Here is a 72,089-nt window from a genome sequence, read left to right on the forward strand (position 1 = left end):
ACTCCCCCCCTCTCGTTGCTAGTCACTCCATAGATTGATCTTGGTGATGCATAGAAATTTTTGAATTTCTGCTACGTTCCCCAACAGTGGCATCATGAGCTAGGTCTGTGTAGTTTCTATGCATGAGTAGAACACAAGTTGTTGTGGGCGTCGATTTTGTCAATTTACTTGCCAGTACTAGTCTTATATTGATTCGTCAGCATCGTGGGATGAAGCGGCCTGGACTGACCTTACACGTACGCTTACGTGAGACAGGTTCCACCGACTGACATGCACTTGTTGCATAAGGTGGCTAGCGGGTGCTAGTCTCTCCCACTTTAGTCGGACCGGATTCGATGAAAAGGGTCCTTATGAAGGGTAAATAGCAATTGGCATATCACGTTGTGGTTTTGGCATAGGTAAGAAACGTTCTTGCTAGAAACCTATAGCAGCCACGTAAAAACTTGCAACAACAATTAGAGGACGCCTAACTTGTTTTTGCAGCATATGCCGTGTGATGTGATATGGCCAAAAGGATGTGATGAATGATATATATGTGATGTATGAGATTGATCATGTTCTTGTAATAGGAATCACGACTTGCATGTCGATGAGTATGACAACCGGCAGCAGCCATAGGAGTTGTCTTAATCTATTGTATGACCTGCGTGTCATTGATTAACGCCATGTAATTACTTTAATTTATTGCTAAACCATTAGCCATAGTAGTAGAAGTAATAGTTGGTGAGACAACTTCATGAAGAAACGATGATGGAGATCATGATGATGGAGATCATGGTGTCATGCCGGTGACGATGATGATCATGGCACCCCGAAGATGGAGATCAAAAGGAGCAAAATGATATTGGCCATATCATGTCACTATTTGATTGCATGAGATGTTTATCATGTTATTGCATCTTATTTGCTTAGAACGATGGTAGCATAAATAAGATGATCCGTCATAAAATTTCAAGAAAGTGTCCCCCCTAACTGTGCACCGTTGCGAAGGTTCGTTGTTCCGAAGCACCACGTGATGATCGAGTGTGATAGATTCTAATGTTCGCATACAACAGGTGTAAGCTAGATTTACACATGCAAAACACTTAGGTTGACTTGACGAGCCTAGCATGTACAGACATGGCCTCGGAACACAAGAGACCGAAAGGTCAAACATGAGTCGTATAGCAGATGCAATCAACATGAAGATGTTCACCGATGATGACTAGTCCGTCTCACGTGATGATTGGACACGGCCTAGTTAACTCGGATCATGTATTACTTAGATGACTAGAGGGATGTCTATCTAAGTGGGAGTTCATTAAATTAAATAATAAGATGAACTTAATTATCATGAACATAGTCAAAAGGTCTTTGCAAATTATGTCGTAGCCTACGCTTTAGTTCTACTATTTTAAGATATGTTCCTAGAGATAATTTAGTTGAAAGTTGACAGTAGAAATTATGCGGACTGGATCCGTATACTGAGGATTGTCCTCATTGCTGCACAGAAGGCTTATGTCCTTAATGCACCGCTCGGTGTGCTGAACCTTCAGGGTCGTTTGTGGATGTTGCAAACATCTGGCATACACGTTTTGATGTCTACGTGATAGTTCAATGCGTAATGTTAAACTGTTTATAATTGAGGCACCGAAGAGATTTTGAAACGTTGTAGAACATATGGGATGTTCCAAGAGCTGAAATTAGGATTTCATGCTCGTGCCCACGTCAAGAGGTATGAGACCTCCGACAAGTTTCTTAACCTGCAAACTAAGGAAGAAAAGCTCAATCATTGAGCATGTGCTCAGATTGTTTGAGTACTACAATCACTTGAATCGAGTGGGAGTTAATCTTCCAGATGAGATAGTGATGGTTCTCCATAGTTACTGCCACCAAGCTATTAGAGCTTCGTGATGAACTATAACATATCAGGGATAGACATGATGATCCTTGAGCAATTCGCGATGTTTGACACCGCGAAAGTAGAAATCGAGTAGGAGCATCAATTGTTGATGGTTAATAAAACCACTAGTTTCAAGAAGGGATACTTCATGAAACGGCAAATCAGTTGCTGCTCTACTGAAAAAACCCAGGGTTGATTCCAAACCCGAGACTAAGTGCTTCTGTAATGAGGGAACGATCACTGAAGCAGAACTACCCTAGATACTTGGTAGATGAGAAGGCTGGCAAGGTTGACAGAAGTATATTGGATATACATTATATTAAATGTGTACTTTACTAGTACTCCTAGTAGCACCAGGGTATTAAGATACTGGTTCGGTTGCTAAGTGTTAGTAACTCGAAATAAAAGAGCTACGAAATAAACGGAGACTAGCTAAAGGTGAGATGACGATGTGTGTTGGAAGTGTTTCCAAGGTTGATGTGATCAAGCATTGCCTGCTCCCTCTACCATCGAGATTGGTGTTAAACCTAAATAATTGTTATTTGGTGTTTCGTTGAGCATAGACATGATTGGATTATGTTTATCGCAATACATTTATTCATTAAAGGAGAATAATGGTTACTCTGTTTATTTTAATAATACCTTCAACGGTCTTGCACCTAAAATGAATGGTTTATTGAATCTCGATCGTAGTGATACACATGTTCATACCAAAAGATATAAGATAGTAATGATAGTACCACATACTTGTGGCACTGCCATTTGAGTCACACTGGTATAAAACGCATGAAGAAGCTCCATGTTGATTGATCTTTGGACTCTCTCGTTTTGAAAAGATTGAGACATGCGAACCATGTCTATTGGTATATATGCATGAAGAAACTCCATACATATGAATTGTTTGGACTCACTTGATTTTGAATCACTTGAGACATGCAATGCATAGCACATGGGCAGGATGACTGAAAGGCCTCATTTTTCAGTGAGATGAAACAAGAGAGCAACTTGTTGGAAGTAATACATTTGATGTGTGCAATCCAATGAGTGCTGAGGCACGCAGTGAATATCATTATGCTCTTACTTCACAGATGATTTGAGTAGATTCTAATTATATTTACTTGATGAAACACGAGTCTGAATTATTGAAAGGTTCAAGCAATTTCAGAGTGAAGTTGAAGATCATCATGGCAAGAGGATAAAATGTCTATGATATGATCATAGAGATGAATATCTGAGTTACGAGTTTGGTACACAATCAAGACCTTGTGGAAATTGTTTCACAACTAATACCGCCTGGAACACCATAGTGTGATGATGTGTTCGAACATCATAGCTGCACCCTATTGGATATGGTGCATACCATGATGTCTCTTATCGAATTACCACTATCGTTTATAGGTTAGGCATTAGAGACAACCACATTCACTTTAAATAGGGCACCATGTAATTCCGTTGAGATGACACCGTATGAACTATTGTTTAGACAAACCTAAGGTGTCATTTCTTAAAAGTTTGGGGTTGCGGCACTTTTGTGAAAGTTTTTGCCTGATAAGCTCGAACCCAAAGCGGATAAATGCATCTTCATAGGACATACAAAACAGTTGGATATACCTCCTATTTCAGATCTGGAAGCAAAAGTGATTGTTTTTAGAAATGGGTCCTTTCTCAAGAAAAGTTTCTCTTGAAAGAATTGAGCGGGAGGATGGTGGAGACTTGATGAGGTTATTGAACCATCACTTCAACTAGTGTGTAGCAAGGCACAGGAAGTTGTTCCTATGGCGCCTACACCAATTGAAGTGGAAGCTGATGATAGTGATCATGAAACTTCAGATCAAGTCACTACCAAACCTCATAGGTCGACAAGGATGCATACTACTTCAGAGTGGTACGTAATCCTGTCTTAGAGGTCATGTTGCTAGACAACAATGAACCTACGAGCTATGCAGAAGAGATGGTGGGCCCGGATTCTGACGAATGGCTTGAGGCCATAAAATCCGAGAGAGGATCCATGTATGAAAACAAAGTATAGACTTTGGAAGAACTACTCGATGGTCGTAAGGCTGTTGAGTACAGATGGATTTTAAAAGGAAGACGAACAATGATGGTAAGTGTCACCATTAAGAAAGCTCGACTTGTCACTAAGATTTTTTCTGACAAGTTCAAGGAGTTGACTACGATGAGACTTTCTCACTCGTAGCGATGCTAAGAGTCTGTTGGAATTATATTAGCAGTTACTGCATATTTATGAAATCTTGCAGATAGGATGTCAAAAACATTGTTTCCTCGATGATTTTCTTGAGGAAAGGGTGTATGTGATACAACCAGAAGGTTTTGTCAATCCTGAAAGATGCTAACAAGTGTGCAAAGCTCCAGTAATCCTTCTAAGGACTGGAGTAAGCATCTCGGAGATGGAATATAAGTTTTGATGAGATGATCAAAGATTTTGGGTAAATACAAAGTTTATGAGAAACTTGTATTTCCAAAGAAGTGAGTGGGAGCACTATAGAATTTCTGATGAGTATATGTTGCTAACATATTGTTGATCAAAAATGCTGTAGAATTTTTGGAAAGCATATAGGGTCATTTGAAAAGTGTTTTTCAATGGAAAACCTGGATTAAGCTACTTGAACATTGAGCATCAAGATCTATAAGGATAGATCAAAAAATGCTTAATAGTACTTTCAAATGAATACATACTGTGACAAGATTTTGAAGGAGTTCAAAATAGATCAGCAAAGAAGGAGTTCTTGGCTGTGTTATAAGGTGTGAGTATTGAGTAAGACTCAAGACCTGACCACGGCAGAAGAGAGAGAAAGGACGAAGGTCGTCCTCTATGCTTTAGACGTAGGCTCTACAGTATGCCATGCTGAGTATCGCACCTGAAGTGTGCCTTGCCATGAGTCAGTAAAGGGGTACAAGAGTGATCCAGGAATGGATCACATGACAGCGGTCAAACTTAACCTTAGTAACTAGTCGACTAAGAAATTTTCTCGATTATGGAGGTGGTAAAAGAGTTCGTCGTAAAGGGTTACGTCGATGCAAACTTTGACACTAATCCAGATGACTCTGAGTAGTAAACCGGATTCATATAGTAGAGTAGTTATTTGGAATAGCTCCAAGTAGCACCTGGTAGCTGCATCTACAAGATGACATAGATATTTGTAAAGCACACACGGATCTGAAAGGTTCAGACCCGTTGACTAATAAACCTCTCTCACAAGCGAGATATGATCAAACACCATGGGTGTTGGATTCAATACAATCACATAATGATGTGAACTAGATTATTGCTCTAGTGCAAGTGGGAGACTGTTGGAAATATGCCCTAGAGGCAATAATAAAATGGTTATTATTATATTTCCTTGTTCATGATAATTGTCTATTGTTCATGCTATAATTGTATTAACTGGAAACCGTAATACATGTGTGAATACATAGACCACAACATGTCCCTAGTGAGCCTCTAGTTGACTAGCTCGTTGATCAATAGATGGTTATGATTTCCTGACCATGGACATAGGATGTCATTGATAACGGGATCACATCATTAGGAGAATGATGTGATGGACAAGACCCAATCCTAAGCATAGCACAAGATCGTATAGTTCGTTTGCTAAGAGCTTTTCTAATGTAAAGTATCATTTCCTTAGACCATGAGATTGTGCAACTCCCGGATACCGTAGGAATGCTTTGGGTGTACCAAACATCACAACGTAACTGGGTGGCTATAAAGGTGCACTATAGGTATCTCCGAAAGTGTCTGTTGGGTTGGCACTAATCGAGACTGGGATTTGTCACTCTGTATGACGGAGAGGTATCTCTGGGCCCACTTGGTAATGCATCATCATAATGAGCTCAATGTGACTAACTATGACTAACTAGTTAGTCATGGGATCATGCATTACGGAACGAGTAAAGTGACTTGTCGGTAACGAGATTGAACGAGGTATTGGGATACCGACGATCGAATCTCGGGCAAGTAACATACCGATTGACAAAGGGAATTATATATGGGATTGCTTGAATCCTCGACATTGTGGTTCATCCGATGAGATCATCGTGGAACATGTGGGAGCCAACATGGGTATCCAGATCCCGCTGTTGGTTATTGGCCGGAGAACGTCTTGGTCATCTCTACATGGTTCCCGAACCCGTAGGGTCTACACACTAAAGGTTCGATGGCGCTAGAGTTGTTATGGGAAATAGTATGTGGTTACCGAAGTTTGTTCAGAGTCTCGGATGAGACCCCGGACGTGACGAGGAGCTCTGGAATGGTCCGGAGGTGAAGATCGGAATATTGGATGAAGGGTATTGGAGTCCGGAATTGTTCCAGGGGTACTAGGTGATGACCAGCGTGTCCGAAAGGGGTTTCGGAGGCCCCAGCAAGTGTTGGGGGGCCTTATGGGCCAAGGGGAGGGGGCACATCAGGGCACTAAGGGGCTAAGCGCCCCTCTCACCCCATCTCACATAACCTGGAGAGGTAGGGGCACCACCCCTAGGGTAGCCTCCCCTCCCGGCTTGGGGGGCAAGTTTCCTAGGGGGTGGGGGCGCCCAAACCCATCTAGGGTTTCCCCTGGCCGCCGCCCCCTCCTCTAGATCCATCTAGAGGGGCAGAGCCCCTCTCCCCATCCCCTATATATAGTGAGGGGGTGGGAGGGCAGCCACACCCTTCCCCTGGCGTAGCCCCTCCCTCCTCCAACACTTCCTCCTCCTCCGTAGTGCTTAGCGAAGCTTGGCCGGAGAACCACGAGCTCCACCACCACCACCACGCCGTCGTGCTGTCGGAGTTCTCCCTTAACTTCTCCTCTCCCCTTTGCTGGATCAAGAAGGAGGAGACGTCCCCGGGTTGTATGTGTGTTGAACACGGAGGCGCCGTCCGTTCGGTGCTAGATCAGATCTTCCGTGATTTGAATCACCACGAGTACGACTCCATCACCCGCGTTCTTGCAACGCTTCCGCTTAGATATCTTCAAAGGTATGAAGATGCACTCCCCTCTCTCTCGTTGCTAGTCACTCCATAGATTGATCTTGGTGATGTGTAGAAAATTTTGAATTTCTGCTACGTTCCCCAACACGCACACCACGTCCAACACTTGCCAAAACTTTGTCCCTTGTTTTCTCTGTGTTTCGCACACTCGACATTGTGTGGGCATTTTGACTGTGCATCATATGAAGATGTGCTATGCATGAAAGTTGATCAACATGATGTTAACTGGCTGGTAGTTCCATTTTTGACCATGAATAAAACTTCCAACATGATGTTAACCCTGTTTGAAAAGGTCGTGTTAACATAAATGCTCTGCCTCTGAAAGTTGCAATTTCTTATCTGAAACTGAACTTGCAGTTTCTTATCTGAAACAAAAACTTGCAGTTTCTTATCTAAGAATCACATTGTCTGCACTTTTATACTCCTATGAAACTACATTTTTTAAGTGATAAAAATAGATCTCTAGAATTCATAAAATACTTCATATGCTCAATACTGCAAATCTAAAATTCAAAAGACATTCATATCTGAAAGTACTCTCAAAATACACAACAAAAACACAACTCACAACCTGCAAATACTGACAACCCTAAGCTCCTCCTGGCAATTCACAACCTGCCCGACTATTGGGCTAGGGGGCAGTCCCCTCCTATTCCTCGGCGACAGACAGCCGCCCCGTGAGACGATGTGAACGGCGAGGGAGAAGATGGCGGGGAAGCGTCTTCGGGCCAACTATTTTTCTCCTCTTGCAGTTGGGTTCGGTCGAGAAGACTCCACCGGCTCGCTCTGGCAGGACACCCTCACAAACGGCACCCTGTAGATGCTCGATCCTTCAATCTCTGGTGGATGCTCCATCTGGGATCGATACTCCCACCACCGCTCCCTCACCATCGGATTCGGTGAATCTATTTGGTCCATGGCCCAGAGGAGTAGCTCTATGTACTCCCACGCGACTCCCTCCGGGTGTATCGCCGCCTTTTCGCTCTGTTGCAGATATTTGGCCATGGATGTCGCCGTCACCGCTAGTTGGTCCATGTTGTCAAACCAAGACTGTATCTCCAACATCCTAGCTAGCTTCACAGGGTCGCCATCTGTGATCCTCATGTATCCGTTGTACTCCTCCATCGATCTACTTCTCCACAGCACCTTCACTCGCCCACGGTGGTTTTTGCATGGAAGAGGAGAGGAGCAGCGCTGGTTTTGGATTAGAACGGGAGAGGAGCGACGCTGGTTTTGGACTGGAACAGGAGAGGAGGGGCGGTGGTTTTGAAATGGAAGAGGAGAGGAGCGGCGCTGGATTTAGATTGGAACAGGAGAGGAGCGGTGGTGGTTTAAGAGGAGAAGAGTGGAAGAGCGGCACTGGTCTTGGAAGTATTTTTTTTGTTGTTTTGCGTATTTTGGGTCAAAGTTTGACCACATACTGTATTTGACAAGCAAAATGTGAATGCATGTCACCAAAAAATGTATCGTTTGGTTCATATCTGAATGCACTTTCAAATTATATTGTTTTTGCAACGTATAACATACATTTCATGTGTGAAAATCATGGTCAATTATGACTCAGAATAAAAGGGAGACTAGTTAATGTGGGGTCGCTTTCTTAATTGAACGGTAAATTGATTTTGATTTTGATCCAGTCACAGCGCGCCGGCCCTCTCGTCCAATCCTAAATCACTGCCGCATGCTCCTCTCCCTCTTCTCCATTGCAAAACCACCTCCTCTCCTCTCCACCATCTCCACTCCAAAACCACCGTCTCTCCTCTCCCTCTTCTGATCTTCTCCATTGCAAAACCACCTCCTCTCCTCTCCATCATCTCCATTCCAAAACCACCGTCTCACCTATCCCTCTTCTCTATTGCAAGACCACCATCTCTCCTCCCATCTTCCAAAGCTAGCACCAGACCACTCAGAAGGACATCTATGGAGAGGATGCAGGAGCGAATCAGGCAGATCGCCAGCGGCGACCGGGCAAAGCTAGCCAGGTTGAAGGATATCCTTACTTGGTTTGACAATGAGTGGGAGATTTCAAGGACGGTGTGGGCCACATGGCAATGTATGTTAAAGAGCGAGACGATGGTGATGAGTGCGGTGATGTACATGTACTCCTCGGCGGCAGTCATGCCACAGTCCTCCGAGTTCATCGAGTATCTCCTCTGGGCGATGGAGCAGACAGATTCACCCCGGGCGATAGTCAGGCGGAGGTGGTGGGCGTACAGGTAGAAGGTCGAGCACCCAGAGGATAATGAATTGATTGAGTATGGTGTGCCATTCGTGAGGGTGCAGAGCCATCCGGAGCCACATGAGTATTCGTTCTCCCATCGCAAGAGGAGGCCGGATGGCGCGACGTTGCTTCCCCACCGTTCTCCATGGTTCCCTCGACACTAGCCTCGTTTCAATGGCGGCGGTAGGGTTTAAGGTAAGCTTCGCACTAACCTAATCTTCCACCTGCTAATGCTTACAATCAGTGTGACAGCTAATGAAAATCATGCTTACAATCAGTCTATGAGTACTACACCAATCACCCTAAAATAGCTCTGGATCTTTGGGTCAAAGTTGTGACACAGTGTACTAATAAAGAAAAATAGATTGGTGCTTCTTTCAGAAAAGAGTACTCCCTAGAAAACTGCCAATATAAGCTACTAGTATTTGGTTAGAGGATTTGCTGCCGAGAAAGATCCGTCCACAGAGAGCGCCACGCATCCCACTGGTGGTGGTGGATGCCAATGCGTGCATGCAGCATGGTTGGTGTCGGTAATTTTTACTTGGCACACCTCGCACTCTGCATATATGCCGGTTCCATACGTAGATTTGTGCAGTTCCACCAAAATGCAGTTGAATAACCCTGTTTGCACAGATAATGAAAAGGCGTCATTACATTATAGTGGCACTAGTTGATGAAACACAAATAAATAGAAGAAAATTATTGCGATAGTATCATAGTATGCTATGCTGCGAGGGCGAGATGGGCCCTATGACGCCTCATACGGTACGCCTCATACTGGACATCGTCCCATCTGCCAATGATGAACATCAGTGTACATCGGTAGTACAAGGAGGCTCCTTGAGACATTCAAATCTCTATTTTTGTACAGATTAACTAAAATTAAGCACCCCAGTTTGCAAAAACGCTTAAACATTAACAATGGGACTAGTTGATGAAACATACATTAACAAAGAGAAGCACTTTCTTTAGCTACATTGGAAATGAAATGATAGAGAGGACACTCGCTCTATTTTAACTTTATTATTACTTCATTTTATCAGTGACACTAGGGTCGAGCAGGTGGCAAACAAGGTGTACTGTGCATCGCAACGATGGAGGCCGGGGGTGCTTAGACTGGGATGCTGAAGCTGGCTCTTTCAGTCACCAACATGGATGATTCAATTCATGGGACCTTTTGGCGCAGTTCACCTAAAATGAAGCAATGTCCCGTGAGCTAGCAGCTTCTTCAATTTTTTTTTAAGAAAAGAGTTCCAGCCCCGGTTCCATTTCCATCAGAAAACAAAACCCACAGAGCTTCTTCTTCATTAGTTGCAATAAAATTGAGCAACATCAAGGTTGGTTGTGAAGCTCCTGGAATGCTCAACTATAATTTGGATATCATTTGTGCAGTTCAACTAAGATCGAGCGTGAAATGTATATCTCTGTTTGCACAAAAAAAGTGGAAAGGAGGGTGACTAACAAGTGATGAAACATGCATCAAATGAAAAGAAGCATGTTCCTTATCTGAATGGCAATCCTACAAGGATAGTGGCAATTTCTAAAGCAGTGGCATTGCTAGATATTAGTGTGGGCATTAGGATTAACTATGACAACCGTTAAATACGACATTACTTTGGGCACGGGAGATTGGCGGACCAGGACAGTTGCATTTCTAACGAAAAGAACCAACTTATCTTAATGGGAAATTTAGCAGGACATGTAAAAAAGTGCCATTGATTCATATTACTGCATGCATTACATTGAAAACAACATTGGTTTAACGTGTCCTTACTTTTAATAGTGCGACTGCTACATTTTACCAGTGGCATTACATAAGAGTGGCTTGGGGCAACAAACATCAGAACAGGATATCTGGGTTGGTCCCATTTTTGTTCGGTATAGCCACCTTATACTGTGTGAGGCTAGCAAATCTAGTGCTGGACTTACTCTATTGACTTGTCCCCCAGTCCCCACTTTCTTTCCTTTTTCAACCAATAGATCGGGTTTATATTGAGTTTGTACTGTGTTTCCCTTTATTTTCCTATTAGACCTACAGACCTATTGGATAGCCAGTCTCTACTACTTTTCGCCCCCATTATTTCCTCTTTCGACCAAGTCCTAGATTCAGGTAACAAATCCTCCCCCACCCCACCCCCTTTCTTCCTTGTTTGAACCAAGTAGTACTAGATTCGAGTGCATGAACTAGTTTTACCTCTTAAACATAAAAAATTAGGTGGTTTTCGAACAGCCGATCGATCCTATCTACGAGGGGGCCTGAGAAATAGTAAAAGATACAAATGCAGCAACGTCAGGAGCTCGAGAAGTAGAGCAAGGCCGGTTTCAAAGGAAGTTATACCTGATGGTCGCCGGGATGTCGCTAGGTGGGCGGCGGGAGGCCGGATCTGCCCACACTACGGCAGCGAGGAAGAAGGGGTCGGAGGCCCTCCCTCACCAGCGGTGCTTGGGAGAGAACGGCAAGGCAGGCTGATCGGGACGCACCAGAAGGGTAAGAGCTGTCGCCGAGGACGACCGGGTGAACGTTGCACCTTCTCACCTTCCCCGGTGAAGAGGATCCGGCTGGATCTGTGACCAGCGGTGAGCAGAGAGAGAGAGTGTGTGGCCACCGCTGTCGTGTTTAGATCTAGAGAGGACGAGACAGTGTGAAGAGAGAAACACTAGCAAGCAAGCGCGGAGGCTCCTGCCTATATAGTGGAGTAGTACTAGTATTCTTTTGTCTACCCGAGCCGGCTTGACCTCGTCAATGACTGTCGAGAAGTCTTCATGCACGTGGCCAAGAGGCGCAGTTGTCATCATTTTGATCTGAAGCGCCGGATTATAACACATAACACGAAAAAATGCCACCTGATAAGAAATCATAACCTCACAGCCCAAAGGAGACAACATGAATCCCGACGGACAAACTAGACGAGGAACAAAGCTCAAATTAAAGATAAACTCGTAGAAAAGGGGTCCATCGATAGATGTCCTAATTAACTGTAACGCCCCGAGCCCGGCGCTCCAGAAGACTTCCAGATATTCCGAGTTTCGCCGTGCGATGTATTTGTTTGTTGCATTCTTCTTAGCTTCATTTGCATTGCATCATGTCATCATGCCATCATATCATTAATTTTAAAAACTCATCTAAATAAACTGTATGGATTTTCGATCCATTTAAATCGAGGGAAACACACATGGTGATTTCTCTTTATAATAATTACCCTCCCAATATTATTAGGGAGCTATAATAAATATTCCATTAGTTTGGAATTAACCGTAACACACATACAGTTTAAGTTCCATGCATTTTCTATGTCAATTCCTTGCCTCAAACTTTGCCAACAATTCTTATCTCTTTTTATCGAGCCTCCTCCTAAATTCTCAACATTTTTGGACACTTCTAAATTCTTGTCCTTGGTCAAACAATTTGAATTAAATTCAAATGACTTTGAATTTAATTCTTGCAATCTTACCCACACCATTTTTCTTGGAACAAGCTCATTTTTATGAGTCTGAGAAAAATACCCTCTTGCTCAAGCTCCACCCCTAACCTCTCTTTCTTTTCTTTCTTATCTATGTTTTGTTTTTATTTATTTATTTTTAGAGTGAGAGAGAGCCCATCAGCCAGGCCGGCCTGCTTCCCCGTAGTCCTTTCGGCCCAAGGCCCAGCCGCACCTCTAACCTAGCGCTCGCCTCCTCTCCTCTCGATCCCTCGCTCTCTCCCTCGTTCCCCTCGCTTGCGCCGCCAGGAAGAGCCTCGGCTCGATCCCCTTTCCCCCTTCACTCGTCTCCCTCCTCGCACACACAGGAGAGGGATCCCAATCCCCATGGCCACGCGCGCCTTGCGCCCTCCTCCATCAGCCAGCCACCACGCTCCTCTGGGTCCCTTGCCTCGCCGCCCGCCTGCATGCTCTAAGACGCCCGAGGCTCGTGCCCTCCTCCTTCAGCAGGTTCTCATGGCCCTCCTGCCATGGCCGTGTAGCCCAGCGAGGCCCCTCACCAGCGCTCGGCCTCCTCCCCGAGTTCCTGCTCCCTTCGTTCACGGTGCCGCTGCCTTGCCCGAGCTCTCTGCTCGACCAGGAGCTCGTCAACTCCGGCGCGTGCCCCAACCTCCTCTGCTTCGCCTTCTCGCCGGAGATCACGTCCCTGTTGTCGTCTTCACCTCCTACCCGAGACCCACCTTCGGCCTCGCCATGGTTCGCCTGCACCAGCTCTGTCCAACAAGGATGTCGCCCCGCTGCCTTCTCTTGTCACCTTGGTCGTTGCTGTGTTTTGTTTCATGTTGATCAGTAATGGAGCCCAGTTGGGATGATCGGGGATCTAGCAGTTGGGTTATCTTCTTTTCTTTTGGCTTCGTCCGTAGTCGGACTATGTGTGCACTCTGAGTGATGTATGAATTATATGTTCGTTGTGTGAAGTGGCGATTGTAAGCCAACTCTTTATCCCTTTCTTGTTCATTACATGGGATTGTGTGAAGATGACCCTTCTTGCGACAAAACCACAATGCGGTTATGCCTCTAAGTCGTGCTTCAACACGTGGGAGATATAGCCGCATCACGGGTGTTACAAGTTGGTAATCAGAGCCATCCCCGACTTAGGAGCCCCCTGCATGATTGAATCGTTGACGTTGTTGAGTCTAGAACAAAAATGTTTTGAGTCTTAGGATTATATATATCGGAGAGTAGGATTCTTTTTACTCCTCAGTCTCTTCGTCGCTCTGGTGAGGCCTCCTGACGTAGATGTTTTGTCTTTCCTATCCTCAAATTTCACTAATTTTTTTTAGGATCACGCGCGTATCTTGGGATTGTTCCGATATTCTTATGACGAGAACATTGTTCTTGGTGCCTCCTGACATTTAGGGGTTGTGGCAGTGTCCCGGGGAGTTGAGCTCCGAGGTGTTGTCGTCATACTTTTATCGTTGCAGTTCTGGAATACCTCAGTTTTGCCGACATCGGAAATCTCTTTTATGCAGTTGTTGGCGAGATAACCTCGACGCCACCCAGTACTAGGGTGGGAGTTCGGGAGTATTGCCATAGCTTGTATAACGGATGCTTTTCAAAGGTTGAGGTACACGATTTCCGAAGGTTTCTTGGTTATGTGTTGACGGATGGATACAGCTTGGATGTAGGAATTGTTAGTTTTGGGTGAGATATATATTGCTTCCCCTGTATCCCCAACACCAGATTGCATAACCAGAAAGTTTCGAGAGTTTTATAGGTGGGAATTCAAGTAGCTCTAGTTTTTTCTTTCCGACAGATGCATGATATGAGATTGGGGTTCGACGTCTAGTGGTCCGCCTTTCCACGGTCGTTTTTACAGTGGTCTCGTTGTGTCTTAAAGAACCCTTGGCTATGCTGGTTCGGGGACACTTCGTATGTCATGTGCACTGCCTTGTACATGATGGTGTTGTACGATCTAGCCCGTGTGGGCCCCACCATGAAAACTTCAGACGAAATCTCTATCATATGTTTGTTCCGGCTTATTCTGCAAGCCAAATCCTTGGTTTTGTTTTATATGTGGTATTCGAGTTGCTTCAAAGTCAAATGTTGAATCCATACCTTCCCTAAGTTTTGTTCTCATATTTCTATGTGAATACTAATCCTTCTTGATCATTGAGGTTGTCATGTTAATTCTTTTCCTACCGGCGTGCTTCTCTTCAAGAGGATCCGATCATTCTCCCCATCCGCAAGATCATTTCTAAGTTTTCTCAACGGTGTTTGTTTCATCCGTCCCAAGTTGCCTTTGTTTTCCCGCCCTCCCACCCTTTTTCTTCAAGGACTCGGATTTCTTAATCATGTATCCCTTTTATTTGTGAGAAGTCTCTTCATTCGTTTCTTTCAGTGTTCTTATCCGGTGATTCTTAGGAAGATACTAACGGAGCTTCAAGTTTATTATTCTTCGTTCTCTTTTCTTCTTCGGTGGATCCAATTCAAGCTTTGTCAAGCATATCCTTTCCCCGTTTCAAATGTTTTCCCATGCCGGTGCACCTCTTAATTGCTCACCTCTCTCTATGCGTATCCGGAGTGCTAAAGATATCTCAGAAGAATCATGTTTCCATTCTCAATCCGTTCGAGTACTTCGAGGTTTTTCTCTCATTCAAGCTATTTAATTCTACCGGTGCAATCTCTATTTCAAGCAATCATTCAACGATGGTTCTTTCGAGTGGGTCCTAACCCACAGGGTTTTTTCCAAGATCTTACCTAACTCTTCTAACTTATCCGGAGCGATTCTCAAATTCTTTCAAAGTTTGACGTAACAATGAATCTCATCAGTCAGATGTTTCCAAGATCGGTTTCAAATTATTTTTCCTTGTTGGCTCAACCTCTTTGTTTTTCATTCTCCCGGAGTATCTCAACAATTCATGGTGGTTCTCATCATCATTCTCAACATTTGAAGACCGAAGAAGGATTTCTCTTAAATCTTGCTCCATTCTCTTCAAGATTCATGGTTCTAGCTTAATGCCATCCTTTCATAATTGTTTTGATTGTGAAAATTCTCTTCACCCATCCGGAGAATTTCATGAGTTGTTTCCATTTCTTTCCTCCGAAGGCCATCATGTCATAATTCTTCATTCTCAGCATGTAGCTATCGTTCTCCAAATCTTACCGGTGCATCGTTCAAATATCCTCTAATCAGTTCATGGCCTCTTCGTTCTCATGTATCTAAATTCCCTCAAATATCTTCGTTCGTTTTCCAATTCTTCTCGGTGATTTGTGCCTTTGCTACTTTCATTTTCAATTCTTACGGTGGTTTGTTCAAGAGTTCTCTTCCTTGGTTATCATTCATTCTTTCATTGTTTCAATCCCACCAGTGGTTTCATCAATACCTTCTCAAGCTTGCGCGATATCTCTCTTAATTATTTCTATGAGAATAAGTAGTATGCCAAATCCGTTGCTTGTCATCAATTTAAATTGGTGAAGGATACGCATAACGTAATTCTTATTATTTTTTATCCAAGTGATCTAGTTTCTTCTTTCCAAAGTTGTTCATCATGTCACATTTCTAGGTTCGAGATGCTTCATCTTTTCTTTTCCGGAGTTCCAAGTTTTCTCGGTTATATCGTCGCGAAGCTCCATCTAAATCATTGCAAGGATTCACCTTGTGTTTTCAACTTCTCTTTCTTTCTATCATCCTTTTATTACCGGAGTTCTTCATGGAGGCTCAACATGGTGGTTCGTCAAGGATTCTTTTCATTCTTCAATTGTTCTTCAAGATTTCTCTCGAAGTTATGACCCTCCAAGCTATACTCAAAAATAAACATGGTGCCCAACACATGTTTTTTTATGAGGAGTTCAAGTATTCTTCATCTTGCATTCTGAAGTGCAATTCTCTCCATCTTATCTTTTGAGGAGGTGTTATATCATTCTTGACAATTTTGACTCATGTTTCATGATTCACATGTTGTCAAGAACGAGGTATTTTAAATCCATCAATCTCTTCGTTGGAGTTATCTTGGTATAGATTTCACGTAAAGCCTTCCCTAAGGAATGTTGTATTGTGGTGCTTATCAATGATCCAAGTTTTCTCCTATCCTCTCGGCAAAAGCAGTTTTCATCTCTTCGTTGATCTCAAGCAAGAAATTGTTTCCGTTAGTGGCCGGTTCTCACCTCATAATTTTGAGATGTTTTCCATAAGCCCACAACAAGCTTATCCTTTCGTTGTTGATAATCCAACAACTCTGTTCTAGCATTTCCTGTAAGCGTGCTCTTTCAAGATCAAGTTTTCCTCCGTTCATTCCATTCCATTTTTTCATTTCTTCTGGAGGCATTGTGATGTTGTGCTCTTCACCCATCACGTCGTTTTGTCAAGTTCATGTTATTTTCTTGCTTATCCATTTAACCGGAGTGTTGTGTTCTCATTCAAGTTCTTTCATCTTATCAAGTTTTGCCTCTCTTTTCTACCGGATTGCTGTCTAAAATCCTTCTTACCCATTGTGCCATTCTTTCAATAGTTTCGGAGGCAGTGTGTTGTTGATTTCATCAAGTATCATCCCATCTTCTCAATTTCATGTTCTATTCCTTCCATGTTCAACCGGAGTGCTGCCCGAATTTTTCCTCTCTCATCTTGTTTTAACCGGAGTGGTTACAAATTCTATCTTGTCCATTAAACTCTTGATTCATGTCTTTGCAACCTTCAAGTTCTCGTAATGTTCCTTGTTCCTCTTTTCTAATTGATTGTTTGCAATCTCATTCATCTCTGTTGTACTCTTTCTTTTAAATTGCTCAACCTCTCAAGGTTCATAGTTTCACTCGTTCGTCAAAGAAGCAACTTAGTTTTACCGCTTCTCTTCCTCTTCCGTTTCTCTCTGGTGCCATCCTAGATATTGGGACAAGATCCTCTTGTAGTGGTGGAGTGTTGTAACGCCCTGAGCCCGGCGCTCCAGAAGACTTCCAGATATTCCGAGTTTCGCCGTGCGATGTATTTGTTTGTTGCATTCTTCTTAGCTTCATTTGCATTGCATCATGTCATCATGCCATCATATCATTAATTTTAAAAACTCATCTAAATAAATTGTATGGATCTTCGATCCATTTAAATCGAGGGAAACACACATGGTGATTTCTCTTTATAACAATTACCCTCCCAATATTATTAGGGAGCTATAATAAATATTCCATTAGTTTGGAATTAACCGTAACACACATACAGTTTAAGTTCCATGCATTTTCTATGTCAATTCCTTGCCTCAAACTTTGGCAACAATTCTTATCTCTTTTTATCGAGCCTCCTCCTAAATTCTCAACATTTTTGGACACTTCTAAATTCTTGTCCTTTTTCAATCCATTTGAATTAAATTCAAATGACTTTGAATTTAATTCTTGCAATCTTGCCCACACCATTTTTCTTGGAACAAGCTCATTTTTATGAGTCCGAGAAAAACACCCTCCTGCTCAAGCTCCACCCCTAACCTCTCTTTCTTTCCTTTCTTATCTATGTTTTGTTTTTATTTATTTATTTTTAGAGTGAGAGAGAGCCCATCAGCCAGGCCGACCTGCTTCCCCGCAGTCCTTTTGGCCCAAGGCCCAGCCGCACCTCTAACCTAGCGCTCGCCTCCTCTCCTCTCGATCCCTCGCTCTCTACCTCGTTCCCCTCGCTTGCGCCGCCAGGAAGAGCCTCGACTTGATCCCCTTTCCTCCTTCACTCGTCTCCCTCCTCGCACACACAGGAGAGGGATCCCAATCCCCATGGCCACGCGCGCCTTGCGCCCTCCTCCATCAGCCAGCCACCACGCTCCTCTGGGTCCCTTGCCTCGCCGCCCGCCTGCATGCTCTAAGACGCCCGAGGCTCGTGCCCTCCTCCTTTAGCAGGTTCTCATGGCCCCCCTACCATGGCCGTGTAGCCCAGCGAGGCCCCTCACCAGCACTCGGCCTCCTTCCCGAGTTCCTGCTCCCTTCGTCCATGGTCCGCTACCTCGCCTGAGCTCTCTGCTCGACCAGGAGCTCGTCAACTCCGGCGCGTGCCCCAGCCTCCTCTGCTTCGCCTTCTCGCCGGAGATCGCGTCCCTGCTATCTTCTTCACCTCCTACCCGAGACCCACCTTCGGCCTCGCCATGGTTCACCTGCACCAGCTCTGTCCGACAAGGACGTCGCCCCGCTGCCTTCTCTTGTCACGACCAGGATCCCCCTCCTCGCGCCTCTGGTCACCTCGCCACCCCATCACCCGTTCTATGACCACGTCCGCGCAACACCGTATCTGCCGCCTCCACGCACCTCCGGTGACCTCCCTAGGCAGGGCCTTGGCAAGTTCCTCGATGCCCCTTCAGATTCATCAAGACCAGCAAGTTCGACTTCGGCGCCAAGTTCGTCTTCAAATCTGTACGACTACATCCGATGTGGATTTCGGCAAGTACCTGGAGGCCACAATAACGCCAAGTACCACAACACCCATGTTCGTCTATGGAATGTGTACCACTACGCCGAAGAGCTTTGATGCACCAAGTTCCACTACTTCCACAACCGGCGCCTTGGGTTTCGTCAAGTTCCCCTACGACCCATGAACGTCTACTTCCTCTACATTGCACCGAACTCGATCCGCCCCAAAAATGCACGCTTCGAAGGTATAACCCCGAGACGACCGCCCGTGAACGAATGCATGTTGTATGAGATGCTCGTGTTTGCACTGTGTCCGAATTGTCACTTGTTTCCATGCCACCGACACGTGGGAACCCGGTAACCGGGATCACTCCCCATCTCTTGCGTGTTCCACACATCCGCACACTTCTCGTTTGCATTGGTATCTCACTCAAGTTACCGGGATCGAAATGTTGCCATGGCACCATTTTCGTTTCGTCGCCGTGGCACCCTTTTCGTTCCGCCATGGTGACCAAATGCTTAATATCATGCTCTTGTCAACATTTTCATGAAAATTGCATAAACTTGCATATGTCATCCGCATCATGATAACAACATTTAAATGCTTAAAATTGTGTTTGCATTAAACTACTAAAAGACATGTGGGGATTTACCGGAATTGTTGTTTGTTGTTCCGGCCTCATTTAAACTTGCCTAAATAGTTAGTTTATTTATGCTTCACCTCTTGCCATGTTTAACAACACTTAATATTGTTTGGTAGCATAACCGAGAGAGAACTAAATAATTGATGTGGTGTTCCGTCAATATGCAACTCATTGCATATTGAGCTCCACTTAAATTGTAGTGTTGTTTGCTTCACCTTGCCATGTCATGCCTCATTAAACCGGACATGCATCATACTTGTTTGTGCATCAGGACATGTTTATGTGATGGTTGTTTACCATGTTGTTTGCTTCTTTCCGGTTTGCTTCTCTCATTAGCTTCGGTTTCGTTCCGGAGTTGTGAGGATTCGTTCGACTATGTCTGTTTGTCTTCTTCATGGACTCGTTCTTCTTCCTATCGGGATCTCAAGCAAGATGACCATTACCCTCGACATCACTTATATCTTTGCTTGCTAGTTGCTTCGTTCTTTCGCTATGCTGCGCTACCTATCACTTGTTTACCATGCCTCCCAAGTTGCCATGTCAGCCTCTAACCTTTTCACCCTTCCTAGCAAACCATTGTTTGGCTATGTTACCGCTTTGCTCAGCCCCTCTTATAGCATTGTTATTTGCAGGTGAAGTTGAAGATGCTCCATGGTGGACAGGATTATGTTGGGATATCACAATATCTCTTATTTAATTAATGCATCTATATACTTGGTAAAGGGTGGAAGACTTGGCCTTATGCCTGGTGTTTTATTCCACTCTTGCCGCCCTAGTTTCCGTCATACCGGTGTTATGTTCCTTGATTTTGCGTTCCTTACGCGGTTGGGTGATTTATGGGCCCCCCTTGACAGTTTGCTTTGAATAAAACTCCTCCAGCAAGGCCCAACCTTGGTTTTACCATTTGCCCACCTAAGCCTTTTTCCCTTGGGTTCTGCAGACTCAAGGGTCATCTTTATTTTTACCCCCCGGGCCAGTGCTCGTCATGAGTGTTGGTCCAACCTGTCAGCCACCGGTGGCCACCAGGGGAAACTCTGGGCTGGCCTGCCGGAAGTTTGGACAATCCGGTGTGCCCTAAGAACGAGATATGTGCAGCTCCTATCAGGATTTGTCGGCACATTCGGGCGGCTTTGCTGGTCTTGTTTTACCATTGTCGAAATGTCTTGTAAACCTGGATTCTGAGTCTGATCGGGTCTTCCTGGGAGAAGGAATATCCTTCGTTGACCGTGAGAGCTTGTGATGGGCTAAGTTGGGACACCCTTGCAGGGTTTAAACTTTTGAAAGCCGTGCCCGCGATTATGTGGCAGATGGGAATTTGTTAATGTCCGGTTGTAGAGAACTTGACACTTGACTTAATTAAAACGCATCAACCGCGTGTGTAGCCGTGATGGTCTCTTTTCGGCGGAGTCCGGTAAGTGAACATGGTTTTGGGTTATGTTTGACGTAAGTAGGAGTTCAGGATCACTTCTTGATCATTGCTAGCTTCACGACCATTCCGTTTGCTTCTCTTCTCGCTCTTATTTGCGTGTGTTAGCCACCATATATGCTTAGTGCTTGCTGCAACTCCACCTCATTACCACTTCCTACCCATAAGCTTAAATAATCTTGATCTCGCGGGTTTTGAGATTGCTGAGTCCTCGTGACTCACCAGATACTATCACAACAGTTGTAGGTACCGATGATACCAGTGCAGATGATGCAACCGAGCTCAGATGGGAGCTCAACACAGATCTTGGTCGTTGCTATGTTTCGTTTCATGTTGATCAGTAGTGGAGCCCAGTTGGGACGATCGGGGATCTAGCAGTTGGGTTATCTTCTTTTCTTTTGGCTTCGTCCGTAGTCGGACTATGTGTGCACTCTAAATGATGTATGAATTATATGTTCATTGTGTGAAGTGGCGATTGTAAGCCAACCATTTATCCCTTTCTTGTTCATTACATGGGATTGTGTGAAGATGACCCTTCTTGCGACAAAACCACAATGCGGTTATGCCTCTAAGTCATGCTTCGACACATGGGAGATATAGCCGCATCGTGGGTGTTACATTAACATAGCCGGCTTGACCTAGATGGCAGCCGAGTAGTCTTTGTGCATGTGCCCCCAATGACAAGCCCAACTCAGTTGTCGCTGTTTAACCCTCGCAGTGATCCGTAGCACGTGACACCTAATTTTGCGAGATGACAAGAAACCTTTTTTTAGATTTCTCACCACAACTACAACCATGTACAACACAGCCTGCATGATATGTAGACGATATGCCAGACCGATCGACCGTCTGGGGTGCGATGCGAACGCGGCAGGCGTGCTGTATACTCTGTACATGTGTACCGCTGTTTTCTAAAGGCTTTGTGCCATGGCGCAATCCATGGATACAAAATTAGTACACTGCACTATTTAAAAGTCGAGGGCGGGTCTTTTCCTGTGCGGTAGGCGGGGCAGTTCCGCCTAGTCGGTTCGACAGAGACACGAGAAGATGAGGGAGTAGGCTGCTGCAAATGTAGGGCTGTGTGATTTGACAATGAGTAAGTGCTGGACAGGTGGGGCCACGTGATTTGACTTGCCATTAACATTTTAACTGCGGCGCTACGACCGGCGTGAGTCTCCTGATTTCTGACCACCTTCATACTGGTGCCTCTCCCAATGCTCCACCATGTAGTAGAGGCTGGCTCTTGCACGAGAGCCCACTTCTCCACTTTTTCCTTGCCTCTCTTTCCTCCACATATGCAAAAATGCCATGTAAAGCGCACTATTGTACTTGGTTGGTTGTAATGGAGAGTATCATATACTAGTATCATGCATATGATACTTTTGTATGATACTACTCCCATTACAAGCAGCCTCACTTGCTCCTACAGGTGCTAAGCTTGCCACATAGGCATAAAGTCTGATGTGGAAAGTTAATCAAGAAGAGAGAGACTAGTTTGGTGACCCAAGGAAGAAACGGTGCGCGTGTACCTAGGTGAAAAGACAATTTTGAGTCTATAGCTAATTAAATGAAGCAAACTTAGCAACAAAAAACTAATAAGCACACCATTTCACTGGAAGAGGTCACTCCTTGGCAAATGCAATAAATACGAGTACTCCCTATGTCCCATAATATAAGAACGTTTTTGGCACTACAATAGTGTAAAAAACGTTCTTATATTATGGGACGGAGGGAGTATAAAGAAAGATATAGAGAGGAGTAAAATAAATAAATACACTTATAGACAACCTTATAGCTAACCTTGTTGTAGTATGAGTGACTAAGTGATGACTATGTATGACATGCCAACATCAGATAGCCTAATGCACCGTGTTAAATCTCCAAGGGCGCGACCGCGCGAGCGACACGACAGTCGTGGTAGGCATGACCATGATACGGGCTGCTGGCAGCCCTTGGATCTGAGATCAAACGGTCGCATGCTAAGTTGCTGAAAATTTGCAGAATAACCCTCCAGGATAGGACATTCACCCATAGGTCTAGAATCATGCCATGCAACCGTTCGATCTCAGATCCAAGGGCTCTCGGAAGCTCGTACCATGGGAGAATGGAAAGACACTACACTGCTGTTCGCACGCTGGCAGTTCGCTCCTACTCGTCCTCGCACATCCTTTAATACTATGACGGTTCGCTCCTAGTTGTCTCGTCCTTTCACATTACGGCAGTTCCACTAATCCTAACCCTTCTCCCAAATCCATGGCGTCCCAAATCTCCACGATCGGTGGTGAGTACAAGGTTAGAACCATCACCGGCGATGAGTTCGATGTCATCTACACCCGTTCTTCCGTGACGGTGAAAGGATGCCTTTCTCGCTTCAGACGCATGTTCGAAAACTCAGATGATGAGTGGGTCGCTGGGCTAGATGTTGAGTACACCACAGTCCTGGGACGAGAGAAGTATCTAAAGGACAAAGAGAGGAAGAAGCCCGCCATGATTCAGGTTTGCGTGAATGACTTGTGCTTGGTCTACCACATATGCCATGCCGACGTTGAATGCCTGGATTTTAAGGACTTCCTCGAGAGCAACCTAGTCAAATTCGTTACTGTAGACTTTGGGAACGACAAAGAAGTACTGGGTCGGATAGGCCTCGTTGTAGGCAACCCCTTCGACCTCCAGAAGAATCGGCTGGTGTCCTCTCGTCAGCTATCAATGTTGACCCTCACAGGAGCCATGGTTCATCCTTCATACGGTAAACTGGAGAAACCTCCATACACGTTTCATCGTTATGCATGGCAGCGGAATGTACTAGATATAGACCACATCCACTATGCTGCAATGGATGGCTACCTTTGTTTCAATATCTACAAGGGTTGGATGAAGAGAAAGAGCCAAGTGTGCGGTTCAAGCAAAGAAGTATTGGCCAAGAGGAAGATGGACAAGGACGAAGTCGAGGACGTGGACGAGGACTCCGAGTAAGGTGGCAGTGTCGTTGCTCATGGTGGTTCTAATGCAGTGTCTACCAGAATAGTTGCAAATTTTAATTTCAGGTGTGCTTAATTTAATTTGAGGGGTGTGTTGTGCTAAGCCCCCAGCAGAACTATGTTATGTTTCTTCTCATTACTTTAACTCTTCAGTACGTACATACTAGTATTTCTTACATTTCATCTTTTAGTTGGTATAGTACTACCACTACAAAAAATACACTTCCGTGATGTTACGTGTTTGTCACAGTAGGTCGCGTTTTTTGTCGTGCATGTACATCCATGACGATTTTATGACAGAATCAAGATAGTCATACATGTGCTCTCGTACAAGTGTTCCATGACATTACCAAAATTATCATCACGGAAGTGTCCACTTCCATGACGATAAATCGCGCGTCACAGAACTGCTTTCGTCAAGGTTGAACGGCATGTGGCATCCACCGTAACGGAACGCCGTTAAGCTATCAGGTCGGGTTTTGGATTCGATAACCCGTTAACAGCCCCGACCAATGGGGATTTTCCACGTGTAAAATCATCATTGGCTGGAGGAAACACGTGTCGGCTCATCGCTGGGACAGATGTCATCCACTCATTGGACAGAAGGCGCCAATGATACGTCAACACGTGGCACGGCCCAACAGAGGCCCATTCCTGTGAAAAGGCCGGCCCATTTGACTTGGTCAAAAGGTGGCGGGCCAGCCCATGGAAAGCCTATTAACGGCCTGTTCACATATAGCCCATTTATAGCCCGCCAACCCAAGGCCCGTTACGCCCTATCCGAATTAGGCCCAGTAACGTCATCTGGGCCATCCAATATGATTCCAGCCCGTTTTCACTTCTGGCCCATGTATGACCCATGATGTCTTTCGGCCCATATGAGGCCATTTGTAACTCTTGGCCTATTAACGACCCGTGGTGAAACTGGCCCATAATGAACAGTGTATCACTTTACACCCATTAACGGCCCGTGGTGAAACTGGCCCATAATGAACAGGTATCACCTTATACCCATTAACGGCCCGTTATTCTGTTGGGCCGTTTCCAGCCGATGTTATCTTTCGGCCTTCTCAGAGCGCATTTATTCTTCGGCTCATTTCTAGCATTCGTTTACTTATGGCCCGTTACTGTCATTTTCTGCTTGTGGGCCAAATTCAACCCGTGGTTACAATCGGCCCGTTTGTGGTCCGTTAATACGTTGGGCCGTTTTCATAGCGTCATCAAATACGGCCTATTAACGATGGCCCGTTATGGTCGTCCCATGAACGGACGATTCCAACTCTAGCCCGTTTACGACCATAATGCGGTCTGTTTGGCCCATGTTTGGCCAATCGATCATACGACCCATATAAGGCCCATTAATGATACGGCCCACAGAAGGCCCATTGTTTCTATGGCCCGTAGAAGGCCCAATGTTTCTACGACCCGTAGGAGGCCCAGTGTCACTACAGTAAATATTAGCCCATGGTTATTATGGCCTAGTTTTAAAAAATAGGTTATTGCAGCCACTAGCAAACCGCGGAAAAAGAACTGCAATGACTACAAGCAAAAAAATAAACAAGACAACAAGGAAATAAATAAGCAAGCAACTAACGCTAGGCTATCACGGCTATTACACATATTACATCCATTGGGCGTCAAAGTTCGCCACCAGTGCAAATATAGGGAACACATCAGCATATCATATACACTAGTTGTCAAAGTTGGCGACCAGCGCAAATAAACGCCGCAGCAAAACAAATCCAGAACTGAAACCACTTCAGAAGATCTCAAGAAACAATATCCTGGGTACCCATAATGCTGGCAAGATGCTTAGCAAGCTTATTAACTTTCTCTTGTTTGGCGCTTAAATCCTCCAGCGCTTGCTGTTGCACCAGGAAATATGCATCTGAATTCTGTAGGGACTTCCTCAATCCTTCAGCTTCCTGTCGCAGCACATCTGATCGATGTCTTTGAACTTGAAGTTGAGACTCAAGAAGACGAACTGATTCAGGCAGCGAGTTCGAAGAGCTTGTGCCAGCAGTAGTGGCCAGTAACTCGAACACTACATCAAGACATGACTTTTGGGTTCTCTCACTATCGTCCAGATAGTTTTTATCAGCTTTCTTGGATACCAACAGGGATGTCTCACTATCTTGAACCTTATCTACATTACTTCCTTTACCATTGGATAACGCGTACTGTTCTCCAATATTTTGTCTGCATTCTAAAAGAGAAACAAGCAGGCACATCACATGTTTACCATGTTGTATATGAAACTCATTTTGGTAAATGAGTTCAGTAGTAAAGTGGACAAGATAACATCATGAAACAAACATATATCTATGTACCATGGTCACTTTATGGTCTATATCATTCTAATTTTTGTTGCCAAATCAAGATAGAGACACAGTTCAAATAATATTTGTTCAAGACAAAGCAGAATAGACAGAATATAAGTGTGGGAAACTATAGAGCAATAACAACACTTGTAATGTGCATGACATGAGAACATAACTGTTTATTCAATTGAAACTAAAATCAACATAGAGCAGGTTACAATAGCAAACCAGTTAAAGAAACAGGTTTAAAACATACCTGTTGCGCCATTGGAGTTTTAATTCCATCCTTCAAATTTGAAAATAGTTGGTATGAGTAAATACAGTAATGCAAGAGCAAAGGAGTATGAACCATAGCTACAGAACCTGACCTGAGAACAAATCTTCTTCTCCTTTAAGCGTTGAGTTTGGATTCGGAGTGGTGGTCCTCGTGCTTTGGGCACTGCAGTTCCCTTACTAACCGCTCGTGTTTAGGTGCTCTGTGGTGGAGACGGTGCTGTGTCAACTGGAACTAGGTTACTATCTGCCGGGGTTGGGGTTAGAAGGGGTGTAGCTGGTTCTCTATCCAACTGGGTAGGGGTACAATCTGCGAGAGTCTGGGTTATGTGTGGTGGATCTGGTCCTTGGGCAAGTACAACCGTGGTTCTATCTGCATCAACTGGTAGCACTATCTTTTCTGAAGACCGTGTTGTTACTCCCTTAGATACTGCCATCACGCTCTCCAATTCAAATGGCTGATAAACAAGAAAAGCAATTGAAAGTATAGACATTGTATGATAGACAGGTGCAATGGATAGTGGGGAATAAAAGAGGGCATGAAATAATTCATATTTATGTTGTCCAACCAAACATGATAGCATGACACAATTTCACATATATGATGGCTAACTAAACATGATAGCATGACACAATTTCACATTATGATGGCTAACTAAAAAGATGGAAAGACATAGTTCAAAATATGAGACTATGTAAATAGGATGACATGACATAACTATATAATGTGTTTATTAAATAGGTTGGCATGCCATAATTCACATACATTCACGGATAGAATGCCATAATTCAAAATATGATGACTATAAACACTAAAGAGGATGAGATGATATAACTATATGATGTCTTTATTAAATGGGTTGCCATGCCATAATTCAGATAGATGATGTGTATGTACTATGTAAACATGATGGCATGATATAATTCAAATATATGATTTATATAGTAAGCAAGTAAGCAGATGGCAATCCATATATGATGTAAAAACTTAGCAATGCAAGACAACATGCATGACATGGGTAATATAACTCTGCCAAGTTTGAGCATAGACCTCAGGGGGGAAATAGGACTGGTCATCAGTCTCTGAATCCTCCTCCGAGGAGCTCTCTATAACCAGCAAGATGTCTGCTTCAGCAGGTAGCATTGTCTGCTCTGAATACCTTGTTTTCACTCCAGATACTTCCATCACCGCTTCAAATGGTTGATGCATAGGAAGAGTAGTTGAATGTAGAAAAGTTGTCGACAAATGGAACATGTAATACAAAAAAATGATTGCATGATATAATTCACATACATGACGATTGGCTAAACAGCATGGCATTGCATAATTCACATATATAATGCCTTTGCAACAAGATGGCATTGTATAATTCACATATATAATGTCTTGCAACAAGATGGCAATGCATAATTCACATATATGGTAATTAGACACTAAACAGGTGGCATTCACACAAAGCATGTCTAAACTAATCAAATGACATAGCAATGCGAGACACCATACGCACGATATGAGCAACATAACCCTGCCAAGTTAGAGCATACACCTCGGGGGGATAGGACTGGTCATCTGTCTCTGAATGCTCCTCTGAGGAGCTATTCGTAACCAGCGAGATATGCGCTTCATCAGATAACATAGTCTGCTTTGAAGACCTTGTTTTCACTCCAGAATTTGCCATCACCGTGTCAAATGGCTGATGCACACGAGGAGCAGTTGAATGCACTAACATTGTTGACAAATGTAATATGTAACGAAAAAAAGATGGCCTAATATAATTTACATATAAGCTGACTGGCTAAGCAGGATGGCATTGCAAAATTCACATATACGATGCATGGCTAAAGAAGATGGCGTTGCATAATTCACATAAATGATGAATAAACTAAACAGATGGCATTCACACAAAGGATGTCTAAACTAAGGAGATGACATATTTGATGTATAAAGTAAGCAATGCAAGACACCATATGCATGATATAACCAACATCAGCATGCCAAGTTAGAGGGAAGACCTCAGGGGGTAAATAGGAGTTGTCTTAAAATAGTGTGCATGTTATAATAAGTATTCACTTAAAATAGTACGTGAGCAAATAGATGGATCAATTGGACAGTGTTCCCGAGCAGTAGCGAGATGTGTGAGGTAAGATACACCACTGGCGCTTTTAATTTTTCTTATTAATTTGTTTGTTTCACCCTCTAACTGGTGGGACCCAACGTACTACGTGGAGAGAGGTAAGGTGACTAAGGCTGCATTATTTCTGCACCACTGTGGATAGTTTTACCACCAAAGCCACATGACACGATTATGATTGAAATCCCAATGACTCCCCCACACACAAAAAACACGGCATGCTTGTCACACGAATGCAGGAATGTATAAAAGGTCATCTTCCTCTCGTAGAACATAACGGGAGGGTTGTGTAGCTGGTTAGCCTGTTCGCTCATCAAACTTGAGGTCTCGGGTTCGATAACTACACTTGAGCATAATTTGTGCTAGGAGGATTCTTTGACTGGTCAAAATGGATGGATACGGAGCTATACGATCTCGCAGTGACCGTATAATCACCTCATCACATATAAGTTGCAGCCTCGGCACTTGTTTTCTAGGGTTTGCACGCTTCACACTCTCTCTCCAGTATATATATATACACGCTGGAGCCTCAGCGCTTGTAGTTGCTCTCTTCACACTCTCTCGCCCTCTCCAGATCTAAACAAGACTTCGTTGGCCTCTCTCTCTCCCCTCATTGCTGCTCAAAGAGCCGGCGGGATCCGTCCACCGAGAAGGGAAGGAGGCTTAACGCTGTCGCTGTTGGCGAGGGAGGGAATCCACAACTGGCGCAGCTGTTCACTTTCACCCAGCGGCGGCACGGGAGGGCCTCCGACCCCTTCTTTTTCGCCGCCCTCCCATCGCCCACTGAACCATGCCCCAAGAACCTTAAGGTATAATTTACTTACTCCACATGCATTGCTCTAGCTGCATGTATACCATGAATCTAGGATGTGGTTCAAAGAGGAAAGGAGTGGGGGAAAGTAGTGGGAAAAGTTGTATATAGCATGAATCTAGGACATGCTTCAAAGAGGAAATGAAGGGGGAAAGTTGTATAGCATGAATCTAGGATGTGGTTCAAAGAGGAAAGGAATGGGGGAAAGTAGTGGGGAAAGTTGTATCGCATAAATCTAGGACGTGGTTCAAAGAGGAAAGGAAGGGGCGAAAGTACTAGTACAGACTGGCTATCCAGCACCTACGTTGGTCGAAAAGGGAAAACAATGACAAACGCAGTATGCACATCTGTAACGATCTGATCTTTTGTTTTGGGGGACAAGGCTGTAGAGTTTGAGCAGGACTAGATTTGTTGCGCTCACATAGGGAAAGGTGTCTAAAGATAACAAAACTGGGACCAACACAAATATGCTCCTTGGTTGTTTCTTCTTTGTTGCAACAGACTGTGCATGACCACAGTACATCGGTATATGGACATGGTGCTGGTGCATCCACTATCTTGTGCAACTCATTACCTGTTGTTAATCTAAGGCCCTGTTTGGTTAAAAACTCCCTAGTCCCTGCCTGCTTGGTTCCAGGGACTAAAAATGGACTAGAGGTTATTAAATGACATGCTAAAAGACCATGTTACCCCTAGTAATGAACTAATAGAGACAAGATGCGATGCGTGGCAGGGGCAGCTGTTGGAAAAAGTCCCAAAAGACTCCCTCGGTGTCGTGGAAATATCACGTCAGATGTCCTTGTGAAAGGACTTAGTCGTGGAGCCATCGCAATGGGTTAGCTTAAAGGGGTTAAATTGGACAAAGGACACGGGAGTTTTATACTAGTTCGGCCCCTTACGATGAAGGTAAAAGCCTACGTCTAGTTGTGATGGGATTATTGGGGTTTCGATTACCAGGGAGCAAACAAGCTATGTCTGGCTTGCGAGTTGCTGTTCCTTGTCCCTGAACCGCCGCCGGGTCGTCCCTTTATATACATAGGTTAACGCCCGACCGGTTTATAGAGTTCCGAGGCCGGATCATACAAGTGTCCGGCTCGGTCTCTACCTCCCTAACTTACAATACAAGATATACGACTATGGCGGTTTACAGTTATGGGCCCTAATCCGCCCTTGGGCTTCAGGCCTTTAAGCTTCATTAATAAAGCGCCATCTTCCTGGTCTTCATGGGCTACAATATAGTTGAGGGTGAACCGGCCCCTTCTGGGCGGTTTACACTCAGTAGTTATATCCCCAACATTAGGCCCCAGATTGATTTGAACCAGTTCATGTCAATCTTCAATACTTAGAAAAATTCTGTGAACATCTTCTTACACTTTTTGTAAACTGTCATGATGCCTACTCCTGTAAACTTTGTTAAACTGCCATGACGTCATCCTCCGGACACAGCAGCGGATCATCATGACGTCATCTCTATATAAAAAGATTAAAAAGATTCCCTTCATTAATGATATCCTGAAGATCGAGGCGACAGCTGTGCCCCTTGCCACTTCAGGCTCCTCGATTCTCGCGCCTGTCACTTATCTTCTTGCTCCTTTATAAATAAGACCAGGGGGTCCTTCCATTTTCTCCCTTGCCTCTCATCTTCCTCCTCGCGACCCAAAGAGCTCAAGCGACGCCGCCGCCGTCGACTCTCGAATCTGCACCGACCAGGCCGCTGCATCACCCTGTTCATACCAGAGACCTTGCAACACTCCTCCGCCGCTGCGTGGCCCGGGTAAGTCTTCTTCCCGTAACCCTAGATCTCCATTAGAGCTTCGTGTTCATCCGTGTTCATGAATGTTCCTCAGAACTCATCTGTTTTTCCTCGACGTCTGATTGAATCGAACTAGGCCAAACGGTTTCCACCTGTAGTAGATCTATAGTTTTAATCTGCCATATTGCAGTATCTTGCTGTTTCTGAAAAAATCCCGTCTGGATCTTCTCTATTCTGCTTAACGCCATTATAGGTCACAGAAAGTTTTCTTTACTGAATCACGATAGATCCAAAATTATATCATCCTTGTGTGAAACTTGTTTCTGCAACACTTAGCGAATTCCAGCTCTGTTGCTTCCCTCATAGGCGGTTTAACTTGTATAAAATCATAATTCGCCTGGTACCATTAGCCCTCACTTAAACCACCATCTAACTTGAGTAGCAATAGCCAGTTTAACATGCATAATTACCCGGTTTAACTCTGGTTGGTATACATCAACTTTGAATCATAAACCGGCCTTTGTGCTTTTTCAGTTTTCCCTTCCAATATGACCAAGCAATTCGCCGCATGCAACTGGGTTCCATCCCGGATCACCGAAATGCAGCTCAATGGATATGTTTTGACTGGCGCTTTGGCCAAGAAAGATGTCCTCCATTGGCGAGTTCCTGGCCTTGAATGCCCTCCAGAACCTCAAGCCGGGGAAGTGATTGTGTTCATGCAACATCTAGACCGGGGTTTTAGCCCTCCCAGTTCAAAGTTTTTCCGGGATGTGCTTGCTAGTTTTGAAGTCCATCCTCAAGATATTGGACCAAATTCTGTGTCCAATATGTGCAACTTTCAAGTGTTCTGCGAAGTTTACCTTCAAGAGGAACCAACTGTTGAGCTTTTTAGAGACTTTTTTCATTTAAACCGCCGGACCGAATTCTCTGACGGCCCCAACACTGAACTTGGCAGCGTATCAATTCAAAAAAGGAAAGAAGTTGACTTCCCTCATGCAAAACACCATAGCCATCCAAAGGACTGGAATCAAACCTGGTTTTATTGTCTGAACACTGCACCCGTTGATGAAAACCCTCTGCCGGGTTACCGTGCTCACCGGCTCAGCAACAGCCATCCTCTGCCCTCACGGCTCATAGCTAGAGAACGACAATCTTACGCACCTCAACTTGCTAGGCTCCGGGCCCTTCTAGCCAATGGCTTAACCTGCATCGACCAAATTCGCTGATGGGTTTCATGGGGTATCCTTCCTTTAAGCCGCCGCTCCGGTTTGATGTATGAGTATACTGGCAACGTCAAAGACCCTCAACGGTCTCGTGAGATAGAAAAGACTGATGAGGAAGTTACTGAAGCTGTGAAGAAGATGTTGGATGAACTGATCGCTTAATGCAGCAAGACCGGATTGGCTCCTTTTTATGCCTCCAACAAACCACCAGCCGTAAGTAATCGCCTTTTTTTGCCTTTATTGATCCGTCTCCGCTTTAACAGTATTCAGATAAACCCTTGTTTGTCTTTACAAGCCAAAGATTCTTTTTGGAAGAGAAAAACTTCAGACAAAACGGTGAGGGCTCCTCGTCCAAAAAGCAAAGTCATAAAGAAAGCGGCCAAGAAGAAAACCGCCGAGTCTTTTGATCCGCTTGAAGATGTTGATGAGTCGGATCCAAAGGTAGAACTTGACTCCCTTGGTTCATTTTTCATACGCCTTATTGACAATGACTATTCCCAGGATGATGCGGAGGCCAGCCGTGCGGACCATGTAGAGGTAATCTCTCTTTCCTCCGATTCTGACATCGTGCCGGTTCAAAGATTTCGCCGTGCTGTTCGGAAAGTAAAACACTCTCACCCTCTTGCTCATTTGGATCCGCAATTTTCTTTGAAGACACAGCAAACTGAAGGTCATTGCACAACCCAACACAGTGGTCAGCGAGTCACTTCCTCCGGTTTACCGGATACACCAACCCGGAAGCGTCGTCTAGAGGTTTCTTGTTCTCCCGAAAAACTTTATCCCTTGAAGGGTTGCTTCCGATACCCACTTAATCTGTCTGATCCAAATTACCAGGTGTCTTCCAATTCATCATCTGGCGGTTCATCAACCACTCAAATGCCTCCTCTCAAGACCGTCCCTGGGTAAGGATATTGTCTTTAACTTTGTCTTCTTGCACCGGTTTACCAACTGACCTCTTGTTTTAATATCACAACGCCAAAGCTCGTCTGAGCAAGAAAGCAAAGACCACTGTCCCTACTACTGAAGAAGTTGAACCGGCCAGAATTTCAGAAGGTGCTAACAAAGAAGCTGACATTGCCATTGATGATCCTGTACCTCAAAGTCAGGATACATATGTTGAAGCGCCAGAAGTCAATCCGGCCAGTCCACATGCTGATCCTCCAAGCCCAGCCAAGGGTGACGACGTGCCAAGCCCGGCCAGGGATACTGTCAATCCGCCAACCCCCTCAAAAGGTGGTGATGATGATGTTGTTATCACTGGTCATGGTTATACTACCCCTGGCAACCCAATTGCCTTGTCAAAGCATACTGCCAAGGAGGAATTTGCTTCTATGGGCAAGGGAAAAGGGAAGGCCGATTTATCCAGCTTTATTAACCTTAGTGCCGAGGAGCTCCATTCCGGATTCTTAAATCGCCTCTACACAAGCCAGGATTATGAGGCCGGTTTAGAGAATTTAATGAAGGAATGTTATGAGGTAATCTTCAAAACACTTTAGATTTGCCTTGTTCTGCATGAGACCTCCATTGTAGCCCCTAAGGGCCGGTTTATCCCCTGAAGATAAACCGGGACTTTTTAAAGATCAAGAGTACTTCAACTGAGTAGCCCCCAAGAGCCGGTTTGTCTTTTGAAGACAAATCGGGACTTTCTATTAAGCATTTTATCCTTGTCAATTGCCTTCACCTTGAACTGATCAATTGTGCATTAGCCCCCAAGTGCCAAGCTTAATATTTTGTTTTGAGCCTTGGGACTTGAAGTTCTCTGTGTTAAGAAGCAATCCGCATTAGCCCCCAAGTGCCAAGTGTATAACTTGTTATGTGCTTGGGACTTTGAGAGAAATTTTAACAGTTTCCTCTTCCAATTTTTGCAGACTGATATCAATACCAAAGAATCTCAAATCGCCGATTTTCAAGAAAACGTCAAGTCCCAGCAAGAAGAGACCTCTAAATCCAAAGAGGAGCTTAAGGGCGCTTTGACAGCCATGGGACAACTGAAAGATGGCTTCAAAACTGAACACACCAACTGGGAAACCGAAAGGGCTGCTTTGTTGAAGCGGGCTGAAGACACCGAAGCAGCTCTTAAACCGGTGGAGGAAGAGTTGACTGGGCTGAAACATCAACTGAATGTCATGATAGCTGTAGTTTTTGGTAAGTACTTTATAATATCATGTTCTGAATTATCTTCAACTCTACCGGTTTAACATTTAAGTTTCAAAACCGTTTCAAGTAACCGCATTGCTCATCTAGGCGCGGATATGTGGATGAAGTCGAAGGCAACATACACATTGATTGAGCAATTGTATACTGGTGCATAACGAGTCATCTCTGCAGCTTTGTACAACAAACCGACACCCACCTTGATCAAGGATACCTTGGCCAGGCTCTCAATGACTCCTGCTCAGATAGAAGAGTTGAAGCAATCGGCTGCCAGAGCGGGCGCTTTGTTAGCGCTGACTTGTGCCAAATCATGGATAGCCGACCTGGATCTAGTTGATATCGCCAAGGGCTATCCGGGTGAAAAAGAAAACGGATCAGCATTCGATAATGAAGTCCTCAAGGCCCTGACCAAGGAGATGCGTCCGGTAGCAAGTCAATTGGCTGAAGAGGTGAATTTGACGTTGCATCGGTCCTTCTATGATGCTAACAACCATCGAGTTGACACTGTTGTGAGGGAAGTGCAGAATCTTATTCCGCCAATTCATAAGCACACTTATGCTCCTGACGTTGAACCGTCAAACCTTATAAGTGAAGAAGCTGTCTTTCAAGATTTAACCCGAATTGACTGGACCACCGTTAACTTCCAGCCACTGGGTGGAGAGGAGGAGGTTGAACCGACGCCTGAAGATCCATCAACATCATGTCAACCTGGCGATGAATCTTGATCCGGCAATCTGGTTATTATCACAGACTTTGTTCTATGTAAAAACAATTATTATTTTGGTCCTCAAAGCGCCTTGTAATAGGCTAGTTAAAATACTTTGATCTGTGGCACTGATGCATGACTTTGTTGATCCACCATGATATTTGCTGTGCTTAAATATACTTCGATAATTTCATGCATCCCTGGTATCTGTGATAGTAAATCACTTAGTTGGTTTACCAACTATGATTGGATGAAGGGTGAAAACCCAAATCTTGAGTATTGATAACTCCCACCATGCAGTGCTGGTGTGTAATAAATCACGCCGTGTTACGATGAACACTAGATGATCAAACTGGCGACATGTAGTCAAAGCCAGACCGGGTTTTGTAACACCGGTTTGATAATGAATATGGTCAGACAACTTGTAGTTGAAAGCCAAGCCGGGTTAATAAACATCGGGTTATTATCATGACTAAAAAGCCACTCCGGGTCAATAGACACCGGTTCAAGATAAGTTCTCGAAGAGTAAAAATTTGGCAAAAAGCAGACAAAAAATCGTGTAGTCGAGGCTTTTCAAGGGTTGCCAGGCCCAAATTCGAGGCTTTTCATGGGCTGCCAGGCCACTAAGTTAAACCATTTTGCAAAGCCTTTTAAGATGGACCTCCAACTAACCAATCATTGTTTTAACTTTGACAAGTTCAGGGTCTATATAAGATTGACTTGTCAAACGTTCGGCGGGTCGTGCCAGGATTACCTGGATAGGAGTGGCTTACTTGATGAAGGTAGGTTAACCCGGGGTTTTAGGTGAATACACCAGGCTTCCAAGCCGTGGGTCGATACCCAATTACAAGGTTCCTTTCAAACTCTTTGTTACTTTACACAAAGAGCCCCCAAGTAACTTTGTGAGCTGTGCTCATTGGGTGCCTATGTTTGAGCTGTGCATAGCATCCAGACTCTCTTTGGCCCCTTGGGTGTGAAGCTCCCAAGTTGTATTGTGGCATGATAGCCGGTTTAACAGGTAGTACTCCGCTTTGTCAGCTGAAGCCCCCATGTAACTCAAAAGATATTTGAGAAAAAATAGCAGAGGCCCTGCTTATAGCAAGGATGCCAGTTTATTATGTTGATCATAATATATACATTTTCAAAATATGTACATAAGAGAAGCCTATGGCTCAAGTATAGTAAGGCCGAAGGAGAGCTATGTTCCACGGTCGCCGGGTCTCCTCCTCAGAACTACGTGAGTTGTCTCAAACGTCAATGAGCTAGTATGATCCGTTGTGCAGATTCTTGCTGACCATAAAGGGTCCTTCCCAAGGTGGGGATAACTTGTGCATATCGGTCTGATCCTGGATGAGCCGGAGCACCAAGTCGCCTTCTTGAAAGGTTCTTGTTTTAACCCGGCGGCTGTGATAACACCGCAGGTCTTGCTGATAAACCACCGAACGAGCCAAAGCCATGTCCCGTTTTTCATCTATCAGGTCCAACGCTTCCTGGCATGCTTGCTCATTATCCGCTTCAACATAATTAGCAACCCGGGGCGAATCATGATGAATATCACTTGGGAGGACCACCTCTGCCCCGTAAACCATGAAGAAAGGTGTATAACCTGTTGATCTGTTGGGGGTGGTGTTAATGCTCCATAACACCGAAGGTAATTCTTCCACCCAACAAACCGGCGTCCGCTTTAAGGGAACCATGAGCCGGGGCTTGATACCCTTCAAAATTTCTTGATTAGCTCTCTCCGCTTGACCATTGGACTGGGGGTGAGCCACGGATGCTATATCAAGCTGGATCAACATTGTCCTTATAGAACTTCAACTCCTCTATAGCACAAATCGACTCGGCATATGCCGCATCACCTTCCTTGCAATCCAAAGCAATCTTATGACTTCCGTGAACTGTAATGGTCCCCTTATGACCCAGCATCTTGAGCTGTAAAAAATGTAACAGGGCCTTGCCATGAACTTCGCGTAAGCCGGCCGTCCAAACAGTGCATGATATGGGCTCTGGATTTTCACCACTTTAAAGGTCAATGTTTCAGATCTCGAATCATGTTCATCCCCAAACACATCCTCCAAAGCAATCTTGCCAATAGGATACGCCGATTTACCTAGTACTACACCATGAAAAATAGTTTTTGACGGTTTAAGACTCTTGTCTATAAACCCCATGCGACGGAAAGTTTCGTAGTACAGGATGTTGATACTGCTCCCTCCATCCATCAGCACCTTGGTGAACTTATAACCTCCCACCTGAGGCACCACCACCAAAGCTAGATGACCCGGATTGTCAACCCGAGGCGGATGATCCTCTCTGCTCCACACAATGGGCTACTCGGACCACCGCAAGTAACGTGGCACCGCCGGTTCAACAACATTAACTGCTCTCTTGTGAAGCTTCTGATCACGCTTGCACAAACTAGTAGTGAACACATGATACTGCCCACCATTCAACTGCTTTGGGTGACTCTGATAACCTGACTGCTGCTGATTCCCTTGATTATTCTGTTGGTTATTACCACCTTGGTTGTTCTAGTTGCCCTGATTATTCTGAAATCCAGAGTTTGAACCGCCGCCACCATGAAAACTTGGACCTGACCGCTCGATGGACCCTGATCATACCGGAAGAGATCAGAGTTTTTAAACTCCTTCATAATGTGACAATCTTTCCAAAGATGTGTTGCCAGAACCTCCTTGGTCCCGTGCTTTGGGCAGGGCTGGTTTAACCAACGCTCCAGATTCATACCACCATCGCGCTAGGGCGGTTTACCTTTACGATCCTGCACATTAGTGTTAGCCACAAAATCTGAATTATCTGCTTTGCGCTTACCATTATTCCCATGGCCCCCTTGGTTGTGCTGCTGTCCCTTTGCACCGCAGTTCTTCTTTCCCTTCTCCGGTTTCTCCTCATCAGAATCAGGATCCTTGGTATTATCAGAATCGGCATACTTCACCAAGGCTGCCATAAGGGTTCCCATGTCATTGCAGTGGCACTTGAGCCTTCCCAACTTCATCTTTAGTGACTTAAACTGGAAATTACGCTCCAGCGTTATGATTGCTTGGTCAGTGTTAATGTGGTTCGACGAGTGCAAAACTTCTGAAACCCGGCGCACCCAATGAGTTGTTGACTCGTTCTCTCCTTGAACACAGGCATCCAGATCCACAATGGACATAGGCTGGTTGCAAGTATCCTTGAAGTTTGCTATAAACCGGGCCTTCAATTGGTCCCAGGACTCGATGGAGTTAGCCGGCAGGTTCTTCAACTAGGTGCGGCCTGTCCCTTCCAACATCATCGTAAAGTATTTTGCACAGGCTGCTCATCCACATATAGCATCTCCATTGCCATCTCATAACTTTCAACCCACGCCTCAGGCGGCTGATCAGCGGTGTAATTAGGCACCTTACGTGGACCCTTGAAATCCTTAGGCAGCCGCACATTATGGAGAGCCGAAATGAGACACGGTACTGAAGGAAATATGCCCTAGAGGCAATAATAAAGTTATTATTTATTTCCTTATATCATGATAAATGTTTATTATTCATGCTAGAATTGTATTAACCGGAAACATAATACATGTGTGAATACATAGACAAACATAGTGTCACTAGTATGCCTCTACTTGACTAGCTCGTTTATCAAAGATGGTTATGTTTCCTAGCCATGGACAAATGAGTTGTCATTTGATTAACGGGATCACATCATGAGAATGATGTGATTGGCTTGACCCATTCCGTTAGCTTAGCACTTGATCGTTTAGTATATTGCTATTGCTTTCTTCATGACTTATACATGTTCCTGTAACTATGAGATTATGAAACTCCCGTTTACCGGAGGAACACTTTGGGTGCTACCAAACGTCACAACGTAACTGGGTGATTATAAAGGAGTACTACAGGTGTCTCCAAAGGTACATGTTGGGTTGGCGTATTTTGAGATTAGGTTTTGTCACTCTAATTGTCGAAGAGGTATCTCTGGGCCCTCTTGGTAATGCACATCACTATAATCCTTGCAAGCAATGTAGCTAATGAGTTAGTTACGGAATGATGCATTACATAACGAGTAAAGAGACTTGCCGGTAACGAGATTGAACTAGGTATTGGATACCGACGATCGAATCTCGGGCAAGTAACATGCCGATGACAAAGGGAACAACGTATGTTGTTATGCGGTTTGACCGATAAAGATCTTCGTAGAATATGTGGGAGCCAATATGAGCATCCAGGTTCCGCTATTGGTTATTGACCGGAAACAGTTCTAGGTCATGTCTACATAGTTCTCGAACCCGTAGGGTCCGCACGCTTAAAGTTACGATGACAGTTTTATTATGAGTTTATATGTTTTGATGTACCGAAGGAGTTCGGAGTCCCGGATGAGATCGGGGACATGACAAGGAGTCTCGAAATTGTCGAGACGTAAAGATCGATATATTGGACGACTATATTCGGACATCGGAAAGGTTCCTTAGACACGGTTTCTAATTCTTGGGCCAAACGAATCCCATCGACCAACATGGCCATTGTCATCTCCCGCAAGTTTAAACACCTGAGGCGTGACCTGCAAATTTGGAGTAAAGGTATTTCTAAACTATCTATTGCCATTGAAAATTCCAATAGGGCTCTCTTCGAACTTGATGAACTGGAAAATAAATGGCGCCTCACCACTCCAGAAACAAACTTTCGCCGCATACTCAAACACCATATTCTGAGGCTTCTTAATTATCAGAAAGAGTATTGGAGGATGAGATGTACTATTAGATGGGTCAAATTTGGTGATGAGCAACCAAAATTTTTTCAAGCGATGGCCTGAGAAAGATATAGGAGGAATAATATTGCGGCTCTCACCACAGATGATGGTTATTGTGTTGAAGATCATGCGGGCAAAGAATCTGTCATTTTTCAAGCTTTCAAAAAAAGGCTTGGATCTTCTCAGCAGCATGAGATGAAATTTGATCTAGCCAGATTGATCAAGAAGGTTGAAAACTTGGACCAACTAACTGTGCCGTTCACTCACCAGGAAATTGATGACGTCATTAAATTCATGCCTGCGGATAGGGCTCCAGGTCCAGATGGTTTCACTGGACACTTTCTCAAATCTTGTTGGCACGTGATTAAAGAAGACTTTTATCTTCTGTGCAATAAATTTCATGAGGGCAACTTAAATCTGGAGAGTATTAATGAGGGCTTCATTACTCTGATCCCAAAAATTAATGCACCTGCTTCAGTCAATGATTATAGACCAATCACGCTACTCAATTGCTGTCTTAAGATCATTACGAAACTTCTTGCCAACCGTCTCCAAAAGATCATCCTAAAAATCATACATCGAAATCAATATGGCTTTTTGAAGGGCAAATCTATACAAGACTGTCTGGCTTGGGCATTTTAATACATTTATCAATGCCAAACATCAAAGAAACCAATTGTCCTCCTTAAACTTGATTTTGCTAAGGCATTTGACACTATTGAACATGAGCCAATGTTGGAGATTATGAGACACATGGGGTTTAATGACAAATGGATAAAATGGATCCAAACAATCTTGGCCTCAGGTAAATCTTCGGTCCTTTTAAATGGCGTTCCTGGGAGACAATTCCATTGCAAAACAGGGGTCCATGAAGGAGACCCATTATCTCCCCTGATTTTCATGCTGGCCGCAGATCTTCTTCAAGCTGTCATTAATGATGCTTTTGCTCAGGGCCATATTCAGCTTCCATTTCCATGTGCAACTCAAAAAGATTACCCGGTCATTCAATACGCCGATGACACAATTCTGGTTCTTCCAGCTTGTGAATCTCAAGCGGCCACGATCAAGCAGTTCTTGTCGGATTATGCAACTTCCATTGGCCTTAAAATAAACTTCCAAAAATCCACTCTCATCCCAATAAACTGTGATGAGTCTCTCAGTAACAACATTGCTCAAATCTTCGGTTGCATGACTGGCAAAATGCCTTTCACTTACCTCGGGCTGCCTTTGGGGACAACACGACCATCTATTCAGGATCTAATGCCTTTGGTTTGCAAAGTTGAGCGCCGCCTAACTGCTACCCTTAACATGATCTCGTATGGAGCAAAGCTTTCCCTAGTAAATTCAGTGATCACTTCGCTAACGATCTTTGCTCTCTGCACTCTCAAGCTTCCCATTTCCATCATTGAGCTCTTCGACAAGATCAGAAGGAAATGGCTCTGGACTAAAAAGACAGAACAAGGGGAAACATGCAACTCTCTGGCTGCTTGGAGCATGATTTGTAAACCTAAGGAGTGTGGTGGAATGGGTATATTGGACCTCAGAACACAAAGTGATGCCCTATTGCTTAAATATCTTCACAAGTTCTACAATCATTGGGATTTACCTTGGGTGGAATTAATCTGGAACACATACTATACTTCAAAAATCCCACATGCAACGGACGCATGTGGTTCCTTCTGGTGGAGAGACGTCACAAAACTCATGCCACTTTATAGGGGGATCACGAAAGTCAAAATTCAGGATGGCTGCACCACTTTATTTTGGAAAGATCTTTGGATGGATGAGATTCTGGCCTCTAGCCACCCCAGGGCATTTTCGTACACCAAAAATGAAGATATATCTGTTCAGGCACTTCTAACGACCGACACTTTGAGGGAAACCTTCCATCTTCCCCTTTCTGCACAAGCTCATGCAGAGCTGGTGGACCTTCAGCAATTGTTGACTCCGATGACCCTGGACCAAGGCAAGGATACATGGACATGCGTTTGGGGTAAAGGAGATTACACTGCGAGCCAATATTATTCATATTACTTCAGAGAAATAAGAGCTCACCAAACGTACAAGTGGCTCTGGAAATCTAAGGTCACCATGAAAATAAAAGTGTTCGGCTGGCTTCTCCTCTCCGATAGACTAAACACACGAAACATGCTCAAGAGAAGACACTACAACATCGGTGATAACCACACTTGTCTGCTATGTACTTCTCCTATTGAAGAAACTTTGGAATACCTTTTCTTCACCTGCCATTCAACCAAGAGTGTTGGTCACATATTAATATTTCCTGGATAACACATGGTACAAGACTTCAATGGATTGAGCACGCAAAAAGTAAGTGGAATAGCCCGATGTTCATGGACATCTTTCTACAGGCGGCGTGGAGCATATGGAAAGAGAGAAACAACAAACACTTCAGAGGGATTTCGCCTTCGCAATCATCCTGGCTGGCTAGGCCGAGAGATGACCTTTCCCTTCTTCGTTACAGAGTGGGAGAGAAACTTCAACCCTTTTTGACCTCTTTTGTAAATAGTATTTAAAATTTACCCTTTTATCCCCTTTTTCTAGTTTTATCCCAACCCCCTTAGTTACAACATGGCTATGGATGTAAGGTTATAACTCTGTAAGACTTTTTGTCACTGTTTTTAATACATACAGTAGGAGCCTCTCCTACTGTTTCAAGTGTCAAAAAAACATCGGAAAGGTTCCGAGTGATTCGGGTATTTTTTGGAGTACCGGGTAGTTACGGGAATACGGGGAAAAGTATTGGGCCTTAACGGGCCTTAGTGGGAAGGAGCCAGGAGGTGGCGCGGACCCCTCCCAAGCCCAGTCCGAATTGGACAAGGGGTTTGGGGCGCGCCCCCCCTCTCCCTTCCTTCTCCACTCCCCTCCTTTCCCCTTCTCCTAGTTGGACTAGGAAAGGAGTCCTACTCCCGGTGGGTGTAGGACTCCCCTTGGCGCGCCCCTCCTTGGCCGGCCACCCCCTCCCCCTTGGCTCCTTTATATATGGGGGAAGGGGGGCACCCCATGACACACAAGTTGATCTATGTGATCGTTCCTTAGCCGTGTGCGGTGCCCCCCTCCACCATATTCCACCTTGGTCATATCGTCGCGAAGCTTAGGCGAAGCCCTGCACCGATAGAACATCATCATCATCACCACGCCGTCGTGCTGATGGAACTCATCCCCGACACTTTGCTGGATCGGAGTCCGGGGATCGTCATCGAGCTGAACGTGTGCTGAACTCGGAGGTGCCGTACGTTCGGTACTTGGATCGGTCGGATCGTGAAGACGTACGACTACATCAACCGCGTAGTCATAACGCTTCCACTTACGGTCTACGAGGGTACGTGGATATTACTCTCCCATCTCGTTGCTATGCATCACCATGATCTTGCGTGTGCGTAGGAAATTTTTTGAAATTATTACGTTCCCCAAAAGTGGTATCAGAGCCAGGTTTTATGCGTAGATGTCATATGCACGAGTAGAACACAAGTGAGTTGTGGGTGATACAAGTCATACTACTTACCAGCATGTCATACTTTGGCTCAGCGGTATTGTGAGATGAAGCGGCCCGGACCGACATTACGCATACGCTTACGCGAGACTGGTTTCACCGTTACGAGCACTCGTGCTTAAAGGTGACTGGCGGGTGTCTGTCTCTCTCACTTTAGCTAAATCTAGTGTGGCTACGCCCGGTCCTTGCGAAGGTTAAAACAGCATTAACTTGACGAAGTATCGTTGTGGTTTTGATGCGTAGGTAAGAACGGTTCTTGCTAAGCCCGTAGCAGCCACGTAAAATTTGCAACAACAAAGTAGAGGACGTCTAACTTGTTTTTGCAGGGCATGTTGTGATGTGATATGGTCAAGATGTGATGCTATATTTTATTGTATGAGATGGTCATGTTTTGTAACCGAAGTTATCGGCAACTGGTAGGAGCCATATGGTTGTCGCTTTATTGTATGAAATGAAAATGCCCTGTCATTGCTTTACTTTATCACTAAGCGGTAGCGATAGTCGTAGAAGCAATAGATGGTGTAACGACAATGATGCTACGATGGAGATCAAGGTGTCGCACCGGTGACGATGGTGATCACGACGGTGCTTCAAAGATGGAGATCACAAGCACAAGATGATGATGGCCATATCATATCACTTATATTGATTGCATGTGATGTTTATCCTTTATGCATCTTATCTTGCTTTGATTGACGGTAGCATTTTAAGATGATCTCTCACTAAAAATTATCAAGAAGTGTTCTCCCTGAGTATGCACCGTTGTGAAAGTTCTTCGTGCTGAGACACCACGTGATGATCGGGTGTGATAGGCTCTACGTTCAAATACAACGGGTGCAAAACACTTGCACACGCGGAATACTCAGGTTAAACTTGACGAGCCTAGCATATAACAGATATGGCCTCGGAACACGGAGACCGAAAGGTCGAGCGTGAAACATATAGTAGATATGATCAACATATTGATGTTCACTGTTGAAACTACTCCATCTCACGTGACGATCGGACATGGTGTAGTTGATATGGATCACGTAATCACTTAGAGGATTAGAGGGATGTCTATCTAAGTGGGAGTTCTTAAGTAATATGATTAATTGAACTTTAATTTATCATGAACTTAGTCCTGGTAGTATTTTGCAAATTATGTTGTAGATCAATAGCTTGCGTTGTTGCTTTCATATGTTTATTTTGATATGTGCCTAGAGAAAATTGTATTGAAAGATGTTAGTAGCAATGATGCGGATTGGATCCGTGATCTGAGGTTTATCCTCATTGCTGCACAGAAGAATTATGTCCTTAATGCACCGCTAGGTGACAAACCTATTGCAGGAGCAGATGCAGACGTTATGAACATTTGGCTAGCTCAAAATGATGACTACTTGATAGTTTAGTGCACCATGCTTAAACGACTTAGAATCGGGACTTCAAAGACGTTTTGAACGTCATGGACCATATGAGATGTTCCAGGAGTTGAAGTTAATATTTCAAGCAAATACCCGAGTTGAGAGATATGAAGTCTCCAACAAGTTCTATAGCTAAAAGATGGAGGAGAATCACTCAACTAGTGAGCAAGTGCTTAGATTGTCTGAGTACTACAATCGCTTGAATCAAGTGGGAGTTAATCTTCCAGATAAGATAGTGATTGGTAGAGTTCTCTAGTCACCATTACCAAGTTACTGGAACTTCGTGATGAACTATAATGCAAGGGATGACGAAAACGATTCCCGAGCTCTTCGTGATGCTGAAATCGACGAAGGTAGAAATCAAGAAAAGAGCATCAAGTGTTGATGATTGACAAGACCACTAGTTTCAAGAAAAGGGCAAAGGGAAAGAAAGGGAACTTCAACTAAGAATGACAAGCAAGTTGTCACTCCTGTGAATAAGCCCAAAGCTGGACCAAAGCCTGAAATGAAGTGCTTCTACTGCAAAGGAAATGGTCACTGGAAGCAGAAATGCCCTGAATATGTGGTGGATAAGAAGGATGGCAAAGTGAACAAGGGTATATTTGATGTGTAGCTTACTAGTGTTTATAGTAACCCCTGAGTATTTGATACTTGTTCGGTTGCTAAGATTAGTAACTCGAAACAGGAGTTACGGAATAAACAGAAACTAGTTGAGGGTGAAGTGACGATGTGTGTTGGAAGTGGTTCCAAGACTGATATGATCATCATCGCACACTCCCTATACTTTCGGGAGTAGTGTTAAACCTAAATAAATGTTATTTGGCATTTGCATTGAACATGAATATGATTTGATCATTTTTATTGCGATACGGTTATTCATTTAAAGTCAAAGAATAATTGTTGTTCTGTTTACATGAATAAAACCTTCGATGGTCATACACCCAATAAAATAGTTTGTTGGATCTCGATCGTAGGGATACACATATTCATAATATTGATGCCAAAAGATGCAAAGTTAATAATGATAGTGCAACTTATTTGTGGCACTGCCGTTTGGGTCATATCGGTGTAAAGCGCATGAAGAAATTCCATAAAGATGGATTTTCGGAATCACTTGGTTATGAATAATTTGATGCTTGCGATCCGTGCCTTTTGGGCAAGATGACTAAAACTCCGTTCTCCGGAACAATGGAACGAGCTACCGACTTATTGGAAATAATACATACCGATGTATGCGATCCGATAAGTGTTAAGGCTCGTGGCAAGTATCTGTGACGCCCGGATAATTAAGCTACAGTGATTCCCCGCTAATGATGCCACGTCACCACGGTTACGGTGATAAACTCTCGATAGTTCAGAACCGAAACAAATTCAAAATTTAAATAAAAGAAAACAATAAAAGTTTTCAAAAATTAAGACAAAAATGTTCGGTGGTTGCCAAATATTACAAAGATAATTATGGTGTAAGGTTCACAATTTTATAAAATGCCTAAGTGTTTATAAATAAATAAAAACAGAAAAGAAAATAAATAAAAAGAAAACAGAAAACAATACAAAAAAAGGGAGGGGGAAAACCCCCTGGCCCAGCCAGTTCCCCCACCCCACCTGGCCCCTGGCCTGGCCCAACCCCCCTTGGGCCGGCCCATCGGCCCAGCCGCCCCGTCCACATACCCCCCCACCCCCCCGCGGCCGAACCCTAGCCGCCCCACTCCTTCCCCCCACGCGCCCCCACCCCTCTCCCCTGCCCTCGCCCGATCTGGATCGAGGGCGGAGACCCCCGACCGAGACCCCCGTCGCCCCCCCCCCCCACCTCGCCGGCGGCCCCCGCCGCCCCACAGCCGCCCGGACCCCCCTCCTCCTCCTCTCCACCGCTGGGGATCCCTCCTCCCCTCCGTCGCCCCCAAGCACGAGCACCCGCCGTCGCGGGTCGACCCCGACGGCCCCCGCCCTCCCCGACGCCGGCGCACGCCTCCCCAACCGCCTCCTCGCCGGTCGTCACCGACCTCCACCGAGCCGCCTCCCTAGGCCCCGCGGGCGCTGTGAGCTCGCCTCCTTCCCCCCCGGTTCCCCTCTCCCCCCCCGTCGACGACGCCTCCGGCCGCCTCGGACGCCACCGTCGCCGGCGCCCTTCCCCCCCCCCCCCACGGCCGCCGAAACCCCCTTGGCCCGCTCCCGTTCGGGCACCGCGACCACTCCGGCCGCCCGCGCGCCCGGCGTCGTGCCCGCCGGCGCCCCTCGCCCCGCCGGCGCCCTCGTACCCCGGCGGCCGCCCCAAAACCCCCGACCGAACCCCCGCACGCCGCTCGGCCATCCCCCCCCCCGTTTACGCCACTGCCGGCCCCGCCCCGTCGCCCCGAATCGCCTCGCCGGCGCCGCTGGCCGCCCGGCCGGTCGCGCCGTGGCTGCGGCCTCCGGCCGCCGTCTTGGGCCTCGGCCGCCCCGGCCCCCGTTGGCCTCGGGCGCGGGCGCGGGCGCCGTGTCCTCCTGGGGTGCGCCCGAACGGCCATCGCCCCGCGCGCCCGCTTGCCCGTTTGCCCCTCGGGGCCAATGACATGGGGGCCCCACCCCCCACACAACAGAACGTTTTTTTTAATTAAAGCAGGGAATAAAAATAAAATGAAAATGAATTAAAACTAATTAATTAATTAATTAATTAATTAAGTAAGTAAGTAATTAATTAGTCTAATTAATTCTGATTAATTAACCCTAATCACTAATTAACCTAATTAACTAATGTTAATTAACTCTGATTAGGTTAATTAGATATTAGAGAATGACATGCGGGACCCACCTGTCAGGGTTGACCCAGTCAACCCCTGTTGACTGCTGACGTCAGCATGACATCATGCTGACGTCATAAATACATTTTTTCGAATTAATTAAATAAATAATTAAATTCCAGAAATTAATAAAATCTTTAGAAAATCATATCTTTTAATCCGTAACTCGGATTAAAATGTTTTCAACATGAAAGTTGCTCAGAACGACGAGACGATTCCGGATACGCAGTCCGTTCGTCCGCCGCACACCCCTAACCTATCGAACCCGCAACTTTCCCCCTCCGGCTCCTCTGCCCGAAAACACGGAACACCGGGAATACTTTCCCGGATATCTTCCCCCTTCGTCGGTATCACCTACTACCGCGTTAGGGCACACCGAACACCGCGTATTGCCTTGTTATATTTTGTGATGCTTTGTTTGCTCTGTATTCATTATTTCTTCCCCCCTCTTCTCTCCGGTAGACTACGAGACCGACGCTGCTGCTGCCCAGTTCGACTACGGAGTTGACGACCCCTCTCTCTTGCCAAAGCAACCAGGCAAGCCCCCCCCCCCCTTGATCACCAGATATCGCCTATTCTACTCTATACTGCTTGCATTAGAGTAGTGTAGCATGTTACTGCTTTCGTTAATCCTATTCTGATGCATAGCCTGACATTGTCGCTACATCTGTTGATACCTTACCTGCAATCCTATATGCTTAGTATAGGATGCTAGTTTATCATCATTGGCCCTACATTCTTGTCAGTCTGCCTTGCTATACTATCGGGCCGTGATCACTTGGGAGGTGATCACGGTTATATACTATACATACATACATACTTTACAGATGGTGACTAAAGTCGGGTCAGCTCATTGAGTACCCGCAAGTGATTCTGACGAGGGGGCTGAAAGGACAGGTGGCTCCATCCCGGTAGAGGTGGGCCTGGGTTCCCGACGGCCCTCGACTGTTACTTTGTTGCGGAGCGACAGGGCAGGTTGAGACCACCTAGGAGACAGGTGGGCCTGGCCCTGTTCAGCGTTCGCGGATACTTAACACGCTTAACGAGATCTTGGTATTTGATCTGAGTCTGGCTACGAGCCTATACGCACTAACCATCTACGTGGGAGTAGTTATGGGTATCCCGATGTCGTGGTATCAGCCGAAGCACTTCAGACGTCAGCGACGGAGCGGCGCGCGCCGAATTGGACTGGAACGCCACTAGGCTAGGTCTGCTTTCGGCCGCCCACGCAACTTGCAGGTGTGCTCAGGGCGATGGGCCCAGACCCCTGCGCGCTTAGGTTTAGACCGGCGTGCTGGCCTCTCTGTTTTGCCTAGGTGGGGCTGCGACGTGTTGATCTTCCAAGGCCGGGCATGACCCAGGAAAGTGTGTCCGGCCAAATGGGATCGAGCGTGTTGGGCTATGTGGTGCACCCCTGCAGGGAAGTTAATCTATTCGAATAGCCGTGATCTTCGGTAACAGGACGACTTGGAGTTGTACCTTGACCTTATGACAACTAGAACCGGATACTTAATAAAACACACCCTTCCAAGTGCCAGATACAACCCGGTGATCGCTTTTCCGCAGGGCGACGAGGAGAGGATCGCCGGGTAGGATTATGCTACTCGAGATGCTACTTGGAGATGTTACTTGGAGAGGCTACTTGGAGGACTTCCATCTACTCTCTTCTACATGCTGCAAGACGGAGGATGCCAGAAGCGTAGTCTTCGACAGGATTAGCTATCCCCCTCTTATTCTGGCATTCTGTAGTTCAGTCCACTGATATGGCCTCCCTACACATATACCCATGCATATGTAGTGTAGTTCCTTGCTTGCGAGTACTTTGGATGAGTACTCACGGTTGCTTCTCCCCCCTTTTTCCCCCTTTCCTTTCTTTCTGGTTGTCGCAACCAGATGCTGGAGCCCTGGAGCCAGACGCCACCGTCGACGACGACTACTACCCCGGAGGTGCCTACTACTACGTGCAGCCGCTGACGACGACCTGGAGTAGTTTAGGAGGATCCCAGGCAGGAGGCATGCGCCTCTTTCGATCTGTATCCCAGTTTGTGCTAGCCTTCTTAAGGCAAACTTGTTTAACTTATGTCTGTACTCAGATATTGTTGCTTCCGCTGACTCGTCTATGATCGAGCACTTGTATTCGAGCCCTCGAGGCCCCTGGCTTGTATTATGATGCTTGTATGACTTATTTTATTTGTAGAGTTGTGTTGTGATATCTTCCCGTGAGTCCCTGATCTTGATCGTACACATTTGCGTGCATGATTAGTGTACGATTGAATCGGGGGCGTCACAAGTTGGTATCAGAGCCGACTGCCTGTAGGAATTCCCCTTCCACACTCCTTGGCCGAAGTCGAGTCTAGTCGTTGAAAAACTTTTACTAACATGGCTGTGTGGCCCATGGGCCCACGTCGCCATCGGGAGGTATTAGGATCTTTTATTCCTCGACCTTTACTCTGGGATTCTGAACCCTCTTCTATTCGGGTTAAACGATTTTTACTAAAAACTAACTTTAGGTTCTCGAAAATACTTCTCCCGGAGAGCCCCTTCAGTCCAGATGGTAACCGACTGCACCAGAAGATTTCGGAGATACTCTTTGATATTCTCTCAAGACTTTGTGCCCACCACTTTTGCTATTCCCGACCACCGATAAATCCTTATGGATAACTACTTACACTTGCCATTCTTACGATCATTCCCCATTGTTCTTGTTATTACAAGATACCCGGAGTTTTCTCTATTGTTCCGAGAATACTTCGTGCCTACTGCCTAGCAGTTCTTTGCCACATGAATACCCCTTCAAATAAATCGCCGCACTTGTCAAGTATCCGCTCATCCCCAGTTGTTCTTGTGTTTCACACAAGTCTTCAAAATAATATTCGATCTTCCGAAAACCCTCTGGAGCCTTTGGCTCTTGAAATTCTTGCTTGCTTGCATTATGGTTAATCCCATAAGTCTCGTAGTCTTAATGACATTCATTGTCATTATCATTTTGAGTCTGTTGACTCAATATGTTTGCGAACACACGCAATCATCATTGATCCTTATAAATTACCTTTCCGGCTGAGCTTCCATTCTTTTAACTGGAGTTGGTTCTCGACCAATCCAATTGTCGTTGGTTGTACCCTAAGGCTATTCAACTTATCCATCCCTAATCAGAGCATTGCTTTTGATCCCTTGATTTGGAAATCATAATTCCTTTGCCTTTGACAATTGAGTTAGTCAGTTGTTTCTATAATCTGATCTCCTTGCATTCTTCTTCCTCTAGTTGAGTATCGATACTCGTATCAGATCCCTTGTGGACCATCAAGTCCTTTGTTGGATTTATCTGACAACGCCATTCATATTCAATAAACTTGTGAGCCTTTTCTCGGATACATAATGCTTTGGTAAATTGTATCGTCTGCTTTCTCAACCATGCTCTGCCTTCGAGCTTGAGTTAATTACTTCTAAAGATTTTGGTATATGATTCTAAGATGCCCCGATGGGTTGAACCTATACCTTCCTTAAAAACCGTATGAACCGGAAGGTTTTGACAAGTCAACCCTTCTAGTGTTTAGCAGATAATTTCCTACCATACAACTTCTTTGAGAACGAGAAGTGAATGGAAGGTTATGCATTATGGAAGTGGGAGTCGACCTTGAACTTTGTGTTCATGCCCATGGACACGATGTAGATCTTATCATTAAAGCTTCTCTTAAATTAATTATTCCCTTGGTATAAGTACATCTTATATCTGGGATCTGGCCTTTTGCAATCGTGTTTTCGACCATGATCTCCTTTAAATACCATTTCTCGTGCATGTTTAAGCACTTATCTTCTTTAGAGCAATACCCCAGTCCAAGCTCTACTTTGGACTGTCGTCGAGTATTATCCCCTGGTATCTCGAGATTATCATGGAACCGCGTAACTTCTTATGAGTTCTTCATCTAGTGCTACATTCCCACTGATTCCATTTTTTCACGGGCTCTGAGTTTTTAAACACTCAAAGAACACCGATAAGTGAATCGATTCCATACTCCGATTCAATAACTCTAAGTAATTCTTGTTGCTTATGAGTTTAATAATCCTTCAAGTCATCCTAGCCTTATCAGCTATATCATTATCATGCAAAATTTTAACTGTGCTACCTGGTCCTTCTTTCGGAGCACAACTTTCGACGATGAGCTAGACTTACGTCGATCTTCCTTGTCATATCATTTCGCCTTGAACATCAAGCTTGATTTCGAGTTCGTGTCGTACCCTTGGTTTTAGTAACTTTCGCTTCATCAGTCCTTTGACTTGATGTCATCGTTATTCGATTACATCTTCATGAAACCTCTCGACAAATGTGTCGTAATCATCATCTACATTCTGAGCTCTTACAGGATATCAATCGAATTCGTGATGAGAAATACCATCCTTGCCCCTCGATGATTGTGTTATCATCGACGACATTCTTGCCTTCCCCCAACACAAACTTGTTCATGTTTTGTGTTATACCTTGAGTTCCTTGCTATCCAGCCTTTGTTCTTCTTTATCTTGGAGTATTACCATCTTTTATGTCAAGAATGTTCTGAGATTTGTTCCACCTCTTGAGAGTTCTTGGTGTAGTGCTACTTCTCACCATCACCATTCTTTCATGGTCCTCGTGTTGATTCCAACCGGGGTACCAACAAGTGAACGGTGCTGTTTGGATTCTGTACTTCTAGCAACCCTATTGCTTTGAAGTTAATGGTCAACCGTTCATTCTTAGACTATTGATTATTGAATCACCATTCTGACATTGGTCGTGCAGCCCAACCGATATTTCGGGCGCACCTTTCAACCAATGTTTAGTTGTGTATGTTGTCCTTGAGCATGCTTCATTATACCCTTTGATCTGACAAGTGCTATCTCCTTGTTCACATTATTGTGGAAAATCCATCCGCTTGGAATTCTCGATGAATTGTCGCTGAGCCCATCAGCCACCTTCTCATCCCCTCCTTGGTTTAATGATGAGCTATTGTTTCGGGAACCCGCTCCCATAGTTCATTTCCCGAGAATCTTGCAATGTCATTTCGTCGAGTTGTGTAGCCCCTTTTCTTCGCGGACATCCTGAGTCTGAGGTATCATGACACCAATCGGATCTGAATCTTGGTCAGATATGATGGTTGGGACAACTTTCCAAGAGTTATGAGGTTGGTTCTTTGATGACCCGGTAACATGATGTCATGCCTAGCACCCCCCCCCCGGCTGGAGGACCTATCATTATAGATTCCTTTTAAGCAAAGTTATCCATTCATCCATGAGGAAATTGTAATGCTTATTCTATAAGTTGTTCCTGGTGAATCCTTTGTATATCCAAGTCCGACCTTTGCTTGAAGACCATGTCAATGCTATCTCGAAGCATGTCTGTGATACTCCGATTTTCAACAAGAACATTTAAAGCAAATGCTAAATTTTCCTTATCAATTATCCAAACACCTTTGTATGGGTAGTGTCATGAAATTTTCTCCCCTTACCTAAAGGGTTTTCTACATGATATCCTGCCACGGATACCATGCTCTGCTTATCCTTGGAAAGGATATATCCCTGAATTATGTGACTAAGACACATTTTTCCTTTCCATCGCCTGATTAATCTGATAATCATATGTCCTTTCCATTGTTTGGTTTAACCTTTCTTGAGGTCTATATGATCTAAGCAGTAATATTCTTCTGCTTATGTAAACACCTTGGTGTACGACCGTGTCAGTAAGACCCTGTTACTATTGTTGATGACATTTCGGTAGCCACCGATGGACGAGAACCTTGCCTATTGGCCCGCCTCGTTCAACGAGCAGGAAAATGGTTCTCTTCGTCCCTCGCCCTTGGTACCGATGTTGTTGCCGACATAACCGACAGACTATCCTCTGGCATGCCTTGCTTACATGATCGTGCAAGATGTCACTGTCCTTCCTACTTTTAATCCACATGGTGGGCCCATAACCCACAGTTCCACAGGATCGAAACCTGACTCTCCTGTACCCCCCTGTACCCAAGGTTGTTCCTCGCGCGTGGCCTCATATGTAATTCATGAGCCACCTTCAATCTGGTATCAGACAAATACTTATTCTCGTGGCTTCGAACCCCTTTCACGCCACATATCAGACATCGAACGATTGCCTGCCCGCTCGAAACTTCCCAGGATACCTCCTTACTCTGCTCTTGATATTTTCTTAAGTTTCAATTCGAGAGTTACTTCCGCCACCCTCCCCGATGTTATCGACCAGATAGTCAAACCTGCAGAGGTCCATTCTCTCGGAATACCCACCCTTTATCCTTTCGTAAGTACGATAGAACCCCGAAGAAAGGACGACTAACTTCATCATGATGACCTGAAGGAGAGGACTGAAGACATCAATGTAATGGGTCGACCTCTTCGAGAAGAGCTACTATGATCGAGAAGAATCGTTAGAATTTCGTAACCAGACCCCTTCCCCCTTATAACCGATCCTAAATCTCGGGACGAGATTTCTTGTAGTGGAGGAGAATTGTGATGCCCGGATAATTAAGCTACAGTGATTCCCCGCTAATGATGCCACGTCACCACGGTTACGGTGATAAACTCTCGATAGTTCAGAACCGAAACAAATTCAAAATTTAAATAAAAGAAAACAATAAAAGTTTTCAAAAATTAAGACAAAAATGTTCGGTGGTTGCCAAATATTACAAAGATAATTATGGTGTAAGGTTCACAATTTTATAAAATGCCTAAGTGTTTATAAATAAATAAAAACAGAAAAGAAAATAAATAAAAAGAAAACAGAAAACAATACAAAAAAAAGGGAGGGGGAAAACCCCCTGGCCCAGCCAGTTCCCCCACCCCACCTGGCCCCTGGCCTGGCCCAACCCCCCTTGGGCCGGCCCATCGGCCCAGCCGCCCCGTCCACATACCCCCCCCCCCCCCCCGCGGCCGAACCCTAGCCGCCCCACTCCTTCCCCCCACGCGCCCCCACCCCTCTCCCCTGCCCTCGCCCGATCTGGATCGGGGGCGGAGACCCCCGACCGAGACCCCCCGTCGCCCCCCCCCCACCTCGCCGGCGGCCCCCGCCGCCCCACAGCCGCCCGGACCCCTCTCCTCCTCCTCTCCACCGCTGGGGATCCCCTCCTCCCCTCCGTCGCCCCCAAGCACGAGCACCCGCCGTCGCGGGTCGACCCCGACGGCCCCCGCCCTCCCCGACGCCGGCGCACGCCTCCCCAACCGCCTCCTCGCCGGTCATCACCGACCTCCACCGAGCCGCCTCCCTAGACCCCGCGGGCGCTGTGAGCTCGCCTCCTTCCCCCCCCGGTTCCCCTCTCCCCCCCCCCCCCCGTCGACGACGCCTCCGGCCGCCTCGGACGCCACCGTCGCTGGCGCCCTTTCCCCCCCCCCCCCCACGGCCGCCGAAACCCCCTTGGCCCGCTCCCGTTCGGGCACCGCGACCACTCCGGCCGCCCGCGCGCCCGGCGTCGTGCCCGCCGGCGCCCCTCGCCCCGCCGGCGCCCTCGTACCCCGGCGGCCGCCCCGAAACCCCCGACCGAACCCCCGCACGCCGCTCGGCCATCCCCCCCCCCCCCGTTTACGCCACTGCCGGCCCCGCCCCGTCGCCCCGAATCGCCTCGCCGGCGCCGCTGGCCGCCCGGCCGGTCGCGCCGTGGCTGCGGCCTCCGGCCGCCGTCTTGGGCCTCGGCCGCCCCGGCCCCCGTTGGCCTCGGGCGCGGGCGCGGGCGCCGTGTCCTCCTGGGGTGCGCCCGAACGAGCATCGCCCCGCGCGCTCGCTTGCCCGTTTGCCCCTCGGGGCCAATGACATGGGGGCCCCACCCCCCACACAACAGAACGTTTTTTTTTAATTAAAGCAGGGAATAAAAATAAAATGAAAATGAATTAAAACTAATTAACTAATTAATTAATTAATTAATTAATTAAGTAATTAATTAGTCTAATTAATTCTGATTAATTAACCCTAATCACTAATTAACCTAATTAACTAATGTTAATTAACTCTGATTAGGTTAATTAGATATTAGAGAATGACATGCGGGACCCACCTGTCAGGGTTGACCCAGTCAACCCCTGTTGACTGCTGACGTCAGCATGACATCATGCTGACGTCATAAATACATTTTTTCGAATTAATTAAATAAATAATTAAATTCCAGAAATTAATAAAATCTTTAGAAAATCATATCTTTTAATCCGTAACTCGGATTAAAATGTTTTCAACATGAAAGTTGCTCAGAACGACGAGACGATTCCGGATATGCAGTCCGTTCGTCCGCCGCACACCCCTAACCTATCGAACCCGCAACTTTCCCCCTCCGGCTCCTCTGCCCGAAAACACGGAACACCGGGAATACTTTCCCGGATATCTTCCCCCTTCGTCGGTATCACCTACTACCGCGTTAGGGCACACCGAACACCGCGTATTGCCTTGTTATATTTTGTGATGCTTTGTTTGCTCTGTATTCATTATTTCTTCCCCCCTCTTCTCTCCGGTAGACTACGAGACCGACGCTGCTGCTGCCTAGTTCGACTACGGAGTTGACGACCCCTCTCTCTTGCCAGAGCAACCAGGCAAGCCCCCCCCTTGATCACCAGATATCGCCTATTCTACTCTATACTGCTTGCATTAGAGTAGTGTAGCATGTTACTGCTTTCGTTAATCCTATTCTGATGCATAGCCTGACATTGTCGCTACATCTGTTGATACCTTACATGCAATCCTATATGCTTAGTATAGGATGCTAGTTTATCATCATTGGCCCTACATTCTTGTCAGTCTGCCTTGCTATACTATCGGGCCGTGATCACTTGGGAGGTGATCACGGGTATATACTATACATACATACATACTTTACAGATGGTGACTAAAGTCGGGTCAGCTCATTGAGTACCCGCAAGTGATTCTGACGAGGGGGCTGAAAGGACAGGTGGCTCCATCCCGGTAGAGGTGGGCCTGGGTTCCCGACGGCCCTCGACTGTTACTTTGTTGCAGAGCGACAGGGCAGGTTGAGACCACCTAGGAGACAGGTGGGCCTGGCCCTGTTCAGCGTTCGCGGATACTTAACACGCTTAACGAGATCTTGGTATTTGATCTGAGTCTGGCTACGAGCCTATACGCACTAACCATCTACGTGGGAGTAGTTATGGGTATCCCGACGTCGTGGTATCATCCGAAGCACTTCAGACGTCAGCGACGGAGCGGCGCGCGCCGAATTGGACTGGAACGCCACTAGGCTAGGTCTGCTTTCGGCCGCCCACGCAACGTGCAGGTGTGCTCAGGGCGATGGGCCCAGACCCTTGCGCGCTTAGGTTTAGACCGGCGTGCTGGCCTCTCTGTTTTGCCTAGGTGGGGCTGCGACGTGTTGATCTTCCGAGGCCGGGCATGACCCAGGAAAGTGTGTCCGGCCAAATGGGATCGAGCGTGTTGGGCTATGTGGTGCACCCCTGCAGGGAAGTTAATCTATTCGAATAGCCGTGATCTTCGGTAACAGGACGACTTGGAGTTGTACCTTGACCTTATGACAACTAGAACCGGATACTTAATAAAACACAGCCTTCCAAGTGCCAGATACAACCCGGTGATCGCTTTTCCGCAGGGCGACGAGGAGAGGATCGCCGGGTAGGATTATGCTACTCGAGATGCTACTTGGAGATGTTACTTGGAGAGGCTACTTGGAGGACTTCCATCTACTCTCTTCTACATGCTGCAAGACGGAGGATGCCAGAAGCGTAGTCTTCGACAGGATTAGCTATCCCCCTCTTATTCTAGCATTCTGCAGTTCAGTCCACTGATATGGCCTCCCTACACATATACCCATGCATATGTAGTGTAGTTCCTTGCTTGCGAGTACTTTGGATGAGTACTCACGGTTACTTCTCCCCCCTTTTTCCCCCTTTCCTTTCTTTCTGGTTGTCGCAACCAGATGCTGGAGCCCTGGAGCCAGACGCCACCGTCGACGACGACTACTACCCCGGAGGTGCCTACTACTACGTGCAGCCGCTGACGACGACCTGGAGTAGTTTAGGAGGATCCCAGGCAGGAGGCATGCGCCTCTTTCGATCTGTATCCCAGTTTGTGCTAGCCTTCTTAAGGCAAACTTGTTTAACTTATGTCTGTACTCAGATATTGTTGCTTCCGCTGACTCGTCTATGATCGAGCACTTGTAGTCGAGCCCTCGAGGCCCCTGGCTTGTATTATGATGCTTGTATGACTTATTTTATTTGTAGAGTTGTGTTGTGATATCTTCCCGTGAGTCCCAGATCTTGATCGTACACATTTGCGTGCATGATTAGTGTACGATTGAATCGGGGGCGTCACAGTATCGTTATTTTCTAACCTTCATAAATGATTTGAGTAGATATGGGTATATCTACTTGATGAAACATAAGTCTGAAATAGTTGAAAAATTCAAAGAATTTCAGAGTGAAGTGGAAAAATCATCGTAACAAGAAAAATAAAGTTTCTACGATCTGATCGTGGAGACGAATATTTGAGTTATGAGTTTGATCTTCATTTGAAACAATGTGAAATAGTTTCGCAACTCACGCCATCTGGAACACCACAATTTAATGGTGTGTCCGAACATCGTAATCGTACTTTACTAGATATGGTGCGATCTATGATGTCTCTTATCGGTTTACCACTATCGTTTTGGGGTTATGCATTGGAGACAGATGCATTCACTTTAAATAGGGCACCATCAAAATCCGTTGAGACGACGCCTTATGAACTGTGGTTTGGCAAGAAACCAAAGTTGTCATTTCTTAAAGTTTGGGGCTGCGATGCTTATGTGAAGAAACTTCAACCAGATAAGCTCGAACCCAAATCGGAGAAGTGGGTCTTCATAGAATACCCAAAGGTAACTATTGGGTACACCTTCTATCACAGATCCGAAGGCAAGTTATTCGTTGCTAAGATGGATCCTTTCTAGAGAAGAAGTTTCTCTCGAAAGAAGTGAGTGGGAGGAAAGTAGAACTTGATGAGGTAATTGTACCTTCTCCCTTATTGGAAAGTAGTTCATCACAGAAATCAGTTCCAGTGATTACTACACCAATTAGTGAGGAAGTTAATGATGATGATCATGAAACTTCAGATCAAGTTGTTGCCAAACCTCGTAGGTCTTCCAGAGTAAGATCCGCACCAGAGTGGTATGGTAATCATGTTCTGGAAGTCATGTTACTAGACCATGATGAACCTACGAACTATGAGGAAGCGATGATGAGCCCAGGTTCCACAAAATGGCTAGAGGACATAAAATCTGAGATATGATCCATGTATGAGAACAAAGTATGGACTTTGATTGACTTGCTCAATGATCAGCAAGCCATGTTAAATAAATGGATCTTCAAGAGGAAGACGGACACTGATAGTAGTGTTACTATCTACTAAGCTTGACTTGTTGCGAAATGTTTTCAACAAGTTCAAGGTGTTGAATACAATGAGATTTTCTCACTCGTATCGAAGCTTAAGTCTGTCTGAATCATGTTAGCAATTGCCACATTTTATGAAATCTGGCAAATGGATGTCAAAACTGCATTCCTTAATGGATTTATTAAAGAAGAGTTGTATATGATGCAACCAGAAAGTTTTTATCAATCCTAAAGATGCTAACAAAGTGTGCAAGCTCCAGCAATCCATCAATGGACTGGTGCAAGCATCTCGGAGTTGGAATATACGCTTTGATGAGTTGATCAAAGCATATGGTTTTATACGGACTTTTGGAAAGACCTGTATTTACAAGAAAGTGAGTGGGAGCACTACAACATTTCTGATAAGTATATGTCAATGACATATTATTAATTGGAAATGATGTAGAATTTTCTAGAAAGCATAAAGGAGTGTTTGAAAGAATTTTTTCAAAGAAAGACCTCGGTGAAGCTGCTTACACATTGAGCATCAAGATCTATATAGATAGATCAAGATGCTTGATAAGTTTTTCAATGAGTACATACCTTGATAAATTTTTTGAAGTAGTTCAAAATGGAACAGTCAAAGAAAGAGTTCTTGCCTGTGTTGCAAGGTGTGAAGTTGAGTAAGACTCAAAACCCGACTATGGCAGAAAATAGAAAGAGAATGAAAAGTCACTCCCTATGCCTCAGTCAGAGGTTCTATAAAGTATGCTATGCTATATACCAGACCTATTGTATACCTTGCTCTGAGTTTGGCAAAGGAATACAATTTTGATCTAATAGTAGATCACTGGACAGCGGTCAAGAATATCCTTAGTGAGGACTAGGAGATGTTTCTTGATTATGGAGGTGATAAAAGAGTTCGTTGTAAAAGTTACATCGGTGCAAACTTTTACACCAATCCAGATGACTCTAAATCTCAGTCTGGATACATATTGAAAGTGGGAGCAATCAGCTAGAGTAGCTCCATGCAGAGCATTGTAGACATAGAATATTTGCAAAATACATACGGCTATGAATGTGACAGACCCGTTGACTAAACTCCTCTCACGAGCAAAACATGATCATACCTTAGTACTCTTTTGGGTGTTAATCACATAGCAATGTGAACTAGATTATTGACTCTAGTAAACCCTTTGGGTGTTGATCACATGACGATGTGAACTATGGGTGTTGATCACATACATATGTGAATATTGGTGTTGAATCACATGATGATGTGAACTAGATTATTGACTCTAGTGCAAGTGGGAGACTGAAGGAAATATGCCCTAGAGGCAATAATAAAGTTATTATTTATTTCCTTATATCATGATAAATGTTTATTATTCATGCTAGAATTGTATTAACCGGAAACATAATACATGTGTGAATACATAGACAAACATAGTGTCACTAGTATGCCTCTACTTCACTAGCTCGTTTATCAAAGATGGTTATGTTTCCTAGCCATGGACAAATGAGTTGTCATTTGATTAACGGGATCACATCATTAGAAGAATGATGTGATTGACTTGACCCATTCCATTAGCTTAGCACTTGATCGTTTAGTATATTGCTATTGCTTTCTTCATGACTTATACATGTTCCTGTAACTATGAGATTATGCAACTCCCATTTACCGGAGGAACACTTTGGGTGCTACCAAACGTCACAACGTAACTGGGTGATTATAAAGGAGTACTACAGGTGTCTCCAAAGGTACATGTTGGGTTGGCGTATTTCGAGATTAGGTTTTGTCACTCTGATTGTCGAAGATGTATCTCTGGGCCCTCTCCGTAATGCACATCACTATAAGCCTTGCAAGCAATGTAGCTAATGAGTTAGTTACGGAATGATGCATTATGTAACGAGTAAAGAGACTTGCCAGTAACAAGATTGAACTAGGTATTGGATACCGACGATCGAATCTCGGGCAAGTAACATGCCGATGACAAAGGGAACAACGTATGTTGTTATGCGGTTTGACCGATAAAGATCTTCGTAGAATATGTGGGAGCCAATATGAGCATCCAGGTTCCGCTATTGGTTATTGACCGGAAACAGTTCTAGGTCATGTCTACATAGTTCTCGAACCCGTAGGATCCGCACGCTTAAAGTTACGATGACAGTTTTATTATGAGTTTATATGGTTTGATGTACCGAAGGAGTTTGGAGTCCCGGATGAGTTCGAGGACATGATGAGGAGTCTCGAAATGGTCGAGACATAAAGATCGTTATATTGGACGACTATATTCGGACATCGGAAAGGTTCCGAGTGATTCGGGTATTTTTCGGAGTACCGGGGAGTTACGGGAATACGAGGAAAAATATTGGGCCTTAACGGGCCTTAGTGGGAAGGAGCCAGGAGGTGGCGTGCGCCCCTCCCAAGCCCAGTCCAAATTGGACAAGGGGTTTGGGGCGCGGCCCCCCTCTCCCTTCCTTCTCCACTCCCCTCCTTTCCCCCCTTCTCCTAGTTGGACTAGGAAAGATGGAGTCCTACTCCTGGTGGGAGTAGGACTCCCCTTGGCGCGCCCCTCCTTGGCCGGCCACCCCCTCCCCCTTGGATCCTTTATATACAGGGGCAGGGGGGCACCCCATGACACACAAGTTGATCTATGTGATCGTTCCTTAGCCATGTGCGGTGCCCCCCTCCACCATATTCCACCTCGGTCATATCGTCGCGAAGCTTAGGCGAAGCACTGCGCCGGTAGAACATCATCATCGTCACCACGCTGTTGTGCTGACGGAACTCATCCCCGACACTTTGCTGGATCGGAGTCCGGGGATCGTCATCGAGCTGAACGTGTGCTCAACTCGGAGGTGTCGTACGTTCGGTACTTGGATCGGTCGGATCGTGAAGACGTACGACTACATCAACCGCGTAGTCATAATGCTTCCGCTTACGGTCTACGAGGGTACGTGGACATTACTCTCCCCTCTTGTTGATATGCATCACCATGATCTTGCGTGTGCGTAGGAATTTTTTTGAAATTACTACGTTCCCCAACAGGTACTCCCCAGGAACTGAAGGCAAGCCCGGAGCCTCGGTCTACTGATGTTGCTAGCTGAACCGGGGCGGGTTGATAACGACCCGCATATTGTGTTGCTAAAGCAGCCTCCCTTCATGCTCTTCCATTTTCTACCACGTCCTGAGCGTTCACTTCACCACGCGCCGGGTTGGGTCCTTGAGGGACAATACGGCACCATGCACTGCTAGACACCTCCAGTTCATCTATATGCCTGCTATAGCTTTTGCTCGGACGTGGGGTCGTGTGAATCCTGTCTCGGCTATATGAGTAAGCCTGCTGTTGCACCATAGCAGTCTGAAGAAGATCCCAGGCCCGCCGCGTCTCAACCCCCGCCGGCGATTCATCCTCATCGGAATAGCCGCCAGCCGGGTTGCTGCTGCTATCATGTTATCCAAAGGGGTAGAGAAGTGACCCGGCGGGGGTGTTGTGTATCGCGGCGGGTTGTCGGTTCATCGAGGTGGACCCATCACCTGAGGTTGATCCGGCGCTCCGGTCCTTGGTACGATAGTCCGGTTTACTGTTGCTGGGTTGCTGGTTCCTGCCCCTGGCATACTGAAGAGATTCATCGCATTGTAATCCGCCGGCAAGTGAGACTGATGTCTCCTCCTCAATACTTCATTCGAGGCGTTTTGATCCAGCAAGAGGCGGTAATTCTCGGCCTGAATCCTCTGTGCCTGGGCATCTAAAGCGGCCCGTTCCTTAGCCATCCTGCTCTCCTAAGCCGCCAAGTCCTCTTTGGCCTGAGTTATCTGATCCTGTAACTTAACAACCTCTGCATTATGCCGGTCTTGAGTCTCCAGGGTAACTGTTGTGGCTAATAACATCATCCAGGCGTCCAACAAACCGAACAGAACTTCAGCCGGCCGGTGCGCGGGGCCTTCTACCCCAGCTACTAGTCTGGATGCCTCCGCAATAGAATTTTGCAAAGTTGGCTGTGTTCCGGCCATGAAGATTGCGACCCGGTTTGGCGGTTCAAGAAATTCCGGAATACTGGTGCCATCGGAATACCCTTCGAACACACCATCATGAACTTGGTACAGGGACTCAGTTTCGCCAGCGGATGACTCGCCGTCGGAATAAGCGACCGTCTCCCCTTTGGACACCGGTTCAGATCCGATCTCGTGGACACATCCTACGAACGCATGCTTCATGGCGGGCTGAATCCGAGCGGGGCTTGCATGCTGAGTCGTCTCGACGAGGTCGGTGCAGATGTCTGGCTCAGGGCCCGGTTCGCCGATCTTGCCGATGAAAACGTGAGTTCCGCCAAAGGGGACCCGATACCCGTACTCGATTGAGCCGGCCTCGGGGCCCCACCCTGCATCGTCGATGTAGAGCTTGCCGCGATGACTCTTGGTCATCTGGCCAACCGCGTACCCTTTGAGTCCTTCAAAGTGGCCCATCAAGAACTCTAAACCATCGTGCGATAGCCCCACAGTGAGCGCCAACTGTCGTGGAAATATCACTTCAGATGTCCTTGTGAAAGGACTTAGTCGTGGAGCCATCGCAACGATGAAGGACACGGGAGTTTTATACTAGTTTGGCCCCTTACGATGAAGGTAAAAGCCTACGTCTAGTTGTGATGGGATTATTGGGGTTTCGATTACTAGGGAGCAAACAAGCTATGCCTGGCTTTCGAGTTGTTGTTCCTTGTCCCTGAACCGCCGCCGGGTCATCCCTTTATATACACAGGTTGACGCCCGACCGGTTTACAGAGTTCCGAGGTCGGCTCATAAAAGTGTCCGGCTCGGTCTCTACCACCCTAACTTACAATACAAGTTATACGACTATGGCGGTTTACAGTTATGGGCCCTAATCCGCCCTTGGGCTTCAGGCCTTTAAGCTTCATTAATAAAGCGCCATCTTCCTGGTCTTCATGGGCTTCAATATAGTTGAGGGTGAACCAGCCCCTTCTGGGCGGTTTACACTCAGTAGTTATATCCCCAACACGCGGGGTCTTCTTTCTTTAGTCCCAAATGCCCACTTTTAGTCCCTAAAAGTCCCTCCTGTTTGGTTTAGATGGGACTGACACAGAGATTTTTTAGTCCCTACACCAAATTGTCCCTGTAAACAAACACCCTCTAATAATGTCGCTGGAAAATTGATGCAATGCCACAGTTAAAAGCAAATTACATGTTTAAGGAATTTTATTTTAATATAATCTCTATGTTAATATTAATCAAGGCCACCCTTTGAGAAATGCTATTGTCTTGCTTTCTTTCCCATTTAGATAAAGTAGATGCTTCTTTTTGTTGGCTTCTGTGTCATCCACTGTTATTGACCACTAATTGTTTCCTTTGCTCCTCCGTGTAAATAGGGTTATCTACTTCACCTTGTTGCCATTGTGACCTTTTGTTGCACTGCACAAAACACTTTTGTTTTAAGAGTGTTTTGTGCAGTTCAACCAAAATGTCACACCAACAACGTTGCTTGATTGCTTGATCTTAGTGGAACTGCACAAGAGGAGATCTTACTTCCTATCTGTGTTGGCAAATTTGGTTCAGATCTTCTTCTTGTGAGTTGTTTGAATTCCGCATCATGAGAGGTCAGTACTAGCCTTCTTTCACATGATTCTGCAGTGTGCTTTCATATGTTGTGCTACTTGTAAGATAATGTTGCTTGATTTTAGTGAACTACACGAATGGAGACAAGACTTCCAATTTGTCTGTGCACCATAATATCCCATTGAGGTAAGATAAGGATATTTCACAACTGTTCGCCTGTATTTTGCCACTTTCATCAGAAAATTAAGTTTAGTACTATACTTGTGCTCCCTAATTGACATGACAAATCTTACATTGAAGGCGAAGCCTGTCTGTTATTGAACCAAGTGATGATGGGGAAGAACAAGCGGAAGAAAAACTAAAATCAACTCCCGGTGCTGTAATGAAGCACCGGAACTGTGATGACACAAGTAATGATATAGTTTTGCATCTTAATTTTATAGCTATGGCTGGAACGAGCAATTGTTTTGCCACAGATTTGATGCCACTCTTAATGTAATACATAATTATCTCTACTTGTGCAAACAGGGATCTTCTTTGAAGATACCATATATTTTAGTGGAACTGCACAAGAAGATGTTGAAAACATTAAACTAATCGAGGAGTATATAGTAAGCATGGCCACCACCGTAGATAGCAACAGATGGTTCTGGAGAAGTGCTTCATCTGTATGCTCTACACAATAAGCCTCCTGACAAAGGTTGGTACTCGCCCACTGATTTCATCCATATGATTGAGCTTGGTCATCTATATTGGTGTTGTGCTACTGTTTAGATACTATCATGAAAAAGTGGTATTGTCCTTGAGAAGTGCTTCATCTGTGATGTTTTAAATATTTCCTTTCCTTTTTTCGAGCAAAAAGGGATGCTAGCATTTAGTAGTCCTCTTGTCTTTGCACAACATGATCATCTTCCTCTGAAGAAGAATATGGAGTACGTGAAGTGACTAGTTCCGATTATGCCAGGATGAAGAAGCCCTGTCTATCTTCTCATCAGAAGGAGCAGTTGGAGGATGGTTACATTATTCCCCACAAGACCACACTAACTTCAGCTCAGAAGGACTGACAAATCTCCATTTTTTTGCTGTGATGCACAAGTACAATGTTGTTCTAGGATTCTTTCCGGTGAGTTCCATTTTTGTAAAAGGGTGCTCTACATGGACCATGTAGGTGCCTGTTTAAACTGTCAATTCATAGTACAATTTGCTTTATAAACAGGAAAGGAGGTGCAAACAGGGGTGCTCAGCTTGATTTCAATGGGAACTACACAAAATGTTCATGAATACATCGAATCATTCATTTCCACCACAAGAAAGAAGGTGCCGATAAGTTCAAGGCGTTGCAACATATAAGGGCGAAATCATACAAGCTACACGCGAATTTAGTTGATTTTGGTGGAACTGCACAAAAAGAACAACTGGTTTATTTAGCACGAGGTGCCATGTCAATGTCTGAACTGATGGCAAACCCTTCCCATTCCACAATCGTAGGCATTTGATATTTTGGAATGGGACAACCTTGTCAAATTTTGCTCATTGATTTTAGCAAGACATGCGTTTGATATTGCCGAATGGGATGCCCTTTGCTGTCAGCAGCGTTGATCAAATTTTTCTTTATTCTTTAGTTGTGAAGTAAATATTGCCTCTGACATGTGAGTCGCTGAGATGCATAATCATCGATTGTTTTGGATGTTCTCTATGAATTGCCGGCCCTGTGTGTTCGATTGCAATGTACAAAAACGCTAAAAAGATGCTCAAACTCTTTGTACTCCTTCTGTTCCTTTTTACTTCGCACATTGTGAAAGTGCATACTTTTTTGTATAAGATTGGTCAAAGTAGAGATACTTTGACTGGAGACAAAACTTGTATGCAGACTAGAAAGGACCGGAGGGAGTACATGTGAAACTGCTGCAAACGAGGTGATCACCTTGGGAATAATGCTAGTACGTATTGTTTTGCATGTTCATCCAATGCCAGTGATATAGGAATTCGAACTAATCGAAATAAAGTCATTCATACACGGTCGGATTTCATATAAACATGCCGGATTTCATTACATTTCATACATTCTTCAACTAAAAAGGGTTGCGCTGGAGGTATAATTAATTAACCGAAGCTATCCACCTATGTCCCACTGAGCCGTACAGAAGCTTCAGTGACTTAACTGTAGGTGCAGTTGCATACTTGACATGTGGCTTGTTGGGCACACGTGTCAGTCCGCCAACTGCACCAGCAGTTAAGTAGAAGCAGCGTTCTTCTCTAGCACAGCTCTCCAACTCCACGTCGCTGCCAAGAAGCTAATCGGCCGTCAATGGTCAACCCGCCTAGCTTGGATTCAACCGGAGGGTAGCAGCGGTGGCCTTACTTGGACCGGAGAGGTGGAGGCCTACCGTGTTCTACTCTTCCTCGTTTTCTATGTGGCGCGGGCGCGCGACCTCATTGGTAGCGGGGTGGGGCCTCGGCAGAGCCGGCGATGTCCTCTGTCTCGTTGCTGGCGGTCGGCGCCTCGGCGGAGTGGTGGAAATCCTCCCCCATGTTGCCGGCAGGGTGGGGCCTTGGCTGAGCTGGCGCTGTCCTCTGCCTTGTTGTTGGCGGGGTGGGGCCTCAGCGGAGCCGGCATTGTCCTCTACCTCGTTGTTGGCGCCGCGGGGCCTCGGCGGAGCAGGGCCTCATTGACGCCAGCGAAGCGAGGACTCGTCGGAGTCGGCATTGTCCTCTGCCTCATCCTTGGTCTCGCCAAATAGCGCCTCGCCCGCTTCATCGCCCTCTTTGTAGGTAGCCGCAGCCTCCGCCACCCGCATGCGGTACCGCAAGCGCTCGAGGCGGCCCTTGCAGGCGGAGCGGTATGAGTCGAGCAGTGCCTCCTTCTCCGCCCGCTCCGCGGTGATCTGCTCCTCCGCCTGCAGGTGTTCCTAGAGAAGATGGTGGTTGTAGGAGGCATCGGCCTGCGCCTCCCGGAACTGCTTCTCACGCATCTGCCTCACCGTGTCCATATATTGGGCACTGGCCTCGCCGATGGTCATGGTGCAATGCACCAGCGAGGATGGCGCGGAGGAGGGGGTTGGCGCCGGATCGTCGACTACCATGTTCTCCATTGGGACGTCGTCATCCTCCGGCTGCCTGCCGGCCAGCCGGTCGGCAGCAATGGCTACCATCTCCTTGTGGTCCGTCGTCCGCCCGTCCCGAAGAGCGCTGGAGCGCGAGGAAGCCATGGTGGGCAGTAGTGGTGTGGACATGAGAAAGGGATTGAACACGGATGACTGCGGCTATGGCCGGTGCGGCAGTTTATATATGAATGGTGGGCGGCGGAGGGACGGACGTGTGGCGCCGGAGTAGCCGCCTCAGCAACCACGTATCATTAATGTGGGCGGCAGATGGACGGACAGACAACACTTGTGTCGTTTGAAGGCGGAGTATTCGCCTGCACCGGGAAGCGGGGCGGGCGGCGCTGACTGTTTCGGGCGGAAAGCGCGCGCGGGCGAGGAGATGACTTTACTTGGAGAGGATGACAATGGGGACCCACCAGGGCCATAGCCTCACGTACGCAAGTGCCTCCTTATTATATATATATATATATATAACTATAATCTATTTTGCTTCCTCCTGGTTTCCTGACATCATGGTCCCACACCATTGTCAACCTATGTGCTCCCTCCTTTCCAGTTTATAGGGCTTATCTCAAAATTTAGTTTTTCCATTTTATAAGGCTCAATTTGGTTGTTTTCCATCACATTTCAGATTCAAGGTGCATTAAATCATCGCATGCAAGTATTAAGAGAAAAAATTGATCAATGCATGTACTTTATGCGTGCATGCATTGCAATTAATGCATTGATAAACATAATTTTTTGAGGATAACAAGAGCATTAATTAGGTGCTTTTGCAATACTATAAAAAGCATCCCACCACTCGCCATGTACCTTGATTGGTGAGATTTTTGAATTGAGCACTATAAACCGGAAAGGAGGGAGTAGTCAATAAACGAGAGAATTGCACAAGAAGCGGCCGACAGCTGGGACCAAGCAGCTCGAGCAGTATTTGCGTTTTTGAGGTGTGAGCACTGCAGAGTTTTTTGATGTTTAGTCCAGATATTATTTTTTCTCCTCTGAACAACAATGAAAACATCGCTGTAGGTATTAACTGGGCGGGCTGTGGCCCTTCTAGCCCAGGCCAGATATCCAGCCCATATATTATTATTTTTCAATCTGAAAATGGCTAGCCCAGCTATACTTTTTTTAGGAATACCCAGGCAAGGTCAAGTTGTTATTCTCCACCCCGCTGGGCTGCAAATCTTTCCTAGGAGGGATGCATTAGGCTTAACAAGAAAATGAGCTTTAAGAAATAATAAATGGGATGTAATTATAAAAACTGGGCAATAACTATAAAAAAATGCACCAAACACGTAATTACTTTATAAAATACTATTTTTGGATATTGAAAATTTTAATTTCATTATTTTTTGCAAGCGCAATGTTTCGTTGGATTTGTACATAATATAAATTTATATTGAAATTGTATTTAATCTGACTAGAAATTTTGGGATCAAAATATTTCAGATCCTATCAAAATGTGGGAAATTTTTATTGAATTTTGTTTTGAACGGTTGGTTGAAATGGGCTATACTTTTAACAAACTGTAAATGGGTTGTAGTAAATTCCATTAGAATTCAAAAATGGGCTGCACATTCTTACAAATCTCAAATGGGCTATAAGTTCTCTGCCACACACTTCTGGCCTTACTAAGTTGACGCGTCCCCTAAAAAAACAGAGTTGACGCGTACGCAAGGCTTTGTCAACTTATAGTCAACACACGGTTCTAGCATTAGTGGCCGTTGGATGTCCATCCAACAGATGCCGTGCTTCTTCTTCAATCTCGGATATTCTAGCTTCACCCGCCAAAAAAATGATTCCTCCCCTTGACATCTGGGGTGCACCGTTTCAGAAGCTGACCTGTGGGCCTACTAAGTTGACGTACCAAGGGCTTTGTCAACTTAGTCAATATAAATGATTCTAGCTGCAGTGACCGTACGATGTCCATCCAACGGCCGTCGTGCTTTTTCAACCTCTGGTCTTCTTGCTCCAGCCGCCCAAAGCAGCACCGGTCGTGCCGCCCGCTCCTGCCTCCCGTGGCCGGCTGTGCTGCCGCGGAGGCCTCACCGCCCCTACTACTCCCATCGCTGGCCAGGACATCCCTCCACTCACCCACACCCCCTGTTATTCTGCGGCGACGACAGCGTAGCCGAACCAGTGAACCCTCATACTCCTCTCCGCGTGTGCATCCACTACTGCGTCTTCCCCGGCTCCGCGTCGTCCCCATCCTAGGCCTTGCCATTGTCCACCTCCGTGGTGCTCTCGGCGTGGCGTGGTCAACGTGATCAAGGAACGACTTCCATTGGACGTGGATTTTACGTGGAGAGGCTGATAGCTGGGTCCACGGCAGCCGCAAGGAAGTACCTCCTTATTACGCGCAAAATAATTATTCCTCCACCTAACATCGAGGACCCACCAGACGGGCCACCATATTTCGCAAAAAAAAAATTTCACCCCCTAATTGCTGGGACCCACCAACTACATCTTCGCACGCAAGGAAGTGCGCCCGAAAAAAACGATTCACCCCCCTGACTACTGGGACCCACCAGCTACATCTTCGCACGCAAGGAAGTGCGTATGGGCAAAAAAAATGATTCGCCCCCCTGACTGCTGGGACCCACCAGCTACACCTTCGCATGCAAGGAAGTGCGTCCGGGCAAAAAAAACAAAATGATTCGCCCCCCTGACTGCTGGGACCCACCAGCTATATCTTCGCACGCAAGGAAGTGTCTGACAGTCGGGACCCACCTGGTCGAAGCGTATGTAGCATTGTCATTCTGGTCGCGGACGTGTACGTACATATATACTGGTCGATGTAGAGGCGTGCACGTGTCGTAGTAGAGGCACACACGTAGCATGTACACGTACATACAACGGCCAGTGTGCAAGAAAGAAAATATGGCCAGGGCTCATGTACATGGTTGGGTCGGAACGGAGAAACAACGTCGTCATCATGTTCATGGGGAGGCAACAGAAGCGTCGTGTTCATGGGGAGGCAACATAATTCGTCGTGTTCATCTGGAGGCAACGGAATGCTTGTGTTCATCGGGAGGCAATGGAACGCGTGGGAGCCAGCCGGCTTGGATGGAACAGGCAATGGGAACGAGGCCTGGCATACCGTAGAACAGAGGAAACGGCCTTGTGTTTGACCGGCCACGTTCGAAACGGGATCCTGTTCATCGGGAGGGGTGTGGCGTATCGCAAAACGGAGGAAACAGACCTCCTACGGTCGAAACGGGGGTCCGGTTGATTGGGGGGTGTGGCATACCGCAAAACTGACGAAACGGACTTGTGTTGGAGCACTACGATCAAAACAGGGGTCCTGTTCATCGGGAGGGGTGTGACGTATCGCAAAATGGGACTCCACGGGATACTGTTCATCTCCACCGTCGACCTCCTCCAGCCTCCACGGGCTCCTGTTCAGCCAGCCTCCACCGCACGCTACTCCACCGACTACTGTTCAACCACCCCTCCACAGGCACCCCTTCACCATCTACTGTTCATCCAGCCCTCCACGGGGTCGTCCTGTTCATCCAGAGGCAACGCCACGGGGTCCTGCATCCACCCCCACCGCTCACTGTTCATCCACCCCCCCCCCCCCCGCAACGCTCACTGTTCATCCAATCGATCGACTTCAGTTAGCAGCAGTAGCAAAGGAATCGCTCGATCAGGTTCAGTTAACAGCCATCGATCGATCGCTCGGGTTCAGTAATGCTAGCCTGCAGTGCAATCGCCCGGGTTTAGTTAGAGCCCAATGCCTCGCTCAGGTTCAGTTAGAGCCAATGCCTCGCACACATCCGCGTACGTGTACAAGAGAAATGCGCATCGCTCGGCCCCCGACCTCCCACCGTAACCGGGAACTCCCCGAAATTTTCCTCGCCCTCCCTTCTACCATGGTTTTTTCCGTCATGGACGGCCCAAAGAATGTCATGCAGCTGCGTCTCCGGCCCGCCCAGGACGAAAAGCCCATGTTCTGTCATGATTTTTTGTCATAGAAGTAGGAGCCCACCACATCTATGATGATATCGGGTTTTGTCACAATTATCATCATGGAAGTGTCATATGTATGACAAAATGTTTTTTCGTTCGGCCCAAAATGTCACGGATGTGTCTTTTTTTAGTGTACCACTCGTTTCTTCACATTATATACGTACAATATATATGGCCAACATCATATAGCCAGCAGTTTAGTTGTCAAAGAATTTTAGGGTGCTTAGTTTTGTCAAAGAATTCTAGGATGCATAGTTTTATTTGAGGGGTGGGTTGTGCTGGACACCATTATTGTGACTAGACTTTTTAATAGTACTATATGCATAATTTGGCGACGCGCGCTCTCTATATGTACCAACTTTTTTTTAATT

Source organism: Triticum aestivum, chromosome 6B (genome assembly GCF_018294505.1).
Source record: "Triticum aestivum cultivar Chinese Spring chromosome 6B, IWGSC CS RefSeq v2.1, whole genome shotgun sequence".
In the NCBI taxonomy this organism is placed as follows: domain Eukaryota; kingdom Viridiplantae; phylum Streptophyta; class Magnoliopsida; order Poales; family Poaceae; genus Triticum; species Triticum aestivum.